Here is a 71238-nt window from a genome sequence, read left to right as displayed (position 1 = left end):
TTGGCTCTTAAAAAACAATTTTAAGACTTTTTTGAGAGGAGGTGGAAAAGAGGGAGAAGTGCTATTGATTTGGCTTATGTGCTTTTTTAGAAGTAATCTACTTAAATTAATCCAATCTGATTTCTACCTGCATCCCTGTAACAACATTTGTAGAACTAATTTCTCCAAAGCTAATTGTAACATCAGAGAGTAAAGGGTGATGTAGTTTGGTTGAATTTGAATCCAGATTTTACCAGGGCACCCTCCCTGTTTAATGTCCAGTGTGAAATCTGGCAGTGAGTGGTACAGTACGGACCATGGGGAACCTTCTCCTGAGACAGACTAAACCTGCAGACACTCTGCTCGCATGGACACTGGAAGCTGATGACTGGTGTGTCAGTGGAATATCAAAATCATAGCTTGAGTGGTTGGTATGTTACGTAATGATCGGACTGGAATGTTGTACACAAGCAGGGGCACCGTCACCACCTGTTTACTAACTCTGATGTTACACGTAGCCTGAGGTTACATCAGGATAAAGAGCACACAGACAGATTCTCATGAGGTGGGAACACTAGACTGGTGCCAGGACAACAGCTGACAATGTCAGCTCTTTTTGAGAGGTATGTCCCTCCCCTCATTTCAAGGAAAAGCCTCGAAATGTTCCCTTGATGGTATCCTCAGTATGAGATTTCAGGACTCTCAGCTGACACATATATTTCAAATCCTCAGAGATGTGTGAATACCACCTTGATACAGATTGCACTGTTGAGGAAAAACTGTTCTGTTATCTGTGTGTTTTGGATAGAAACAGTTCCTTGAGTACATCTTTTCAGTACCAAAATAAGTACAGTATTACCCCAGAGCCTCCAACTGTAGAGTTGCTTGTGTTCCAGTTTCTGATGCATGTGGCATTGCTAACAGCAGTGCTTGGACATGTACAGCCTATTCTTAATTTTACACATACATGTCATGTTGTGGAACAGTGACTGGTTTCCAGCATATTTTAATCTGTTCTAGTTGTACTCCCATTTTAAGAAATCTGTGCCAGCTAAGATAGGAAGGCTGTTGCCTTACAGGCTTTGAAAGGTTAATGATTCTTCAGGATAACAATTTTCTCTTTTTAAAATTGCCCTCTAATCTCAACCTCCAATCCCACAGCACTTGGCTATAATCTGCCAAGACCCCAGCCTAGCAGCAGGTAGCTTGCAGCATCAGCTGGAGCACCTGGGCACTGTCTGGAGGAGAGAGGCTTCATGCAGATGTGGATGCAGGGTGAAAGGACAGTAATGTCCTCTCTAGGATCTTGGCTGGCAGAAGCTTATTCCTAAAGTCTGTCACTGCAGGCTAATGCCAAAGCCTTTAGCTTTATTCCATGTCACAGTGCCTCAAACATGGAATGGGCAGTCACAATGCTGCCCTCTCACAGACTGACCATCTGCGTGTATAATGTTAAGATCAGCCCCTGCTATGTTTTAAAGCTTAGACAAGAAAAGAAGGATCAGAGGTTCCCGATCGAAGATTGATAAGAACATGTTTAAATCACTTGATGCTGAACTTTATAATGTGCTTAAGATTAAGCAGTTAGTGATTCCTTTGAGTCTGAGCCTAAGCATAAGAGAAGTCTTTAGAGTCAGAGGTCCAAATCTGCCAGTGCCTTTTCTCTCCAATCCTGAAGACAGCTATGGTGATCACACTGTTTCCCAAGGATTGTTTCATGCTGCATCTCCAGTTGAATCAACATCACTGATTCTTCTCCTATCCCCCACTCCATTACCTTCTGTGCTGAAATGGGAGCCTCTAACACGAAGTTTCCTCTAAGGAAGGCTGTGGATGGCTGTTCTCTTCTAGATCCAGATGGTGGGAAAGCCCCAGCTTTTCTTTTTGCTTCTCCAGACCTGCTGGCAGAGCTGTGTGTATATGTTTTATCCTAAATGAGCAGGACAAGCAGACTGCTCTTCAGCAGCTTAAGATAACATCTGATGGCACAGTAGCTTACAGTGCACCTCCGAGCATTCCTCTTTTCCCTTAACTGCCTCATTAAACTGGCTTTACAAGATTTTCCCTTCCCTCTACTGCAGAGCATTACAGCAGAGCCTTAGGATTTCTTAGTCCTTGGATTTCCATGGATGAGCAGACAAATGGAAGGGGAGCAGACGACTATTGTGTGTCAAGGGCTTGGCTGTGAAAGAGCAGTTGTGGGTGGGTGCACGGATAGGCAGGTTAAATGCAGCAGCAGAAAGGATTTAGATTTCACTGCAAGGTGATGGAATGGCACCAAGCTGTGATGGTGCAGCGGAGGAGGGCTCCGCTCATCTAACAAAGCCCATGTGCTGCACTTGTTTTCAGTCAGTACAAATATGGGAGACCAAATCTAAGCTAAGAACTGTCTCTTATCTTCCTCCCTTCTAGCCAGGGTGACTTGGTGTATGTTGAACATAAATATAGTTTTGCCATGTGCCTTCTCTCAAAGATCAGCAGGTGTGAGGTCTTCTAGTTCTGTCGTGACATTTGGTTATGCACCAAAGAAAAGTCAGAGCTAAATTCCATAGCATCCTCTGTGGAGCCTTGAGCCTGAGAGGTAACCCCTCAGACAAATTTCATCCACTTTCCTGTAACAGAGCTGGCCTATTTTCTTTGAGCTATTTTTGGCTGTTCTTTAGAGATATATGTGGTAGAGGAAGCTAATGAGAGCAATTAAAGAGGAATTTCAAGGTGCTGTGCTGGAGGTAATGGAAAGAAGGTGTCATGGTATGATTGTGCAATAGCCTCACGTTTTAGGTATTGCTCATGGTGGAACGTGCCCCGAGAGGACTCAGTACCTGAGCAGAAGGGTCATTGTGGCATATTACAGCATCCATGATATATGTAGCAAAGATTGCATCATAAGGCTGAGCATTAGCATTAAAGAGCATCCAAAGAGCCTTTGAGTGGGAGAAATCCATGTGGGAAGGCCAGCTGGTGGCTACATGTGGCTTTTCCCAGAAGTTATCAGATCAAAATAGTTGCAAGTTGAATCCCCTAGCTTTTCTGTATGTTTGTTGGGAACATAGTGCCCTGGATTTGAAAACAATTGATTTCATGTTTTGTGACCAGGCTAGTCAAAAAAACAGCAGCAAGTGGGAAATGGAGAAACAAAGGCAGGGCAGGAAACAGAACTGAGCTCTTAATATGACCCTTTAAATTGAAAAAGCTATAAAAGGCTGGCATAGATTTCATAAACAAGGGAGTTGAGGAACAACAGAGTTTGAAAGCATCATTGTTTTTTGTCAAATTTTTATTGACAAATCTTTTTCCTGGTGTGTTGCCTCTGTATGAGAGAAATTAAAGCAACCGCTCAGATACCATTATTTGACAAATATTGTACCAATGGATCCTCTTAAGAAAACTGAGCAGGCAAATTCCTCTTGTCCCATGCAGGCTTTTTTCCTCTGCTGATCTCTCATTCTCCTCATTTCCAAGGGCCCTAAGCAGGACCACTCAGAATCACAGAATATTCGGGTTTGGAAGGAACCCACAGGATCATCCGAGTTGAACTCCTGGCCCTGCACAGGACAGCCTCAAGAGTCACATCACGTGCCTCTTAGCAAGCTCTAATCTGCATATGGAGAGGTGATGTGAAAGAAAGATTCTGATGACCATGACATCTGAAATTATTTTATGGCTTTAGCAGACCACAATTCATCATCAAAGTTTGTGTTGACTTTGCTCTATTCAGTCTGAGCATACCTCTTGCCTGAGCAGGCTCACATGTTGCATCAGTGTCTTCTAGTAACAGGCAGGACTCTTTTTACACCAGTTAATTGGGTCTAACTATCCCTCTTGGCAGATGAGTGAGTACCAGCCCCACTTTACACCTAGGAAGAGTGGGAGGGGAAAGTGGCTTGACCCAAGTTTAATTGGCAGCCAGTGTGAGCAATGTCAAATACCCTGTTAGCCTGCACCCCAGCCCTGTGCATGCAGAAGTGGTGAAGTTCCTTGCAGAACATGGGAGAGGAGTTAAGTGTTGGGCTAACACTTAACTATCTATCTGTGTTAGATATTATATCGCTTGTTGGGTGCTAGGTAACTGTTGGGTGTTGAGAAATGCACGAGGGGAGTGGGCTGAGGGGCACAAGCTGCACTGCCAAGCAGAATAACAGGGACATGGTAGTCAGGCAACAGGCTTGCACTGGCCTGCTGAGCGCTGGCAGGAGGACAGCCTGGGTAGTCTGATGGCAAAAGGGATGCTGGCCTCATTTCAACCGCTCAGTCTGGCTGCATCAGTGCCCTGGTTGGTATTTCCTTCCTTCTCCTCTAAAGAAAAGACAAGATAATTTGAAGCAAAAAGCCAAGACTTTGCCCTCTGGAGGGATTCCAGGGTTGCAGATGGACCGGGCTGTTCGCAGTGCTGCTGGAAAGCAATTACATTTGCAGCTCAGGGGAAGGGAAGAGGAGGAGGGAGAGTCACTGAACTGACAGCAGGGATAAGAAGGTAGCTCATTAGCACATCATCTTTTCTGCACCCTTCTGTGTGGGAGCAGATCTCCATATGATGACATTCAGAGTCTGGCAGTAATGTCATCCTGGAACTAGGAGGAATTTTTCTGCAAGAAAGTGTGTGCAAGTAGGTTTAAAGAGATCAAAAGTGAGTTCCTCTGTGGTCCAAAGAGCATAAGGGTTCATCCTTCAAGCTTGTTCTCAGACTTCATCACCAGCTAATGACCTGACAAATGTGTCTAATGAAGACAAAATGTGGAAATAACGAGGTATTCATTAAAATGAAACAAAAAAAACCCACCCAAAACCAAACAAAACCCCAAACAACCCCCCCCCCCCAAAGACAGAAAAACCCCAAACCAACCAACCAAAACAGAATTAAACCCCACCCCTTCTGCTTTTCTCGGTCCAGCCTTGGAATGCATGCCAAGGAGTACCTATTTATTGCACTGTATCTATGGTAAATCATAGCTGGAAAAGATCATATCTCCCTTTATAAGCATCTTTATGGTGGATGAATTTTTAACTGAACATTAGAATTAGCTGATGATGTGCTAAGCAGTTACTTGAGCTTGGAGAATTCCAGCAGAAGCCATGCAAAAACCCTCCTCTTTATGGCATTCATAACAATTTCGAGAGCTAAGTCCTGTGTCAGTGACAGTGGCCTCTTGGAAACCCCACAGTACAGCGATAATAAAGATATAATACACTTAATTATGATCTAAAGGGTGAATTCCTTATGGGCTTATTCAAAAATCTCATGTGACTGCTTAACAACACTCCCGTCCCCTGAGAAGTCCTCACGGTCCCACAGGAAAATATCAGAAAAAGCAAACCTTAACTGTTCCCTAAAGGAACAGCTGAGAATGGGAAATGTGTGTGTCTCACATCAGGCAAGTAAAAAGTCTGTGCACTGAGACAGTCCTCAGTGGCAGAGCTGCTCTGCTTTTTATGAAGGTTACTGTTTGCATGTGAAACTATCGGTGTGGGGATCCTCATTCCTTTCGTTGAGACACGGCTAAAGAGGCAGAGAATGAACTCATACCGAAAACTTCTGAACCCAGTGAAGCACCAGGTAAAGACCAACCCTTCTTATTTTCTCTTAATCCTTGTGTCTCGGCAGTACAAAGCCTGTGTAGCCCAGGGGGCAGGAGCGGAGTGCCCACAGGACCCACAGCGCCATGCTGTGGTAACACCGCCTTTGGGACAAGCAGCTCCAGTAGTCTGGGTTTGCAGCCAAAAGGAATTTCTTCAGGATTGCCTCCTCAGGACTCAGGTTGTGTCACAGTGTAGGAGCTATGCCATTTTCTTGGGCACATCCCACAGATGTGGGAGCAAGTGGCAGCAAGGTGGAGGGCAGGACTGCAGAGAGGTGTTTGTCCTTCGTGTTCACTCTGCCTTCACGGACAGAGGATCTCCAAGCTCTGTTCAAACCTGCTGTAACCTGCAGTGGATAGACAATTCCTGAGGGAGAACATAGTGGTGGACAGAGAAACGGGGGATTCTGCAGAGGGCAGCTGCAGAGACTGCACAGCAGGAGCTGGGAGAGAAGGGAGGGAATGGATCCCTAACCCTGAATCCTTCTCATCCCAGTTTACTCAAATGTAACTGTTGGAGTCAGCGCAATTACATTTGTAGGAAAGCTAGCTGAGAAATACAGAAATTAGCTCCATGTCTTTTCACCAGTTGTTCTTTGTGCTACTGGCAAAGCTTTCTTCACCCTCCAGAACACACTCCATCCAGCTTACAGGAAATTACATGCTGCAACTGTTTAGCAATGCTCTTTATATAAAATTAAAGCAGAGGACAAAAGGAGAACACAAGATGTGTGCATCGAATACTGCATGGGTTAATGCAAAGGCATTTTGGACCTAATCATTCAGCTCTGCAAAATTACAGGTGAGGCTGCTCAGCACCCTGAAGGCAGATGTGTGCCTGCATGAAGAGGGGTTCTCCTTCATTTGGCAACTGCAACCCTGTGGCATTAGCTGCCTCAGGACACAGGAGGATGGCTGGACTAGCAGCACTAAAACAAAGGTGGTGTTTATGGAAGTCAACAACTACACTTAAAAAGATAGAGAGAATGGCATCCACCCTTCTGGGAAATGGCTGGTCTGCAGGTCTGGGGTGGTGTCTTCCTCTGAGGTATCTATCCTGTGTGGCTGCCTAGCAGCACCTTGTGTCTCTGCCTCTCTGGAACATGACTCAAAAAGGTTGGAGAGCTGCAGTTAGTTACTCAGGAAGGAGGGAACAGGGTCTGAAGCAAAGAAACAAAAGTGAAAGAGAAGCAGAGAGAGACAGTGAGAAATCCTTTCCAAAGTAAATGTACACAGTGCAGCTATTTGCTATGACATTCTGATGCCTTTCCATAGAATCTCAGAGTGTTTGAGTTGGAAGGAACCCTAAAGACCATCTAGTTCCAACTGTCCTGCTATGAATAGGGACACCTTCCACTAGACCAGGTTGCCCAAAGCCCCATCCAGCATGGCCCCAAACACCTCCTGAGATGGGGCATCCATTTTGGGTCAGGTTCTGCAGCTGCCCACTGCAGAGTTCACCCTCTTTCTCTGTCTCTCACATTCCCTTCAGGTATTGTTATCTAATTCTGGTGTAGGCTTACAAATACCCCTTATCCTGTTCTAACTGCCCTTTCACTAGTATAATTCCAGCATGTGTGTGAGCTTGAGAAAAGGAAAACAAAAGCTAAGCAGCCACACCCAGACATCAGCGCTGCAGAAGTGACTGACTGTGCTGGACCCCAGGGGTTCTGGTGACATCTTTAACCACAGGTAAAGAAAGAAGCACAGGGTCTGCTCTTCCCACGTGCCTCCAGGCTGCCATGGGGGTCAGCCTTTCTGAGCCTGCAGTCCCACTGACAGGAGCGCTGCCTCTCCTGCCAACCTTTGGAAGGCCTGTGCTCCATGGCCTCTCTCCCTCTTTGCCTTAGAGGCACCGATTAAATATCTGTATGTTAACGAGCCTCTGACAAGAAACACGGTGCTGCATGTACAGGCTGTTGCTTGGACATCTGGAGCTGTTTCCTGCCCCTCTGAGGGTTCCAGTGCTGCCAAGGAGGTGTGCAGGTGTCCCCTAAAGCAAAGGGACAACTGAGAAAAGCAGAAAGCTTTTCTGTGCCTTCAAAGCACCAGCTGGAGGGTGGCTGCTCTGCAGCCTTCTGGTTCAGCTATTTTCAGTCAGTTTTGTTATAGTGGGCTGGGGAGAGATGCAAGTGCTGTCTCCCACACACTGCTAGCCTGTCTTTTGTCACTGAGGAAGCCCTTGTGGTGCCACAGCTGCAGCCCACCAATCCAGCTCGTGGCCAGGGAGCACACCTGGTCCTGGGGTGGGAATCTGGTATGAGGGGAAACGATGCTGTTTGTTTTCTCCCTGTGCCTGCTGCTCTGCAGTAATGCTCCCCATCTGGAGCTGCAGGATGAAGCTGAAACGTGAGCAGAGACTTTCAGAGAGATGCCCTTCCTGGCTCTGCATGCTGGCACTGAATTAATGTGTGTTACCTGACGTGCTGCATCATGTGCCATGCAGAAATTAGTCACTGGAGGGCAGGGTATAAAACTTCCTGGGTCCCTGTGGGTTTTTTCTCAGAGGGTAGGGTTTGGTTTGTCTCTTATAATTTAGAGAGGGTGTTAACATTGAGTCTCATTGAAAATGCCCGAGATGCCTTCCCTTGGCTGCTGCAGAACATTCTGATAATTTGTACTGTGATGTGGGTTTGGGTGCTACACACCCTCCTCCCGTGGCTGCAGCCTGAGCCTTGAAGGCAGTGCTTTGCAATGCTTCAGTTCACTTTCCACGGTCACTTGTGACTTTGCAATTGGAGTTCCAGAGCTGTGCAAAACCTTTTAACTATGCTAAAAAACCCATTTTGGCCAGACATTTGCAAACTGTGACCATGCAATGATGCACCTGTAAGGGATCCATGCAGCCACAAATGTTGCTTGCAATGTTTACCCCCTGTTAGCCCCACTGTTCTGCTCCCCAATAAGCAGAGGGACAGAGCTCTGGTGTGCTTTCAGTTCCAAGAGACACACAGTTGTGCTCAGTTAAGGTGCCTTGTGACAGGAAGGTGTAGTCTGCCACCTCCCCGCAGCTGCAGGCTCAGGCTGTGCCGGCTCTACAGACCTCTGCTGGCTGGACAGGGCTGCTCAGGGATGCTGTGCTGCTGCCTCCTCAGGGACTGCAGGACTTGTGGAACTGCTGCAAACACTTGCTCCCTTTTCCTGCTGCTCTCCCCGCTCTCTGGTGCAGATGAACATACTCAGCTTTCCAGAGATGAAATCTGAGTGTGACACCTTGTACATGGTGAAGGGCTCCTTCCACACCAGCACTGTCTCCACTCTCAGATGCTGCCAGTTTGGACTCACCTGGCACCATCCATTCCTCTCCAGCCTGTTTCCAGCAGTGTGCCCTACAGTTACTCATGGTGGAACAGTCTATTCTAAATATAATGTACAAAAAGTGCCCTGCTACCATTGCCTGCTCAGATTTCTCATAAGAACACTCAAATGGAATGGTCATGAAGCTTTATACTGCAAGGGGACCACTCGTAGTGGTACAGCCGTATTGCCAGGTATTCTAGTAAGAAAACATCTCGTACAAACACACACATTGTGCTCATTCAGGGTCAGCTAGGGAAATCAGCTTTTGTTTTTTATGTTATGGATCAGTTATTGCTGCTTCCATGTCTTCACTCTGCAGTTTAGAATGCCCAGAGTCTTTTCTGTGTTGCATCTGTGAAGCCTCTGAATATTACAAAAGCTGGAGCAAAGGACAGGTCCTTCCTCAAATACTTTACCATTTAAACAGACTGGACAGGCAAAAGGTGAAAGAATGGGGAACAGGCATGTTGCTTTTTGTGGTTTGTTTTAGTTTTTTTTTTGCTTACTGTAGATGAGATGTATGGAAATAAAATAAATATACATAAATAAATAAATAAATAAAATAAATATAAATAAAATACCAGCTTAAAAGTGCCATATCTCTGGTGTATGTCTGCAAAGGCTATTTCTTCTTCTTCATATCTGAAAAGTGGTGACACAGCACAGTAAGTAACTGGCAATATGTATTAGCTGGGTCAGGCTCTGAACTGGGTACTGGAGGGGTAGGGACACCTACTAAGGGCCCTAAGGGCCATGAGTTCCTTGGGTGCTTAAACAAGGGTGCAAAGAGTTGTAGGAGGAAGGTTTTCCTCCCGCCTGAGCCAGGGACCTCACCTCAGCTTTAGAGACTGTGACATTCAAGGAGAGACCGAAAAGGCTCAGCTGCCTCAGGTACCAAAACAAGAACACCACTTTGTTATAAATAATGAGAAAATACCACATGCTAATAAGCCCTAAAGAGAGTGGAGAAAGGCATAACCAGAAGTGTCTGGATGCTGGACCAACTTCAGCTATGGAAGTGGAAGCATTTCTGCCGTGGGGGTGATGAGGCACTGGCACTAGCTGCTGGAGACCACATTAATCCCTCGTACTCTGATGCCTTCGTGTGATTTCCCACAGTGTTTAGGCAGCTCAGTGCCAGGTCTCTGAGTGAAGCCCAGTGACACAGGGGGTCTGTAGAGATGTGCCCCATGGGTCCCTCATATCACCACCTTCTTGTCCAGTGGACTCATGGTCTGCAGGGTACCTTGCTGCCTTTTGCTGGCTTGCAATAAAACCCTGGGAATTATCAGCACCTCGTTTTGCTCTCTCCCACCTTATGGAATGTGTGAGACTCACTTCTTTAGCTTGGGACTGGGCACCCAAGAGGGCAGGGAGGGGGAGGGTGACAGTGTGGGGAGAGGGCTGTACTTCACATGGCAGCCAGGAGCACCCTCTGCCACCAGCACAGTGTCCGTGGCGATGTTTTTGTCTGAGTTGAAATGAGGGTGCTGGGAAGCTGGTTCAGGCCTGGGAAAAACAGTTGGCATGGCCATAATCAGTCAGGAAACGGGAAATGGTGTGGTGAGGTAACAAAGAGGAAGCGATGATGGCAGTACAGCACGGCCCAGTTTGGGCTCAAACTCAAGGAGAACGCTGCTCTGCTGAGGAGAGGCGGCAGCAGCAGCAGCAGTGTCTGCTCTGCACAGCTCTGTAGCATGGCTCAGGGTACCCAGAGGCTGTTTATCCTTGGCAGCTACTTAAACAAGGAGATGAAACCGGTGAAGGCTTATTTGCACTTCCGCAGCCACGAGGAGACTGAAGGATAAGAACGAGTACTTACAACATCCTTCAGTCACATTAGCAGTAACAATTCCACTTCATATGTCAGGAGAGAGGAATGGCCAGCCACAGAAACAGAGACCTCCTCAAGGACATGTAGGGGTTAAGTGTCTGCATCCCACTCCCTTCAGAGAAGCACTGCCTGCTCCTCAAATTCGCGCTTAAGGATGCCTCTCCAGCAGCTCAAACCATCTGAAAAGTACTTGTCAGGTTTCAGTTCACACACTGACCCTTCCAAGCGTCATCCTTCACCCCCAGTTATTTCAGACGCCTCTCCAGGAGCAAACACTGGAAAGATCTACCTTTCTCCGTGAACCCTAGATAAGTCACACGGTTGGCTTAAACTAGACGCTTCACGCTTGGATGGCTGCAGTGAGGTGAGATGAATCTGCATCTGCTGGAGATGACTGTGAGCAGATTGTGCAGCAGCTGCCAAAAAGGCAAGGAAATTCTTCCTCCTCGTGTTTGAAAATTGTGTATCTGATGCAAGGGTTCCTCAACATTACTGTCTCCATGAAAAAGGAGATTTTTGCAATAATAAGCACACAGGTATTTCTACCTCTTCCTAGGATGAAGGTGAACTCTCTCTCCAGAAACCTGGACAGGCACTGTGAATTGTATCTAGAGTTTTGAAGAACTTCAAAAACCTCCTCCTAAGTAACTTATGACAAACAGCATGAAAATCAGTGTAATCTTCATGAAGGGAGAGAGCTGGGAGGAAGAAAAGCCTCTGTACTATACAGAGACATGAGAGGATGGGAAGCTATTGATGAAGAAACTAACACCGGGACCTGGTAGGCTGAATTGAAAGAGAGGATTAGAACAGGGCCATTCCTTTTTTAATTACCATGCTTTTATCTCTTGTGGGTTTTTACCCCCCAGATGCATTTTGTTCAGATTGTCTTTTGTTTCTTTGTTGACAATCTTCCAGACAACAAATGAGTTTATGATCAAGAACAAAACGCTTTGGCAATGCTTTGGCATTTTCTGCCAAAAGCAGAAAATGTAAGGCAGATATTAAACAGTGTTAATAGAGAAGTAATTTCAAATGCACAGTGATTCATATCTGCACCAGGAATTTCAGCCCTGCTCACAAACCTGCATGGGAGCCATGTGCCCCAGTACAGGGATAATCAGAGTTCTTGCATGGTGCCAGGAATGGCCAGATCCTGTTCTGACTGGTGAAGGCCTCTCCAGCTATGAACCCAACTCTCAACAGATCTGTTTGGATGTTAAATATAACTTAGTTCAATTTCATTTATGAAAACAAACATGGTGCCTCTGTGACCTTCTAGGCAGTTAGTTAAAAATACAATCACCAAAACCACTGTGAAGCCAGCAACAATTCAGCAAATAAGCTATAAAGTGCAGCTAAAAGATGTCATCATCAAACAGCCTCTCCTCAAACTGCATGTTTTCCTCCATTAAATGTGTATTTGCAAAACATGACTATGAGCAAGGTGCTCCTTTTGAACTTGGGACTCTCCCTGGGGATGACCTGATCTTCATGCTGAGCAGCTGGCAGGGTGGGTTGGCTGCAGGGATAGATGGAGTCTGAGCACTGTCTCCAGCTTGGCTGGCAAGAGGAAAGACAGAATGCTTGCAGAGGAAATGGAGAAGGATTAAGCTCTTCCATGGTGGTTATGTGCTACACTGCTATCTCTGTGAGAGGCAAGTCCATCACTATTCTACAGTCTATGGAAGAGATGAAGTAATGATGGGATCATCTGTGTTACGCAGGTCACATAAGACCCAGGGCTATGTTATCTCCAGGTGTAAACCCCTCAACATGCCCTAGCTGTAGATGTCCCCTCTCATGTGACATGTCAGCCAGAAGTAACCCAGTCAGAGGGGAGGATGGCGAGTTGGAGAGTTGGGCAGGAGGAGTTATTTTCCAGCGCGTTCCATGACCTGCACTTTTAAACTTGACCTACTCTTCCTGTCCAGGGGAGCACTCCAGCAGTGTGGGGAGCTGCACAGAGCCTGTCACCACTGAGTTCCTCAGGGACATGTGTGGAGTGCTGCTGGAAGGCAGTGAAGACCTCTGGGTGACAGTGACTGCTGGGTGAGCTTCCTAAGCAGATCAATGTTCTCCTTCCCCTTGCATCTCCCAAGGGCTGAAAAGCTTGTTGGAGGGGACCACTGATGTATCTGAGAATGGAGCACCTCTGGGAAGGTGCTGGTCTGTCACCAAGATTTAAAAGGGAGGAAACAAAAGTATGTTCCACGTACAAAGGTCCTTGGAATCAAATGCTGTGAGTGGAACAATTGCTTTGGCATCTGAAGTGATTGCTGTGTACACAATCAATTACCTGATGGACCAGAGAATTCCATCCTAACCCTGACGCATGATAGACGACTGTGCTGCAGAAATATGCCCAGGAACTGCACAGGGGAAGAGGAGCAAGGATGGCAGCGGTAATGTTCAGCAGAGGCAGGAGAAAGGGAAGGGGTAGTTTTATGGTGCTGGCTCACACTGTTTCCCAGAGAAGGTCTAAGAGCAGAGTAGGATAGTTTAGAGCAACACAAGAGCCATCAAGGAGAAATCTCACTGCTTTGGCTGTCACTGGCCAACCTGCCAGCTCTGGGAGCTGAGCTGGCAAAACTTAAAACGAGAGAGCAGGACTTAGGGGAGGAGAGGCACAATGAGGGCAGGGAATCTTGAGGGAGAGGGAGTAAGATTGAAGTTGTGAAAATGGTGGTGTGGCAGAGGGCCACTGAGTGACATCAATTCTCCACAACTGGAGTTTGGATTGAGAGCAAAATGTGCTGGGAGTGTCATATTTTCTGCGTAAAACCGATGTGTATTTATGGGTCGGGTATGGAGATAAGGGAATGACAGGCAAACACAGAGAGGCAACTGTCACTTAAGCTGCTGCAGTGAAGGTTTGTTAGTGATCTATGGTGCCTTTCTCATTTTAGCACAAATTAGTGAAAGAAAAGACTGAGGAGCAATGAAAATATCTGTTATGTTATTTTACAGAGATAGTTTCATCTGTTGGACTAGGTGGCTGCAATTGCACAGTAACTAATTTATTCTTCCTCAGCAGCTCTTTCAAGGCTGAAAGCTGTTGCTGGTCAAGTCTTGTGCTGACCCTAATTTCTACAAGCACCCCTCACCTACAGTAGCTAAACTCTGTGCCCTGTGCTGCATCCTGCTGCATGTTGTCTCAGCACCAGTGGGTGCTATAGCTACGGGTATATCCCAGCATCTGCCTCCCTTCATCGGAGTCGTCAAAGAGGAAAGTGATGTAGGGCTGCAACCAAACTGAAACAACTCGGGCAAAGCACTGCCCTAGGCAGTACCCCTCTCACTCATTCCAGCTCCAAAATCACTTAGACTGTAGGGCTCTGTGTTGCTGTGGAATCGTTTTTAACAGGTGCTAATACAAGGAAACCTGAAAGAATTTCTCAGAAGCAGAGTCCATTCTTAAAATTGTTGTTTTGTCACATGGCTTTCAAGTGAATTTGTGCAGTCTTTTAAAACTGAATGCCAAGTGTACCTGCTAAATCCATAATCTTATCATAGTTACTGCAAATTATGCTGAAAGCAGTAAATTGTACAGTTTGGTCTAAGAAGTCTATACGCTTGTTAAGAGCTTGTTAAGAGAAAAGGCACTGCTTAGCACGATATTTTGGTCCTGTCGTGGTCTGTGGTCCTCAGGAGGAATCTCTGAAACTGAGGTTGAGGAGACTTTACAGCCGAAGGATCTCAGCTCCTCCTAGTGAATTCACAGCCCGTGGCTCAGAGATGTGCTCACCTGGGGGGAGCCAGGCTGCTGAGCAGAGCACAGCGGCCCTCACTGAGGAAGGATTTGGCCAAAGATGTAGCTTAAAACCTTAGGTCTTGTTATGTGTTCAGCTAATTTGCTTGTAGTTTCTTTGGCAAGGACTTGGGGATGTGCACACGTGCACAGATTCACATATGCTTTCCATCTCCCCCTGTGTGGAAGCAGGCACCGCTCCTGTTTTTCCTGTGTAGGATCTGTGATCTATTCCGGTAGCTGCATCGTGCAGTACTGCCTCCAGTAAATATTCACAGATTTCCTTGTAAGATGATGCTTTTTTCTTTTTTCCTCTCTCCTGTGTGGATACACAAAGGCATGTGTTGTACCTGCTTTACCCCATGGGATCTACATAATCAGGTCCACAGGTTTTAATGGATTTCAACCCCCTTCTGTCTATGGGTACAGTTTCCTGTCATGTTTGGAGCAGGAAGAGCTGAGTCTTTTTTGGTCTTAGCATTCCTGCTTGCCTAGGCATTGGGAAGAGTTCTCTGGCTATTTTCCTGTTTGATTTTTGTGTGTGTTTTGTTTTAAGCAGGACAGAGTGCATGTGTGTATGTAATCCATGTGCTCAATTAAGAGAGGCATCTGTTGGGTTTATTTCACATTGCCGAGGAAGGACTGCAAGCAGGGAGCATCTGCTCAGCTTTTTGTCAATGGCTTGTTTTTCATAATTTGCTCTACAGGGTGAATGTTTGGGGAGGGGGAGGTGGCTTTTTATATCTGAGTTTCATCTTAAATTTATTTTTTATGGTAGCTGGGGAAATTGGCTGGGATTGGAAAGTTAATTTCGCTGTGAAAAGGTCTAAAGAGGGAGAAACAAAACCATCCCAAGTAAACAGTACTTATGTAACCTTAATAATACACTCAGATGGACCCTTATGAATCATTATTTGCAGTATTTTAATGACAAAGTAAAAAGAATTTGTTATGGTGTTTTTTAAATGTCGCAGGGGGTTTTAATTTTTCATTTTTTGAAAAAAAATAGCAAATTTTGCTTAGATTTTATTTTGGGGAAAGATGGGAAAGGCATCCAATATTCAGACGATTTTTTGGCACTTTGTCAACAACAACAAAAACCTCTGATTTTAAAATAGAGCAGCAGTAGTTTCCTGTTCTTATAGTTTAGCTTTTGTGCATTCAGATGTTGGCTGTACTGCACCTAGCTGGTTTAGTGAGAGACTTAATTGCCTGTAAATGTCTGTGCTTCAAAGGCTACTAAACCTGCTGGGAGTGTTTATACAAGGGTGCTTTTTACACTTTTTTTTGTGGAAATGTCCTCCAAGAGGGCTGTGGAGGATAATGACTTCGTGATGCCCCGGGAGGACACAGCTGCTGAGGTAGTGTAGGGAACTCAGGAGGAGAAAGCCTGAAACTCGCCCTAATCCCACAAGTGAAAGACAGATCCTACCCCTTGCAATCAAACAAACAAGGATACAATCTTACATGTGTAGATGGAGATGCTGGGCCAGAGTAACCTATGGACAAGATTTGGATCTTATTAAAAGTGTTTAAAGAAATAGGATTAAAAAAGATAGTAATAGTGTTTTGCTCTGTAAGTGAACCCTAAGACAAGGCATTTATGAAGCCACTTTGAAATGGCATTAAATCTGCATCTTTGGTGTCATGAGTTGTCAGGGGAGAGGAAGAGTGAAGCATTAATAAAAATAACTTTCCTGACAGTTCAGTCCCACACCATAGCAAGTATATATATATATACACACATATACATATATACACACACACACATATATACACACATATATATGTATGTGTATATATAATTTAAATATTACCACAATATAAATATGTATAACATTTCAAAATGTCAGATGAATGCCACTCAGCTGAACAACTTTGTTGACATGTGCTAACACTGTAATTTTTTTTATAAAAAGCAGCTGATACCAGTTGGTGAGCAAAATGTAAATGCAGGACTGTGGGGACCAGGCAGGTGAGGCTACTCTGGGGGGGCTTTGCTAACCTGGGCTGTCACAGAATAACATGTGTAAAAGGACAAACCACGACAAACTTTGTAGTAGCAGGAAAGTATTTTCATTGCTTGAAAAAAAAATAAAATTCAAACTTTGTCATCACATTAAAAACATTACATGAGAAGTAATAAACATATTTACACTTCTGTTTTGATTATAAATATACATTATATACAAAATAATGTTATAAAACGTAGAAAGTTCAGTGCTTCTGATTTTTTTTTTAAATTACTGAAATACTAGGCTTCAAAATAAACTACAAACAGACAAACTAAAACCCATATTATTGATTTCTGAAGGTCATCTTCAAAATGGTCCTACGTGGTCGGAGCAGAAGGTCAGTAGTGGACAATATGAAGGGGTCTTGTCTGCACAGTTCAAGGGAGTAGATGGGCTAGTCCAACAACAGGCTTTACAAGGGCAGGAATATCGCTGTCAGAGAGATAGCACAGTCTGGGTTTCTTCTAAGAGATCTTGTTTCTCCCTCCTCATTCTGCCCCATGCCCTGGTCTCATTCATGAGTGTCACGGCACTTTCCACTGGGGTGTCTGGTATTATTGCTGTAAATATGTATAGAAGAAAGGAGCTCCTGCCCGCCTCTGGTTTCCAGGGACAGACACAGAACATTTTCCATGTAGCAGTAGGTTGGCAAGAAAGGAACAGGATGAGCCTAAAGCCTTCTAACTCTAATCTCCACCTATCTTGGCAGAGGGCATCTCAGTGGGTGCTTCACCACTGGGCTTCTAGAACCGGAATGAAGAACAGGAGCTGGAGTTTTGCAACCAGATGGAGAAATGGGGGGTAAGTGGGTTTTGTCACACTGCTGCTGCTTCTTCAGAAAGTAAAACAGCTGCAATTTTGGGACTATTTGCAGTAAAAGGTGGCACCTAATTCAGAAACATGACATAAACCCCCGAGTTTGTGTCAAAATAGGGCAGGGGGAAGAGAATGAGGAAGGAGAAGAAAAGAAGTAATGTCTATTCACAATCACTGGTAGTGCAAAGGGCATGAAAACAGCTGAGACAGCTCAGCACATAAAGGTTCTAGGAGCTGATTGATTTTAAACGCATTCGTAAGGCTTTATATAGAGCTGGGATCACACCTCCTCCCTATCAATGCGGACGAGGCAGTACACATTCCTTAGCACAACTTCCACAAAAATCATGTTCCACATCGTGGCTTGAGACAATCAGTTCTCCAAAGCATCACCAAATGAGATGACATGTAAATTCGGTTTTCTTCTTTCCTCCTCCTCTCACCCCTTACACAGTCTCCAGTACATGCAGCAGGAGAGAGGAGATGCAAATGGATGTGTAGCAGGAAGTATCAACCACCTCTGCCCAGTACTGTTCAGGTAACTGCAAAAAGAGCAGTCAAGTTTCTGTTTGGGCTTGTTAGATTCTCTTGACACATTATAGGCACTTTTAAACCCAGAAAAAATTGAGACCTCATTTATACTGTATCCATTATCTGCATAGCAATGTGTCTCGCTTCGCACCTTCCATGGCAACATCTGTGACAGTTATGTGCCTCCTTATCTACCAGCACCTCCCATTACCAGAGTTCTGGAAAGCCAGGGGTCTGTCCATGAGGAACTGGCCTCAGCATCTTTTAAAACACCAACATTTTTAACCTCTCTCTTCCCTCTGCCTCCCCTTTTCAATAGCAAATAAGATTTCTGGTATCAAACATCAAACAAGGGCAGTAAGAATAAAAAGGTGTATTGCATCTTTCAGTAAATTCACAGTCTGTCCAGTTCACTCAGTTCCATCCTCCGCCTGAGAGCAGCAAGTTGCATGTAATTAAAAACAGTCCAATCCAGTTCTGAATTGTAAACAATGCAGCAGGAACGTCCATCTACTGGCATCACCAAATCTGAGGTGCAAATGGGCCGATCTTCAATCTTATACCTGTCAGGATATAAAATAACACCAGGAATGAGAAGGAATCACAGCATACAGAGTAGTACAGAACTAACAAACTATAATTCAGCTATGTCTAACCAAAGCAATTTAAGCCAAACATTACTGCAGTTTAACTCTTAGTGCTCAATGTTTTCAGCTGGGCCCAGGGGCAGAGAGTCACCAGCAAAAAAAAAAAAATAGTCATCTGTGTGATGAGTGGCCTCTCTACCTGGCCTGAGAAGGAGAATGCTTACAAACCTGGGTGCTTGACATTAGGGAACTGTAAAAAGTACGTAGTATAGTTAAATAGTTTGTGTTTAGAAGCATTAAGCCTGAATGATGTGGAGAGAGATTCTAGGGGTTGTCATTCTGAAAACAGAAACATTTCTGGAGATGCCTGATGTAAAATTGGGAGCCTAGCTTTGGTCAGCAGGATCTCCGAAGATACAGTATTTAGGTCACTTAATGGGAATGAAGCGTCTAGCTGTCATTTGTATCTTTGAATCCTTTCACTTAGTCTTAAACTTTTAATATTGTTGGTTGACTTGTGTTCCAGCTTGCTTTCAAGGGGAAATCTGATATCCACCTTGGAAAGGGAGACGGAATCCTGCAGATCTGACTTCACAGATCACTGCTGTATGGCACAGCAAGCTTCTCTTTCCTACAGGGTGAAAGTAGTCCTAAAGATGGCTACACTGAAGAAGACAGGTATTGGTTACTGTCAAATTGCCTTTAACTTCCACTGAGACTTTTTCCAAAAGGCTGGTAATTCTTCAGGAACTGGCTGGTTCCTCAATACCTGCTTTTATGTCTTTAAAGTTCAGTGTTAGGCCTTTCCTTTTGCTGTGTCTCCAACTTTTCAATATAATGTAAAAATCGAGATGTTTTTATCAGTAGCAGCATTAACTTCTGTTAGAGAATATTTAGCTGAACCTTAAACACTAGGAGGTTGAAATTACCTTATAACAGACTTCCTAAATGCCTGTTATGCCTATCCACTAACACATTCCACTACCTTCCATCTTCAGCTAGAAATCTATAGCTTTGCCTGTTTCCACAGAACAAGGATCATTCATTGTAGTCACAGGAAAAAAACATGGCTTTACATCAATGGGGCTAAGAACGATTATTATTTCCATTTTTTTCTGACCACCTATTTAAGAGGAAATAATCCTACAATGTGCTGAATTTTTATGGGCTGATGTTCTGTGTTTTCATCTATTACTGACTTATCTATGCCCAAAACCTTTGGTTTAATAAAATCAGAGCGGCAATTTTTTTTTATTTTCCCCACTGTATGTTCTGTGTGGGCCACAGAAGAGGAGAGGAAAATGCTGGGAAGCATCACAATCCCTGGAAATAAAGGAACCTTCTCAGAAACAATACTAAAGGATAATTTACCCTTTCACTTTGTGAATTTATGCCTGTCCACCTCTGTACTTACTTACCTCTGTGGCTATGATGCACTCATTCCTTTCTTCTGTTATCACAAAGACGGACTGGTACATTGAATCCCTCGGAGAGCATATCGCTGATATTCTGCATTCTGGCTTTTCACTAAGGCAGGGCAGAGAAAAAAGAACATTAGCTGACTACTAACAAGCCTGACTCTCAAAATCTACCATGAATATGGAGCGGTGGAACGAGATAGCCATGAAGGTGTGGAAGGGAGATACATGGCATCAAGTTTCACATGTTCTGTGTCTGTTGGGTTATTATCCTAGACAAGTGGAAGTAAGGAACAGTGAGAGTCTTCCTATGCTCCTGCCACATCCAGCCTCACAGCACATTCCTCAGAGCCCTTGGTAACAACCACACGAAGATCCCAGACAAGACCTTCAGTACATGAATCAGAAGACTGATAAGCTACTGAATACCCGCCCTTTTCTCCTTTTGAAAAAGAGTAGTTGTTTTCACTTCATCACTCGTCTCAGTAAGCAGATCATCTTGCCTTCTTACAAAGTGAAATACTTATTTTTAATCACTGTATGCCTTAACTGTAGTTCCTCCAAGATCTACTGAGGAAGGACAGACACTTCTTACTCCACCACTGGCCTAGCTACTGTGGGTTCCTTCACAGTGTCCATACTAACAGCACCCTGCACAAACAGTCAAATTAATTGACTTAGCTAAAGATACCACTTGGTTGTGACACACGTACTCCAGTATGAAGATTCCTGGCTTTGATCTGGTTTGTTTTGTCTATTATCTGCTTGAGGTTTCTTTTTCTCTCTTATGCTCACCTGCTTCTAGACTCATAGGAAGATGAGTGGCTTTGGGAAAGACTATAATAGAAACTGCATTCTCACCTGTGTAGTCGGAGGGGAGACTTCTCTCCTAAACACTTTTCACTTTTGTAATATTTATCTTCTGGTGTCCCTCTACTCGTCAGGTCTTTTACCAGATTGTAGTCCAGTTTATGGTTCTTGGGTTTGTAGTTTGATTTCTCCAGCCCACAGTCCACTTCAAGGTCTTTATTTTTATTGGTGTTTTTCAGCTGGGAAGCTGGAATGAGATTGTCCTTCTGGAAGTCAGACAGGTTGTTCATTGTCTCCAGCTCCTGCTCTGGGTGCATCCTCATCTGCCTGATGACCATTGCTATCATGCAGAACAGTATGAGCAAAGCCACCAGCCCCACCCCCATGGATATAGCAATCCAGGGGACTGGTTTAGGAGGAAGTGTGACGGGCACTGAATAAACTGGCAATTCACAGCGGTTGCCCATGAAGCCAGAAGGACAGTAGCAAACAAAGTTGGCACTATAAAGTCCACTGTAGCATGTGCCTCCATTCTCACACGGCCCAGAAGCACATTCATCTCTGGTTTTGATGTCACAGTTCCTGCCACTGTAGCCTGGCATGCATGTGCAGGTGTAATCGTTGATTAGATCATGACAAGTTCCCCCATTGGAACATGGGTTTCTGGCACAATCATTGATGTTTATCTCACATTTCTGACCAGAGAAACCAGCCCGACAGCGGCACACACGAATCTGCCCGAGGTAAAAGCAACTACCATCTGAGGGAAAAAAAGTAAAATAAAAATCAGTTTGCAATGCACTTCACTGAGAGATCTAGATCTTTCCCTGGTCAGCATGTTATACTGCCTCAAGAAGAGAGACGTTATTTTACAAAACAGCCGCATATCTAAAAGTTCATTCTAATTTACCTAATTGTACCACCGTGCCTTAAAATTATGCCCCTTCTAAATATGTAATAGAGTTAATTTAATTTAATTCTGACATCTTCCCCATCATATGATAAACCTCATGCATTGTTTTGTTGCATAGAAAATGCCAGTCAAAGTCCCGCCCCAGCAAGAGACTAAAATTAGGGTGGATGTGGAACGCAGCGGGGGAGAGGGACTGATGTTCCAGAGGAAGAGTAGAGGTCAGATTGGATTTCTATCACTTCTGCACTGAAAAGCACAAATGAGTCAGGGTCATGAGATTTTTTGATAAAAAGTCTCACCGTTTGCACACGGGTTGCTCGTGCACCTGTCTACTTTTTTTTCACAGTTTGACCCTGTGAAGCCGAAAGGGCAAACGCAAGCATAGCTGGCCCCTTGTTCCTTTTCCAAGCACGTGCCACCGTTGAAGCAAGGAGAATCTATACACGTCAGAGCGCTGTGCTCGCAGTGAGTGCCATAGTAGCCAGGGGGGCACAGGCAGTGATAACCGTTCTCCATATCCTGCAAAACACAGCATTAAGCCACTGTTATTTAATGGAAACCAATGATAGCTCCCCGCACTCTTAGTTCTGGTCAGCAGCAAGCGCTGCTCAGTCCCTTCTCATCCACAGCCTGATGTGGCAGAAGCGACACCATCAGAGTAAACACCTGCAGGTCAGACTGTGAGGGACAGAGTTGTGCATCAGCCGTACTCAGCCTACAGGAGTAATCGTGCAGCTACCCACGCAGAGCAGATGCAGTTGTAGGGAGCACACAGGCAGCTAGACAAAAACCACTGCCAACACCACTACTGTCTAATGGAATCCAGAGGTCTTCCCAGAGCAGGGTGATATGTGTTGACCTCACAGCTGTCATCAGACCATTTATCCTCAGTGTGAGAACCCCTTTTTATTTCACAAGGGTTTAAGTTGCTTTGGCTTGGATAAGTCCCACCACTTAAATCATAACAAACTGTTTCTTCTATCCAAGTACTGTATGTCCAAGGCATTGGCAGAAGGGAGGTAGGGTCTTGTGCTTTAATCTAAAAATTGCATTTGCTTTACTCTAAACATGCATCAGATCCCATTTGATATCTATAATCAATCAGCCTTTACCAATCCATCTTTGGTAAGAATCCATCATTAGGCTGAAACACTAAACTACAAGAATCTAAAAGTGTGGAATTCTGTTATACAGAAAGTTTAGCTGATCGCCCCCATATTGTTTGACGCTATCTCCTCATAGCAGAAAGCAAAATTTTCTTTTATTTGCTATTAAAATACAGACTTAGTGCATTTCTGTATGAATGGTGGTTTGAGCTTATTTTTAACAGATCTGCTCCCTCATCAGCCCTGGATCTTGCCAAGTTCTCATAATGGCTGCCACAGAAACCCAAGGATCAGTTGACTAGTTCTAATCTAGATGATACATCTCCTCCTGTAACAGACTTCCTCCCCTGACACCTCTCGGAAAGGGTTCAGTACGATAGTTGTGAGCGTCAGTAATGAACCTGTGTCCTATCGAATTCCCATTATGTTGTTACAGAACCATCTCTGAAAAGGTACACCGGGGCTTGCTTCACACAAAAGCTTTACATTTAAAATGCCCCTACCGTGCAGCTACCGCCGTTCCTACAGGGATTGCTGTCACACTCGCTGATCTCGTGTTCGCAGTCGACGCCGGTGAAGCCGGGTTTGCACGCACACGTGTAGCTGCCCTGGCCGGTGTTCATGCAAGTTGCTCCATTTTTGCATGGCCTGTGGTGAGTGCAGTAGTTCAGATCTGCAAAGACACCAGGAGTTAGGAGAATACGTCTTTGACAGCTGGGAAAAGATATATGTACGAAAAGGTATAGCCAAGAAAAAAGACAGAATTTCCAATGAAGCACTTCATTTTGCTATCAATGGGAATACTGGAGATTGTTATCCAGGTTATTATCAGTCATAATCAGATTACCATCTACCACATGAGCTCTGAATTTTGAGAGAGCTGGCAAAAATATAACTTTCTTAGTGTTTTGTATATTCTCCCTTTTTTTTGTGGGCATAAAACTGTTACCTGCAATGGGATTTATGTACCAAACTGGAAAAAGTACTTCATAAGCGTGTGTTCTCTGAAACATACACCACAGCACTACGGCCACTTCATGTACAGCATGCTACACACTAAAAGAGCGAGCCCCATCTTTAAAAAGTGTGCTCTGAGGCACATTCTGGAAAGGCGGGGAGGAAAAATAAAAGATGTTTTGGCTTTGAGATTTAAATAAACACTAGAAATCTTTTATTGTTTGTTTGCTCTCTTTTTATGGATGTTAGTAGATTAAACTGTCAAACGCTTTGGCAAGCTTGACAGCTTTATTATTTTTTTTCCTTCAAATTTGAGACAGAGATTAAGCATAAGGTAAGTTCATAGGCCATAAGAAAAGCTTTATTATCTCTATAAATACTATGGCGTAATTTGAATGCAACTGGTTAATAGATAACTATAAGCAGAAAAAAAAAATCTGCGACCTTACTTTTCCTGCTTAATTTAGGCTTCACAATCTTAATCCTATAACTGTCCTGGAAACACTTAGCCTGCTTTGAGCACTTCATGATCTCAGTGCCAGCAGTGCATATATGGCCTTGAGGACATGACTGCTCAGCTGGCTACGGTTCAGTGATTCAGTGGGTTGAATAGGTGGAAGTGGTCTGGTGTACCTTAAAATGGAACCTGTACTTTTCATTCTTGCTTACATGATTTTTCTCTCATGCTTCAGACTTATCACATGAGTTAACTTCCTTGTATGCAAAATAAGGAAAGTCCAAATGATGGTGTTTATTGCTGCTCGAAACTGTTTAGTAAATTGTTATATTTGTAAAAGGAAAAAGTTAAATTTCGTTTGAGCAGGCAGAAAACTTGTCTGCTCAACCAGATTGTTAGGTCTTTCTCCAAGAGAAACTTCTTTTGCAAGAGAAAAATGGCAGCTGCCAAAAAAGTTTCCTTGTTTTCAAACAAAATTACTACAAGAACTGGGATGTAAGGCTGCAGTGCTACAAACTCATGCCTGTGAAGATGTACCTTGGGGAAATTCAACTCCAGCTCCAGTGGGTCAGATTCCTTAATGCAGTACTAAGGAGTACCCAACCTAGAGCTGTAAGTGCAAGCTTCAGAACTAACCTTGATCACAGAAGAGGCCACCCCATCCTTCATCACATATGCACTGCCACTGTGTTTTACAAGTCCCGTGGCGGCAGCCTATATGGGGAATGCATTCATCACAGTAGCGGCCTTGCCAACCAGGACGGCAGCTAAAAGAAAAGTCCAATTAAAACATTAATGACATGGAGAAGAGTTTAAGTTTCTGTTACAAGGTGACATTTTAACTGATGTTCAGACTGCAATTGCCATCTACTCACATGCACTCTCCAGGCTTGTTGCAATATCCATTCTGTTCGGTACATCCAGCCAGACAGATGGCTGTGAAGAGAACATAAAAAAGCATAAATGTTTAGGTAAATACACATGGCGCTACAGAAGACACTTTTAAAGGATAAAAAGCTTTAAAAAACACTTAAAGATTTTTAAACTTTCAAACTTTGTTTTAAAACTTCTTGGTACAGGGAGTTCTGGAGCAGGAGGAAGTGAGTAGGGAGTGCCAACACTTGTTAAGTTGTCCTTTAGTTTTTTCTGTTTATGCAACAAACATGAACTCTTGCAACTCTTGCTAGAAAAGCAGCAAGAGAAAGTGGCTTTGGCTTGTCCTGATGAAGGGCTGAAAAAACCCAATGGTACCCTGAGCTCAAAGTAAAGGTTCCCACTACTATACTGCAACACCTGTCTCGTGTCCTCTGGCTGCAGGAATGGTTGGCTGGTGGCAGACTTTGTGTGAGGAAGCTGCTACCCTTTTACCTTGCAGCAGCTACTGCTATTCAGGGCTATCAGCCAAGGTCCCTTTCCTGCCAGCTCGCTCTTCGCTGCTAAGGCTCGAAGAGGTGCAGCACGGCGTTGGGGTGGTTGCAGCCAAAGGGGACAAAGTCCTCAGCGCACAGCTTTTCCTCTCCAGACAGGGAGTGGAGAGGTCGGCATGAAAGCACGGCCCGGCCCACGGGAGGCCTCCGTGAGCTTTGGAGCCGCGGCCGCGTGTGCCCCCCGCCCCGCTGCCCGCGGCACTCACGGTCGGTGCAGTACTCGCCGGCCCAGCCGGGCAGGCAGGCCAGGCTCCCGTCCGCCGCGCACACGTAGTGCCCGAAGCGGTCGTCGCGGCGCTTGCAGAGGCGGGAGCAGCTCTCGCCGTAGTAGTTCTCGCTGCAGACCACGCGGTAGGAGTAGCGCAGCTGGGTCTGCGGGCCCTGATGCACGTCTTGCGACCAGTCCTCGCCCACGGACAGCGACCGCTGGATCGACACCTGGCTGATGAGCCACTCCTCCGGGGGCGGCCGGGAGCCTGCGGGACAGCGGGCGAGGGTCAGCGGCTCGGAGCCCGCACATCCGGGCCAGCGGAGCGGGACACCCCGCTCGCACATGTCTATACACACACATACACGCACACATACGCATCTACACATACACACATATACATATACACGGGCACGCGTGTGGATATTGATGCATGCAAGGGTACAAAAAGGTGGCCACCAGGGTGTGCGAACCCGGGCCAAAGGGACTCAGCCGAGGGGCCTGTGAAAGGAGGGCTGCTGTGAAATATCCTTTTCCTCTCCTCTCAGAAAAACATCCCAAAGCCATTATTCCTTTCCAAAGGGCGGAATTCGAGCAAGGTGTAAAATACAGGAAAAGGCGGACGGGGCTTGCTGGCAGGCTCCCGGCTTTCTCACCGCGGCCCGCCTCGCTTTCCCACGCCAAAAATAAACCGGAGGAAACGCAATTGTGTTGGAGATTAGGCCGGGGCAGAATCAAAGCGGCCCCTGATGGATATCGTTGGGGGACCGGCTCCTGATGGCGGGATAAAGCCGGGCCCGGAGTTATGGTATAAACAGCTGAGCCGGGGGGGGCCCTCGGGGCCGGGGGAGGCGCGGGACGGGCCTGAGGGAGCTCCCGCCGCGCGGGCGCCCCCTGCCGGCGGCGCGCGCACTATTCACCTTCCGGCAGGTAATTGTCGGGCGCGTGCCAGGCCTGGATGATCAGGGAGAAGGTTCCCTGCGGGAGAGAAAGCAGCGTCAGCCCCGCACCCCGCCGCACCGAGCCGCGCCCCGCCGCACCGAGCCGCACCCCGGCCCTGCCCTGCCCTGCCCCGCGCTTGATACACGCTTCCCTCCCTCCTACAGACCGCAGATACACATCCCCACCTCCAAGCCCCCCAGCCCCTTGCTTTATCTCTCTTAATAACATTGGTTATCCCAAGTGCTTCTAATCTGGATGAGCTTTTTCACTGCGCGTTTTTTCTTTTTTTTTGGTTTTTTTTTTTTTTTTTTTTTTTTTTTTAAAGGAAGTTATGGAAATAAGTCTAAAGGCAAAAGTAGTTTGTTTACATTACAGGTTATCAGCCCGCCGCGGTTAGCCTGCTCCTGCCACCCTCCTGCCCCACCATCGCAATCGGGTTTAAAGTAGAGTCTCACCGGCCACGTGAAGTTAAAGGGCAGCTTAATGGGGCTGTCAAATATCTCTGTATCCTTGATGCTGAAGGAGTTTATTCCCAGAACCGGGGTGATGATGCTGCCGAAAGTGCAGGAGCCCGGGGAAACCACTGCCTGAAAATGCTTCAAACAAACGCGAAAGAAGGTCCTGCAGTGGGGGAAGCAGGGCTTCCCGCTGGCCAGAGACCCGTGGCTATTCACGAATTCGTGTAGCTCCAGCTGGAAGACGCCGGAACCGGACACCCTCTGCACAAAGGGGAGACACACAAAATAGCCAAATCAGACCTTACCCGGCTTTGCCATGCAAACTTGCTTCCATCACCCACTTTACATTTCGCGAACCCTTTTTTTTTTTTTTTTCGTGTGCGATTACCTGCTGCAAAATCGTTAACAGAAACGTCAAGCCAAAGATGCGCAAGGCTGTCATCCTTGTGTTATTCGAGCTTCCAGTTCTTAGTGGGTTTAGTTTGCCTTCTGTATTCCTCAAATGGACCAAGCAAGCGCTTCTTGGGTCGAGGGAGAAAAGAGAGGCGTCACGGCGATTCTCCTGGAGCAACCTGCTCTTCCAAATATTCCCCGAGCACCAGCAGAAATCGGAAGGTAAAATCCAGGTGTCGATCCGTCCTCTTCTGGGAATTAATCCTGCAGCCAGCCGCCGACCTCTGATCGCTGTCGTCGCCTTTATAAACTCCAAAGCCGGGTGGGTTTGGTGAGAGACGCGGAGGGGAGTGCTTAGTGTGGAACCGCTCCTCCTTTAACCGGTGCTAACAGCGCTCAGTAAATGGAAAACTTGCTTCGCTTCGAGCTGTTTATATAGTTGCCTCGCATCCTCACAAGCTCATTATGTAAACTGTCAGTCAGACTCACGGGCGATCCCTCCCCTTTTCCATCTTTCCTTTCTGGAAAAAAGAACCAAATGTTGCGGAGAGCCCTCATATCCCGAATTAATACCCTGCTGCCGCCGCCGCCGCCGCCGCTGCCGCGCTGCCCGCCGAGGAGCCGAGCTGATTACGAACGAGCCGAGCATCTGTTGAGATATTTACGGCGCTCACACTGGGAGAGAGAGTTCCCTCGAAAATCAGACGCCTCTCCACAGGGCAGCTTTCTACGGCGGCCGAACAATAGAGGATGAAATGTTTCAAAAATACGTTTATTAGCTAGTTAGCTAGTTACTTACTTAGTTTGTTCCCCGTTGCCCTCCACCCCACCACTCCACGCGTGTTCCCCCTCCCCGGCCCTGTCCCGGGCGGCGGGACGGCGCGGCGCGGTGCCCTGCAGCCCGGCGGGCAGCTGCTGCCCTGCCCGGCGGGGGCTGGCCCCGGCTAGAAACCAAAAGTAAAACGGTGTTTGCCCGGCAGGCGGGCACCCGGGGCGCAGCGCCCAGCTCTGGGGCGCCCGTGCCTCAGGCCCGGCCCCATTGCTGACCCCGGCTAAGGGAGCCCACCGAGGAAGGGGTGCGTGATGGCAGGGGAGGCGGGCACGGCGGGGATCGACGGGCGCTCGGCCGCCCTTCCGAAATCGGCGGCGAACGAGCGCTCCTGTGAGGTGGCCGGGGTCGACAGCAGAGACGGAGCTGGGTTTTCCCGAGCCTGCCCCGGCTCCCAGAAACATGGGCAAGGGGAAAACTCGGGCACCTGCAGGCAAGCGGGGCGGGAGCGGGGCCGCGGGCCGTGTCTGGCCGCGGCCGGGTTGCGGTCTGGCGTGTGCCATAAAGCCCTTGGCCTGATTGCAGCGTGCGCTTATTGTTGGGTCGCGTGTCCCTCATTAAAGCCAAGCACAGAGAAGGCCTTTCATGTGGCTTTTTATTTCAGCTTGTTAAATGGATGGGAGGCCGGAGGGGGGAGGGAAGGAGGGAGGGAGAGATAAACCCTCAGCTGTATGGTAATGAGGTCTTGCCACCTTTCTGCCAGCGCCCGGCGCGCCAGGCTGCGGGCCTCCTCGGCGTGGGTCACCCGGGGAGCAACGCGGGGAGCAGAGCACTGCCGGTCCCCTTCCGCCCTTCTGCTCTCCCAAAGGGTCTGTCCTCGCAGCGTTACTTCCCCGCTCCGAGTTCTTTCGGGGGCGATAAGGAAAGCCGGGGGTCTGGATCATTTGGAGGCGAGGCAGCATGGGGAGGGCACCCTCCAGCCAAACTTCCCAGGCCGTCGCGCTCCCTCGTACAGTAAAGCGGCTGCTCTCCCTGGAGACCGGCTTTGGGCCAGGATGTGGTCAGGGTCCAAACGCCCGAGGTGTCACCGGCAGGGCCGGGGAGGAGAATGGGTAACACGACACGGCTTCGCAGAGAAAGCGTGGGGGAAAGCCACGGGCACCGCCGCCGTGGATTGGTTTGGGCAGAGTAACAGGCTAGAAATCGGGGTCGCCAGCAAAAGAGGATTAGAACTTCTCCCGGTCCCCTCTTGCGCCTGTGAAAGCCGAAGCCGGGAGGAACAAACTCTGGCAATGTCGGCGGACTGCACACGAGGCCGGGCACCCTTGGCTTGGCTCCGTCCCGAGCAGCCCGGCTGTCGCCTGGGGTACGTGTTTGTGCGGACGGGAGCCGTGTCCGTGGTGGAGATAAACCGCGAGGCAAAGAGGCACAGGCGAGGAGCTCTTTTGTCTCGGCCTCGTAAACAAGTGGGAAGGAGGAATGTGTCGCCGCTGATGAACTCGGAATTTTGCAGCGATCCACCCGGCCAGATCCCGGCTTTACCAGCAGCAGCGTCAACTGTCAAAATCAAATCTGATGCTAATAGCTTCGGTACTAAATAAAATGAGAGGCCAGATAACATCAGTGCTTGATAAATGGTAATGAGTGTCTAACCTAGGGGAACAGAAGGGCTGTGGGGCTCTTTAATTCAGTATTGAAAGGCTAGCTGGGTACTGCAGGCTCTAGCAGATGTTAGTATGTGTGTGTTTTGATTTTTGACTTGTATTGGACGTTTATTAGGCTAACCAGAGCCACCCCACGCATGGCCACTTGGTCCAGGCACCATCTGGCACAAGCAGGGCGGCGTGCAAGAATAGGGCCTTGCTTTGGTGCTGAGGATCCACAGGCAGCATCTACCATATGGACCCGGAGCTAATGTAGGTTAAAGCAAGGCAAGCTCATCTCTGCTTTTCACAGCTCCGCCAAAGCTCTCTGCCATCCTGGCGGAGTGCACCTTGGCGGCTGGGGAAGAGCTGCCACCTTTGCCATCCCCCTCGAAAGGGGTGCAAGCCCCCCAGGCACTCCACAGCCCGCTCAACCGCCCTTGGGTGGTCACTGCTTTTTGAGTCAAGCTTTGCACCTAGCTTTGCGTATTCCCGGCGGGACCACACGTCGTTCCAGCTCCCCCCATGTGTCATGCCCCCCAAAACCAAATATTTTCAGAAGATTGAGTGAGTGGTGCATAACAGACGCTAAATCCTTCTCGAAACTCCAGACCATTATTTTGATTGCAGCTATAAAAAGAGTTCGTAATAAAATAATAACAGGGGAATATAATAAACCACCTGCTGCATGTTGACACACACGCACAGGGAGTTCAGATAAAAAAAAAAAAAAAAAAAAAAAAAAAAAAAAAAAAGTTCCACTAATAGCATCAAACAGCTGAGCCTGAAAGTCGGCCGAGAGCAGATTAGAAGCACAACTCCGGCAAACTCTTTTCTGTGCCCAACACGCCATCCTGAGTCACTTGGAGATCCACAGCCCAGCCACTTCCCCTAAAATCCTCGGCTCAGTTCGAGGGGTACCTGTCCTCGGGACGGGGGCAAAGCCCGCAGAGCCCCCGGTTTTATCAAGCTGGGATGCTCACAGCCCCTCTTGGGATGCTGTGCACTTGATCGGACCGGACGTACCCGGTGGTCGCTGCTTCCCCGTCCTTTCCACCCTGCTCCTTCTCTCTCCAGCTCACTTACTCGAGGTCAGGGCGCTTTCTTCCCCTCTTTCGCGCCCCATTTGCTGCCGATTTATCTCCAGGCTGCCCGGCTCAGCATACGCGTGGCCGGGCCAAACGCATCTCGCTAACGAGACAACGTTAATTAATTCCAGGCGGGTGAAAGTTGCCAGCCTGCCCAAGCCATCCCTCCCCCCGAGCCCTCGTGCCAGGCTGCCCTCCTCCGTTCCCGGGGGGACGTCCAGCGCTCCCCCACCCGCGGGATGTGCCCGAGCCCCCCCGCCCCCGGCCGCCCGTGTCCTGCTGCTCTCAGCCTGCCAAGCCCCGGCAAAGGGGCCGCGAAGGGCTCGCTATCGCCCGCACAGACGCAGCCAGCAGCACCTGCATCGCGACCATCGGCTCCGCTTTTCTTTTTTTCTGAAGGCTCTATGCTTTCTAATCTGCCCACCTCACTCACGGAGGAAAACTCCCGCCGAGAGTGGGTCTGGGCGTAAGCGGCTCCCGAGAATGTTGTTGCCACCATGCGCTTTCTGCGTGGCTTCTGCTGGGCTGCTTTTCAGGTCCTGAAGATACGGAGCACCCGTACCTACGGCCGCGGCAGGACCTGCGTGATGCTCCGGCCGCGCCGTGGTGCCACCCGGGGTTTTTGGAATGGGACGTCCGGGGCTTTTGGAATGGAATGGGCCCGAGGCTGTCCCTCCCTCCCTTGTATCCCAGGTGTCCCAGACTGTCCCCTAAAGCAACATGAAGCCACAGCCAGGCTGGCCTGGCTTCCCGGCCGGGTCAAGCTTAGCTGGGGGTGTCCTGTGTCTTCCCCTTTCCCCTAACCCGGGGGACCCTTCCCCGTGCCCGGGAGCGGTGCGGATGCCCGAGGGCTCACGCCCCTCCCCTGCCCTCAGCTCCAGCCGCTGCCCACCCACCTCCTCTTCTCCGCACTCATTTGGGAGCGGAGCGGGGAGCAGCGCACTCGTGCCTTGGAGCCCTTTAGTCACATTTCCCCGGGAGCCGAGCCGGAGCCGACCCCCTCACCCCCAGGGTCGTTGCCTGCGGGGCGCTCAGAAACCCCTCCCAATTCCAGAGCCCCTCAGGCTGTCCTACACTTCTTCAAATTTATCATAACAATTTTGTCGGCCAGTGCAGCATCCCCAGCGCAGCATCCCCAGCGCCTGTACGAGCGCGGTGCGGTGTTTTACTGTGCACCTTGCGCGCTTTTCTCGGGAGCATTCCTGCTTCCTGGCTCTGCGGCTTGTTTCGGGGCTGGCCTGGCTGGTCGCCTTTTTGATCACGGAGTGAGTTTGATCTCTCAGTCAGAGACTCGCCCATTTATTCAGTGCTCGTCAGCCCCTCCATGTGCACAGCCCCGCTTTTTTGAGACGGATTCCCCGATGGCTTAAAAACCCCTTAGCTAGAAAGTTGCGCATCGATTCAGGGCTGACACACCCCGAGAGCCTCTAAGAAAAAAAAAAAAAAATAAAAAAAAAGAAAAAAAAAAGAGAGAGAGAAAAGAGGAGGGGAAAAAAAAAAATCCCCCTTGCTTGTTTTGTTTCTGCCTAAATGCCCGTAGCGTGGAGCATCCCTCCAGGGAGCGCCGCTCGGAGGGGTGTTAATGTGGTCGATTTGGGGTACAAATGTTTGGAAATGTTTCCCGATTCGCACAGAAGGAGGGGGGATTTGCAAACTGTTGCTGCCACATGGCCCCTCCAGCCTGCCCATTCTCATTGTAATGAGGCCGGCGCGTGCCTCATCTGCCGCGGGGCGCTGCCACGGGCGGCCCGGACACGCCGCGCCGCAACTGGGGCGGGCGGTACCGGCACGCAGCGCCCGGCCGCGCGGGGCCGGCCCGGGAGCCGGGGGAGCCCGCGGCAGCCGCCGCCGGCGGGCCCGGGCACGGCCGGACTGCGCTCCCCGCTGCCCGCTCACCCCGAGCCCAGCCCCGTGAAAAAAAGCACATTTCTGTTAAAGGCTGTAACGATCACCATTGAGTCTCTCGCTACAAATCGATGGCTTCTTTTCCATACAAATGCCTGCTTATGCCTTTATGTTCTCCATCTGTTTGTAGCTAACACCTGCCATTCAATAAATCGATTTGGCCATTTAATGTAACAGCTTCCCGGGACATTTTTTCATGCCAGATGCCACAGCAGCTCCAAACCTCTACCCCAGCCCAGCGCCCCATCGGCACAGCCGCCCAGCACGGGGCTGTGCCTTGGCAGAAACCTGCTGCTGGGGTGTGGAGCAAAGTTGAAAAGTAAAGAAAATATTAAAAAGTCCTTTTAAAACTTTATTTAAAAAAAAAAAAAAACAAAAAAAAAACCGACCAAAAAACAAACCACTAGCCTCACTGATTTCACCCTTTTTCTGTAATGGTGTGGTTTCTGTGTGCCTGGGGAAGTGGCATCTGGTCCTCGCTACTGGTGGTAGGTGTACGAGCAGTGCTGGGATTCCTGTGGGTCACAGGCATCAGGGCAGTTTGTGACATTTTTGGTTCCCTTTTATTTTACTCACCAATAGATACTTCACATGTTTTAGGGAATTTCATGTTTTAAGGACGCAAAGACACGGCCTGCAGTTTATCACTCCCTGACATGGGGCAAGTTTCCTTACAGGGACTTGTGGGATGAGAGATCCCAACATTCTACTTGTTTCAGGGGGTTGCCCCTCTTTGAGAGGACACTTTGATGGGTGCCAAGGTTGAGACCCCCAGCCTGCAGTCCCTGACAGGAAGGGCAAGGAGAGCTGAGTTCTTGCCCATGTGGTGCTCTGCCCCGCACCTTGGGTTTCCTTTTGGCTGTCCCAAAACACTTTCCCTGCTATGCTGACACAGAGGGAGAAAAGTGGATCTCTCTAGGTGTCACCCCATAGGTCTCAGGGGAGGGATAGCAGCATCTGGGGATATGGGAAAGTGATATAATATAGCATGGGGAAGTTACAGGACTGTCTTCTCATGGAGGAAGTGAGCAGCTCTGGGCCAGCTGAGTTCCTCCAGAGGAAGTGATTTCAGTACTGCTGGGATTTTGTTTGAATGCATTTGTTGTAAAATTTATTGTGCCTAGAGTATTTGAAAGGTGCCTTTGCTTTAAATTTGAATAAATACATAAAATGAAACGTAATACAAAAATAGTTAGGGATATGCACATATTTCAGCTATGAGAGTCCGTTCCTTTCTTAGTTAATTTAGTGCAGGCCATGGATACCTTTTGTAAATGCACATGTAAAAGCCTAATTTGCTTTGAAAGACACAAAGCCATGCAGCTGTTTGCACTTTCACCCAAGATAGATGGATAAAATTGGGATTTCTCATAAACATCACTCCTGGAAGCTGTGGTAGGAGCTGTGAGTAGTTACCTGGGAGATGACCAAATCTTTAAGTCTGAGAATTGTGGCTGAGATTGGCAGGGGAGAGTTTGAGGGGAGATTTCTTACTTGGAGCAGAAGTTCCCACATTTTGGTTTCATATATAAGTCGTGTATGGATCAGCATTCGTGGATGGGACAGTGGCCTGAAGCAGAATAACAAAACAAGTACAGGCTGCCTTCTTAAAGGGGAAGAATTCCCTTTGCAGGCTCCATAGTAAATGTCCCATGGGCCAGGCTTTGGGAACTCCTGCATCAGAAGGTCTGTGTCTTCAAACAGATGGCCAGGCAGCCCTTGGCTACTTAGAATATGTTTGGGGCTATATTATATAGCACTGAGTAAAGAGATCTGTCACAGAAAAACAGTAAAAGGCAGTTTTAACCCTTCCCCTGGGAAGTGGCGTGGATCCACGCTCTGCCTGTTACCGTTCCCTCCTCTCCTGTCCCCCATCCCGAGCCCACGGGATGTTTGGTGGGGGCCCAGCATTGTGGCGCTCGCTTCACACAGTCAGAGGAGGAAGCCTCAGACCTCTGGCATGTGAGAGTTGGCAGAGCAAATCCCAGAGTGTGGCCTCAGTGCAGCCACTGTGCAGCCTGTCCCAGAGGAGAGCAGAGCAGAGCTGGGAATAAATTCTGGCCAGAGGTGCAGGGGGCTGATGAGATGCCATCATCCCAGAGGGCTTGGGGCTGATCCCTCATAGCAGGAGCTGTCCTGCCATCAAGGCATCGTGCCAGGTCTTGGCTGAGTTCTTCTGTTTTCCTTGCTCTTCTGGTAGTCTGGTGCTGGGCAGAATCTGTTAAACGTCCAGGGCTGAATTTCTGGAGGGATGTGTAGACCAGTACTGGCAGGAAAAGGTCTGTGGGACTCAATGGAGTTGCACCTGCTTGTGCACCAGGATAAGCTGCAGCACAGCAGCAGCAAACATCTCAGAGCTGCACACTGGTAAAAGTTAAAGGTATTTAAAATACAGCTGGCCATTTAAGTAAGAAAATCCACTTTGAAATCCCTTCACCAGAGGTAAAACTTGCTAATGACTGGAGACAAAGACCTTCCTGACTTATATCCCTAGCATTTATGTTTATTTCTAGTAAGGAAAGGTTTTAACCAGGACCAGCTGCTTCCACAGCCAATCAAAACCAGTCCTAGATTGTCCAGATGGAGTCACTCAAGACAGAGACTTGAATGAGGGGCTGCCACCGGCTCCAGGATTTCTGGGTTTGTCCTATTTTAAGAAGATCTCGCATCCTGCAAACACTGCTTAAGGGAAATGATTGGGTGCAGAAATCCTAGCGGGAGCCCATGAGGCAGCCTCATGTGGAGATGTGGCAGTGTGGCATGCTGACATTTTGGCATAACGTGGTGATGATTTTATGTTAGCATCAGCCTTCCAAGAGGAAAGTAAATATGTGACATATTGTTCAGGGAAACAACAAACCAGACAATGAGGTCCTGTGCCCAGTGACTGATGTAGCCTCTGCAGGCCCATGCAAAACCTCTATTCCTTTGTGATCTGGGGATGCTGGGAGAATGAGTGCATCAGGGTATCCAATACCCATCCCTGGACCATCCAGCCCTCCTTGCTTTTTGTCTTTGTGTGCGGCCATGCAGGGAGCAAACACAGAGCACCCGCTGAGTTTCTATTGTTTCTCCTGTCTAATGGCCCTACTTAGCCATGGAAGAGCAGGATGGATTTGCGCCTTGTGCACATTGTTCTTGGGGTTCAAAAGAATACTTAAACTACAGCAGTAGTTAGTATGACAGTGGAATAGAAATGAACATTCACTCCAGTGGCTGTGGAAGACATAGGGACTTACTTAATGGGACAAGGGAGAAGAAAATTAATGAATCTGTTTGTCTGTTGACCTACCAGCATAAGTATCTTGTCACTCATATGTGACAGCAAATCTAGTTGGCTCTTGCCTGGCTTGTCCCAGCTTCCAGCTCTATTCTTTAAATCAAAAGTTTCATCAGGTAATTTAGCAGACTGAAAAAAGCTGGTACTTGACCCCATAGTGAGTCCCAAACATTTGAGCAATAAACACTTCATTTGTAAGTGTTCAGTGATGTAAAACAGTCGTACACTGATGACACGGGTACCAACCCCTTCCTCGAGCTCTGTGCCCACAGATGGTCAAAGAGGTCGTCTTTTGCAGCCTACACAGGAGCCTTTCTTGAACTGAGTGACTGTGAGGACTTCTCATGAGGCTCTCAAGTGCCCTCATATAGGACTATGCTGCCAGCCTTAGCCAGCATCGAGGGATCAAGTAGTCTTCTGTCACCTGGTGCCCTTTGTCAGGGGCTGCTTAAGGTTGGCAACCACTAAAGTCTCTTCAGGTGACCAGATCATCTAGGGGAGAGCAGACAGCATCCTGAAGGCGATTAAGCTGTCCTGAAGCTGTCCTGAAGCTGTCCTGAAGCTGTCCTGAAGCTGTCCTGAAGCTGTCCTGAATCTGTCCTGAAGGAGCAATTAAACAGCTGGGTAAGGCTGCCATACTGTCCTCTTTAAAAGCCTGGGGTGAGTCAAGGGCCCATCGTGCGCAGTTCTTCTCACACATACACACTCAAATGCCATGTGGCAACCCTGCTTCTCAGAGCATCTTTCCCAGCCTTTTAATAGGTACATAGGCTACATGAAATATCTACTTTTCCTCTTGAGTAAACACTGAGAGGTGGGACCATATCGTTCATTCTGGGAGGGGACTGAGCTAGACTGAGTGTCTGCAGAAAGCCTTCCCTCTCCATTGACTCCAGAGCACCCTACAGGACTTGATCAGGTGAGACCCTTTACTTTTAGAAAGCTAAAGCGAGGTGAGGTTGATCCCTTCCTTAGTGCCTGAGTAGAGCAGGGATGATGTGGTTTACCCTGAAGCACAACAGCTCAGGTGGAATCTGAGCATCAGCCCCTGGCCAGTGCTTGGGATGTGTAGGTGAGATTAGGATCAGGAGTGTCTTATTTCTGTCAAGAGCACAATCCTTACGACAAAACCAGCAGCACTAGGTATAAGGTGGACATAAATACAGTCTCACAGATTGCTTGCATTTTGGCACTATTTCCATTGAAACTTGCCTTATGCCACAGCGGGATGCCTGAGTAAAAGGCATCAGTACAGCCCAGAAAGGGTGCAAGCTGGGATATCTGCATTAAGCCAGGGATCTCTACCACAATCATGGTGCTGAATGGATTAATTGGTAAAATCAGGCTGTGCACTGTGGATTAGATTTTGAGCACCCTTTCAACTTTGGGGGCAGGGGAATCTAATGCAGGATTCTGTTTTAGGCCCATTCCTTATAAAATCTGCAGAGTTGCAATAAAGGTAGAGCAAAGAATGTTTAAAATAACATGTACCACAATTAATGAACTCTTTGTAGGTTACAGAGCATTTCCATTTTATTGTTTATACATTAAGAATGCTCCAAAACAGATAGTGTGTTGAATCAATAGCTTTTAAAATATGTCTGGATTTTATTACTTCATTAGGGGATCTCATAGTTAACCCTTGAATAATCAGCTTAAAAGCAGAAGGCAGATTTACTGGCATACGGTTTTACATGGATGCTTTGCTGGTCAAGTGCCAAGATATATAACAATTTAGATGTCCAATGTGTTTATTATGGAGTATCTAGCAGAGGCTTTAGCCTTCAGTCTCGACTGATACACAGTGGCAGCTCAAGTTGTTGGATAGTATCACCAAACTTGGATTCTTTAACTTTTGTGCTGGGAAACATCTTATTCTGTTCATGATGAATTGACCAGAAAAGACACTTTACACGCTTATTTTGGTGCCTGCTTGTTTCCACATTTAAGAGTTTTGGCCACATTTTCATGTTGTTTTTCATTTCATTCTTGCTTCAGAACCCCTGTGGATGAGTGCTGCTTTTTGTCTCATTTTAGAAACAATTCACAGCTGATTAATTTCTACTAACCCTTCAAGTTGATGAAAACAGTAAGCATTCATTTGCAAGGACTAATTGTGGCCTCAAAGTATTCCTAGATGTAGCTTTTTTATTTGAGTTTTTGCAAGGCCTTTATGAGCCTTTTTCCTCATAATTTCCCATTTCTTCCATCAGAAAGGGTAGGAGGAGTTGCAACAGGAGGGTAGTCTATGTCCTACTGCCTTGAATTTTAACCACCATGATATCTGTTTTTTCTCAGATATCTGTTTTTTCTCAGACCAAGTCTGTATGACAGGGGACAACTTGCTTTACGTTAGCTCTCCAGCTGCGACTGCCACCAGTGGAGGTCCAACAGGGAAGCAATGACAGAAGATGCTGAAGATAAAAGTCTTTCAGGAATACAGCTGGTAGTCCAAATTCTGCTTGCTTGCTCCTACCTGCTCCTCTTGCCTGGGCGAGCCCACTTCACTGGTACACTAAGGGTAGGTGGCACAAGAGCCATATAATCCCACAAAATATCCTCCACGATGAACCTCTTTCAAAGTATCTGTTCTTGCTACAGATGGTGAGAAAATGGCTAAAAATAGGCAACATATTCACCTGCCAATGTACTTCTGTGGTTCTCGTGAGGCTCTTACTGAAGAACTTACTTACATCACTATTCTTAGCTGAGGCGAGGCAGCCCTGCCAGGAAGCTCTTCCTAAACCCAGAAGCAGGTGTTCCATGTGATGTGCACTGACCTGAGCTCTGCCAGCACTACAGCAGGATAGGAGCAGTGAAATGGAGAGAGAGGAAAGCTCTGTGACAAGAAAGACGCTTACCCTTGGTCTTTTGTGGTACAGTTTACAGTTTTGCTGGGAGATTGCAGCTGAGGCCAGAGACTGTGGGATATTTTGGATGGAGAACAAGCACTTGATAGGTTCTGAAGGTGATGTTGCTTGCTAAGATCTCTGCATAAAGAATGAAGGGAAGAGGGAAAAGGACATAAGAAAACAGTAAGAAGAGAAAAAGTATGGAGGTAATTTCTTTGTGTGGGGTGGAGAAGGAGGTGGGACAGAGGACAGGGGGCTGGATTTAAAGGGGTGCCCAGGAAGTCTTCTTTAGCCCACAGACCCATGATATCCCAGATATGGGTGTATCTGCTCTTCTGAAGGCAACCATTTGGGAAAAGAACAATCAACAACTGAGTGCCTTTGCTGTGCATTGGATGGCATCAGTTTTCAGAACAGGTTCTTAGCTCTGACTCTTTTTCTTCTTATTTACCAGACTGGCAAATTGGTGAAATCAAGCTCAATTCTAAAATTGCTGCTCACATTACTTTCATTCACATTACTTTTATCTGCACAGTCATTCAGAGGCAGCCAGCAAGTGTGATTAGAAAATTCACAAAAATCCCCACACACAGAGTGGCTGCAGCCTGGATGAGGAAGTTCCAATAAAAGCAGCTGGTTTTAAGTACAATACTTAAAAAACAAGTACAATACTTAAAAAAACCTTTCTTAGCAAAACATTGCAACGTTCACAGTATGGTTGAGTTTTGTGGTGTATCAACACCAAAGTATTTTCAGTTCACTCCTAAAACAACAGAGATTGGTAAGTTTTGTTGCTTAGAAATCTGCTGGAGAGTTAAAGGCTTGTATTGCTGTGGACACCAAAGCACCTCTAACAACAGACTCAGTACTGCCATATTTATTGAAGTGCTTTGTGTAGAGCTTAGCTAGCCTGGAAATGTGCTGCCCATAATCCTATCAGACACTGTTAAACCAATGAAAGCAGCCACCAAATTCTGTGTCAGTGGGTCACGGTTCAGACCAGGTTCCTGTGATGCCCCAAACTAATTTTTCTTGAATTCAATGCAGCTGGGAGATTTTTGACAGGCAACTTTGTAGGCTGATACTCTCCCTTACTAATGGATCCACTACAGCACAAGCAGACAAAGCACAAGATATTCTGTGCTACTCATCTGTTGTGGTTTGACTCCAGCCTCTCACTCACTCCCTCTTGGTGGGATGGGAGAGAGAATCAGAAGTGCAAATGTGAGAAAACTGATGGGATGATATAAAGAAAATATATTAAAAAAGCAAAAACTGCAGGTATAAGCAAAGGAAAACAAGGAATGAGTTCACTACGTCCCATGGGCAGGAAGGTATTCAGCTGGAATTTCCCCTGGAAAGCAGGGCTCAATCACTCAATAACAGTGACTTGGGAAGACAAATGCTGTAATTTCAAATATCCTCTTCCCTTCTTTTTCCCCTCCTCCCCCTCTACTCTATATACTGAACATGATGCCATAAGGTATGGAATATCCCTTTGGTGAGCTGGGGTCAGCTGTCCCAGACATGTCTCCTCAAAAAAGCTTGTGCACCTCTAGCCCCCTTACTGGTAGGGTGGGGCAAGAGGCAGGGAAGGTCTTGGCACTGTGTAAGCAATTCTGTGCAGTACCAAAAACACTCCAGTGGTATCAATGCCATTTTCAGCACAACACAGTCCAAAACATAGTCCCCTAGTAGTTACTATAATGAAAACAAAAGTCTATCCCAGCCAAAACCATGACAACATCTGGTGTTCCTTCATGGCAGTGTGGAGGGGTAGCCAGTAGCATTAGAAAGTTTGTACTACACCCATCAGAAAAGTTGTTTGCAACATGTGGATTGGTACCTGTGGGCAGTAAGGCAGAAGCCATCCAATTCATTGGATGTAAGACAGTAAATATGTAGGGGTGGCAGCGAGTTTGGTCACCAACATGTTGGCTAGTGACTTGAGGAGAAGCCACAAGTCCCTGAGCCAGCAGGTCCTGCTGGTGATTTTGCTGAGACTGCTGAGCTGCTGTTTTCCTGCAGTGGCTAGGTTTGGTCACTGTAGTGTGAAAAGTCCTGGGGTTGGATGAAATGTGGAGCTCTGAGTTGCTAACAGTTGCTAACAGCTGTGATTTATATTGCTTTGGCCTAAAGGTTTGTAAGTCACAGAAGTAGTTTTTGTCTATGAAATTAGTGTCTATGTCTATTTGTAATTTCAAGACCTTGAAATGTGGAGTGCAAAGTTTGTGGCTATACTTGGCAAGTTGTGTAGGGATGGTATGAAAGTACCTGACTCTCCAGAGTTGCTGTATCTATCCTGTCCTAATACAGAGCCACAGGAATAGGAAGACTTCCCTTAGCTGGGCTCAGGGCAGGGTTGTCCATCAGGATTTAGATACAATTACTTTCCTCTGTGTCTAGGTGAGATCTTACTCTGTTTGGGGTACTGGATTGCCATTGCCAGCTGAGATATCTGCAAAGAGAGAGCTTTTGGGGAATACAGCACCAAGCAGGCTGCAAGCCTAATTCAAACATGCAAATGAGGATCAAAGTTTTGCATTGATCAGAGAGGGTTTTTTTTTGAGAGATCCAGGTCTCCAATGGCTTTGAGGAAGTGCTGAAAGCTAGTCTAGTAAAGGAAACAATTTCTGTGGAGATAACAGTTGATAATTTGTGCCAGCTCTTTATCAGTAAAGCAGCTCACAAATCAGTGTAAACCAAAGTATGAAAACTCTGGGAGCAATGACTGTTTTGCCCTGGCCATTTCCCTGGAAATTGGGTGTGTGGACGTGTGGAAGTATGCATGCTAGCGTTCAAGTGAGATTTCTTACTAGACCTATTGTTAATGCATGTTTTCTCTCTCCCTAAACCAAGGGAGTTACTTAAATAAATTGCCAGAAGTTCATAGATATGTGATGATTTCTGTGGAATTTGGTAGTGAGCTTGCTGGTAACACCTAACCCCGGGTATCTGTCTGTTTTGATGGATTCTCATTCCAAAAAGGATTCAGAGAACCCCATCACACTGGCACCACATACATATCCAGGCTGCTTTTCCAGGACATTACTGGACATTGCATGGTAATAAAAGGTTTTCCCTTGCTCTCTGCATAGGCAGGGCCTGAATCCCAGGTGACATTTGATGGCCCCGTGTAACGTGGCAGCTTATCACTTCTGCCCAATCTCTGAAGCTCTCAATAGACCAAACTGTCTCATGCTTGCTATCATTTTCCCACCTTCTTTTGGGAGCATGCAGGTAGAATTTCAGAAGGTTTTAGAGCAGGACTTGGGGATAAAACTCAACTGTCTGTACTTCAGGTTGCAATATTGTCATCTCTGGAGCTCTGCATGGGGCTCTGGTCTTTCTGTCCACAGGAAAGGGACAGGAAAGAACTACAAAACATTTGAGGAGATGGAGTGGCAGCTCCACCCACATCTGCCAGCAGTGGAGTGAAGGAACTGTGAGAGCACACTGTGAAATCTGAAGACAAAGCTTGAACAACACAGTTACTGGCAGTGACTTTGGATTGATACAATGAGAAGAGACTGGTTAGCTCAGTGGTGTGTTTTCTACATAGAGAGCAAATGAATGCTTAGCTGAAATTATGTCTTTATTTCTTCTAAATTATGTCTTTATTTCTTCTGTCCACCCAGAAATCAAAACTATAGGAAACCACTGGAATAAGCAAGAGCTGCCTATTTCTTTGGTGCATTGCCACCCACACACAGTCATGGCCTATCAATATTTTTATTAATATTAACTATTAATATTTACAGCAAGTCTGCTCTCACCTACAAGCCGTGTCACTCAGCCCATTAAGGTGGTTTCTTTGAATCTCGGTTTTGTCTTGATACAGCTGCATTAGTAATAGGTGAAGCTGTAGAGAGCTGCTATCACCTTGAAATTATGGTTCTGATCTTATCATCTGGTGAGCACAAAGCAGAGTTTAACTGCAGTGCAACTCAGAGGAACTGAAAGTGGGCTGTATGCACTCATTTATGGTAAATAAGGAGTTTGCTGAAAAAAGGTGGATTCTCTGTGAGTCAGCACCTGTACCTGCTTTTGTGGTGTGTCATACCCTAGTATTTGCTGGACTGTGCAGGAAGGGCTGCATCCTTGTTCCTGTTATGATCAAGTGCTGTCCCACCTGCCAGCAGGTACCATCTCTCAGCTGATGCTGTATTGCTGCGAGCACAGAAATGATGGTGACTCTGTGCAGTGGGTCAGCAGATGTGTGGTAACCTTTTCTGCTTTTCAGCTTTACCTCCAAGGAGAAAATTCACACTTTTTTTCTTCTTTCCCCACCCCCCACCCCACCCCACATTCACAGAATTGCAGCTGGCTCAGCCAGGACCCTTCAGAACATGGTTTTGTTGACCCAAGATTATTAATTTAGCAGATTTCCGTTGGAGATTCTCAAAAACATGGGACTTGCTGGGTTAATCTTCATAAAAGATAGAAAAATTGGCAGCAGAATGAATTTTTGAAAAAAACCCTAAATTAAAGTAAAGGAAAGAAGCGGGTGTGAAGTAAATTATTTGCCGTGGAGTGTTTTCCTTTCTGAACTTTCAGAGAATGTAAGGGTATTTCCTGGGGACAAGAATGTCACATTTAGAGGTGTCCTTCCTTTGCTAATAGAGAGGCAAAAATCCCTTAACAGTTAAATATTTCCTGTTCAAACATGCCCATTACAGGCAGAAGAGGTTCTGTGATTAGTGTTTACTGGACCTTTGGGTCTTGGGTTTAGTTCCCACCTACATTTAATTTGCTGTGAAGAGTAAAGTTGGAGTACAAATGATTAAGGAAGTTTTTCCAAATCACGTTTCATTCGTGCCTGAGCAATTCCTGCAAAGAAGGAAACATGAAGTAATATATTTCTTGCATATCTCAGACAAGGCTGAGGCCATTGCCAGAGGAGATTTCTGTTTATAAACCCACCTATTGGGTTTTTCCACCAGAGAGAAAAATTTTCTAGGTGGCAACTCAGTTCAGTGCCCTGCCCTTTTGGTGTCTTTTTGAGAGCAGCTGAACTTCCATGAGCCCTGAAGAACAGAGTGTGCCACACAGTTCTTGAAACATCCTGGGGATTTTCATGCTACAGCAGGAGCTTTGAGTCCAAAAACTGGTGTAAAACTTCTGGAGGCAAAGAGTCATCTCCCAGGTCTAAGCAACCAGGGCAGGGTACATCCTTCTTGGTAGGCTCTTTGAATCTGATAGACCACTGACTATTTGCTGTCTCTTTATCCCTTACAACCTGATCTGGTTGAAGACATCCTTGCTTGTTGCAGGGGTGTTGGATTACATGACCTTTAAAGGTCTCTTGTAACTCAAACTATTCCATGATTCTATATTGCAAACAGAAACAGTTTTTTTCTGCCTTCTTATCAACATTCAGTTTAGGACTGGCTTCAGGATCTGGAGGAAAAGATGCAAGGCAGTTCTGATGTAGCTGATATGTTTATTTGAAGATGGCAGACATATCTAAAGAGTGAGTTTAGACCTCTTGGCTTTCACTGCTGCAGCCAGCTGCTCTTTCAGATGGGCTTGGACAAGTCTATCTTCAGCTTAGTGTCAAGCCTGACTTGCAAAAAAGGGTAAAGTACTTACTTTTTTTCCTTAACAAGTAGGTTCTGCATGTTCCTCATGCCTTGCAGTGGGTCTGGCTTTGCTAATGTCATGAATTCTTTACCTAAAGCAACCTGGAATGACACTGTTTGAGAAATGCTTCCTATACAAGCATCTCCAGTACTCTTGACTCCCTTCTGAGTGAAGGGCATCTTGAGAGCAGTTTTTCTCTCAGACCTGTAAAGTGTAAACCCAAGTGTGATCCTGCCTTGCACTATGAATGTGTCTGCAAGTGTATGTGAGTATGTAGGGGAGCAACACACTCAAAACTTGTGAAGCTGCTGTTGAACATATGAACAATTTCCCACTGAAAATCACCCTTGAATTCAATGTGTTCAGCAGAGTGCTGTACAAACTGCAGAGCTTCTGTCCTGCTCTGACTGAGGTACTTTGCGAGTTGAGCCCATGGCTCTGCCTGCTGCAGAAACACCATCACCCAAGTAGTGACAGATTTGAGGGATGTGGGTATTTGGAGGTAGGAACAATTCAGATTCCAGGTTTCAAACACTGAGTGTGAAATGTGCAAGACTGTTTTTAATCATCCTTCAGCCCATTGTATTTCTATCATTAATCCTGCAGTGCAACTAACCTTCACAGTAGGTGAACTTTTTCCTTTTTCCCCTTGTCATACATCTAGGTCCCACTTTGTGCCCATTCTAATTATTAGTGAAATACAGCATCTTTATGATGCCCTGATAGTCCAGAGACTCCAGTCCAGGGCAGGAAATTCCCATCATTAAGGGTTTGCTGAACTCTCTCTCTCCAGAAAATGACATTTACTAATTACATCATTTTGATGTATATGATACCCAATCCAAACATGTTATAAATTAGCAAAAGCTCATTTGTTTCATGAAAAGTATTGTTCTTCTTTTATTCAATGACCTTTTTGTTCCTCTACATCCTGGACCAATCAAGTGCCGGTGCAGTCGCTGACTTCTGAGCACAGACAATAGCTTATTCCGTCTATTCTGTTCAGATGACTGTAGGAATAGGCAGTCACTTTGTCATGTGGAGACTGGAGGTTGTATAAAACCCTTTTTCCCACCATTTACAGAGAGTCTGAATCCTGAGAGGAAAACCCTGTCATAATAATAATAATAATAATAATCCAGAAGCTAGAGTCCATTGAAGTTTTCTCAGCTTTATGATTTGGGTGGGGCTGGAATGCAGCTCTCCCCAGCCAAGGCTCCCTCAAATTTTTAGAGCTATAGCATGCATTGCCTTTCATTACATTTCTAGCAGCAGGCTGTATATTTTTCAATGAGCTTCATATGCAGTTTCCACAGAGAAGCTTCATTCATTCACAAATGTAGTAGGTCCAGGGGCTGACTGGTGCAAATCCATTTCTTCTCCAAACATTCTGGGACAGGGAGTGCCTTTCTCCTGTGCACTTGTGGAGCGGCCCAGAACAACAGTCCTGAGCTGGACTGGTTGTGGCGGTTGTTCAAACACACAACAATCCTCAGCCACCTTCTCCACGCTGCAGAGCCCTGTTACCAAGGCATGGTGGTAGGCTCTGCTCCAGATAAAGCTTCCCATGGGGAATTTCTCTGGGAAGGCTCTTGGCTAGAGGATGGAAGGGGCAAGGTGATGACAAACACCACCCTGGGACTGAGGCAAGGGGTGTTGAAGCACTGGGAAGATGCAGGTGGATGAAGACAGGGGTTTCTTCTGTGCCAGGAAGCTCTGCCTGGCAGTTTGGTACCATCCATGCACCAAGACAGCTGCAAGATTCGTGTGGCCAGCCAGAAGGGAGCAGTGTCCAGCGGAACCTCCTGGGCAAGCTCGGAGCTCGTGGCCACCCCACACCAGCCACCTGTGCAGCTGCAGCCTGCAGCAGCCTCTCACCGTGCCACAGGGTCCCAGGGAGCAGGCAGGGACAGAGTGAGCAGGGAGCAGAGGCAGGAGGAGGATAGGACTGCTGTAAATCCCAGGAACGCAGGAGCACTCGAGTGCCGCTGCTATCCAGAGGGGAAGCACTGAGACACAAAGTGAGAGGCGTCACACGTGTTTGGTAGGGCTAGGAGAGGGCTGAGAGACCTCATTAGCATCATTCATATATTTCTGAGCAGTCATTTAGTACTGCTCTTCTTCCTACCAGCCCATTTAGAAGGCAGCATGTACCATTCACAACAAGTGTTTATCTTCCAGCTTTAAAGACAGACGTCAGAATATTTCCCTCCTTATTCATGCTCCGTTTTTTCTCACAGCCCAATTATTCATGACATCACCACCTTTTCCTCCTCAGCCCCAGACACAGTGTTTCTGTGGCTACAATTTCCTGGACAAGAGTTTCCAGTTTGCATTGTTGGGGGTGGGGGGAGGAGGGAAACAGGAGGGAAAAAAAAGAGGTTGTTTCGTGTGGAAATGTTAAATGAGAAACACAGCCATGGAAAACTCAGATGCGCTCACTCACACACACACACATGCACACATGCAGAGCAACAACAACAACAACCACCAAGGTTATTATAATTAATTTAAAATCTGTTTAGAAAAGGGTTCCTTTTATGTTGGACAGGCTCTTTAAGCAGCTCAAGAAGTATGAAAAACAGGAAATCAAACTGCCTCATTAGGAATTGACTCTGCTCAGTAATTAGAGGCTAGAAAACAAAACAAGGAAAAGCAGGTGGCGAGTGAGCTCCAAGCAAGCAGCTATTGTATCATTTCAGTGTTCTGCAGGCTAACAGCATTATTTTTTTTCAGAAAAGTGTAACTTCCATGGAAAAATGACTATGAGAATCATCCAAAGTTTAATGGGAAAGTGCTGCTAGCTCAAAATCAATCCAGAGACTGCTAACTTGGCTCAGCCTGGGGTTTAATTCATAATTAGGCAGTATTTTGCTGCGTTTAAAAAGACAACTCTGTTCTCCAGCTTCGACTGCTCTCCCGCGAAAATCATGTTAAAAGTAATTACCAACTGATCCCATATTTTGCTGATACAATCAGATGAGATAACCCTAGACATTAATATCAATTATATCTTCTCACAATAACCTTTGCTGAGAAAATGCTGCCAGTGATTTCCAGCAAATAGCGGTTTATGTTTTAGTCATGCCAGAATAAGGCTTTGCTTGCTGCACTCATTTACTCCTTCATTTTTGAAGGAGTGTGCTTTTTGCAGAGCACTCACTTCCACCCACAATTATTTGCCAAAACCAATTTTGAGTGGTGTGAGAATAGTCATGCTTAAGGAGTGCCTGCTCTGCACCTCAGGGATGATTGCAGGGCTTTCACTGATCCAAGAAGGTCCACAATGCAAAGGGCAAACAATTGTGGGGATTGGATAGCTCTTTATCGATCCAGAATATAAATTCGTTAATAAATCAAATAATTTCCCAACAATTAAGTAGAAAGATGCAAAAGATCTAAAAATCCAATGCAAACATCATCAAACTTTTTTGTGCGGGGAATAATGATGACGGAAATGGCTCTCTTCTCATGGTTCTCCTGTGGGCAGAAAATAGAAGCTACTTTTGTTGTACACATTTTTTTTTTCAGTGGGAATTTTAGTCCAGTTCTCTAAAAACAACAAATACTAACCAATGATAAAGCATGAGTATTTACCTACTGTTTACTGCTGACATCCTGTCAGGATATGGTGCAGCTGAGTGAGTGCACTTCGGCTCAAGATGGGCCTGGTGACTTTGCAGGAAGAAGCCCTTGGTCAGGAATGCTGAGCAAATGGAGGCAGCAGAGCTGTGCAGTTTATCCCCTTGCTGGATGGGTATTTCATGGCTCTGTGGTGGCCTGTCCCTTAGGGCAGCCGGTGCCTGTGGTTTGTAGAGAGGGAAATGCTTCCCACAGTGTCTGCAAGGCTCGGGCATGGTGCGAGGCAAGTCTGGCAAAGGGAAGCTGGAAGCCAGCTGCAATCAAAACAGGTTCTCTGGTGTAAACAGGGTGTCAGTAAGATTAAAAATCAGCCTTCCTGTGGCTGAGCTGAGCCACAGAACCAAGGAAGAGCTGCAATCGGCACTGGGCTGATTTATGCCAGGAGTGGTACCGCAGGAACAACTGTGGCTGCTGCAGAGGTTTGTGATCTCTGGCATATTTTTTTCTCCTGTAACAAAACTGAGATGGACAAAGAGGGAAGTGTCTGGAGGGTGTTCAGATTTACTTAGGAGCAGCCCATAGGGACAGTGGGAGCATGGCAGGTTTGTGCTTCTGGAGCAGTGCCCAAGGGCAGGATGTGTCACAGGTCTAGAAAACCCATCAAATAAAAAAAGAAAAAAAAAAAATCTATTGTTTGTTATTAATAATGATTCCTTAAATCACTTGCTTCTTCATGGAAAGGCTTCTAGCAGTAGGAACAGACATGGCTGAACCCTGCAGTTACAGAAGGAGCTCCCTGTAGCTTGCTGCTCTGCTGTCAGCAGTGAGCACGGGCACCTTTGTCACACACGAGCTCTCTCTTTCAGTCACTGCCTGCCCTGGACAGGCTGCATAGGGAGGGAGGGTGAGGTCAGCAAGGGATGCAGTGATGCACAGCCAGCCCAGAGCTGCCCTGGGCTGCACATCACTGCCCGTGCTCTGCCTTGGGAGCGAGCTTTGTGCCGAACAGCTTTTGAAATCAAAACCCGGGATGCTTTTCTGTCCTGAAGACAGTTTTTTTTGTAAAAGGTGGTGAGACTGATTTCTGATGTTTGCGTGAGTTGAAGCACTGCATGCAGCACAAACATGCCCTATATTGCTTGATTTATTAAGCAGTTAAAGGGTTTCTTGGTCCTGGCCAGCAGACTGACATGGTGAATCAGTGCCTTGGTGGAACACTGGAAAGTGCCATGTATGGTAGAGGAGGAAAGGGGTGGGAGTGTCACCTTGCCAAAGGGTGCAGGTGAGCATTCCCAGATGCTTACAGGCTGCACACCCATACGAGAAATGTGCCCCTTTCACCCTGCAGCTGGTGGCTGCCTTGGAGGACAGCTCTGGGCTGCTGGAAACCACCCTGCTGAACAAAGGGACCTTGTGCCGACAAGGAAGATCAGATGTGTTGAAAGCACCACAGATTGCTAATCTTGCCTTGGTGGAGTAGCCCCAGAAAAGGTGGATGCAGATTTGATGGAGCTTTTCCCTCCCATCACTCTCCTCAGTGGGTTTCCTTCTCTCAGCAGCTTGTGTTGCTTTCCTGTTGTGGTACATGTGTTTGCTGCAAGGCTAAGGGTTTCCTTACTGGCAAGTTGAACCTTATTACCAGATCTATTGACATTTACTATAAATGCTTAAGCTGGGCAAATAATCCATGAATATATGTTGACATTTCTAAACCAATTTGCTTTGGCTACTGCTCCACCTGTCTAGGGATTACTCTTCGCAAACATTCAATGGACTGACTTCTGCTGTAAATATTCACAGGAAAGGTCTTTCACTATTTCAGAGGCCACATTTGAAACTAGCTCCTAAATGTGTGAAGGTTGGACCTGCCACTCTGAGTGTTTATTAGGAAGCAGATATACATTCACGGCTTAATTACCTGATTGTGAGCAACGTTGCTACTTAAAACCATGACAGCTGCAACATGGGAGGCCTTTGAACCCCATATTGCTACACTTAAAGTAGACAGCCAAACATTAGAAACTGCATAGACCAGCATCACAAACAAACCTGTGAAAATCATAAATGTATTTAAACAAAGAAAAAAATCTCTCAGTACATCAAATGTGGATCATTTGTTTGATCCAGAAGTTCTTAGCAAGCACAGCTAATGATTTCCTGTGGTTTCACAGCACAGAGGCCGAGAGGGATGTGGGAAGGAATGCCACACTGTCTCCTGTATTGTTTAAATCAGGCTCTTGTAGGTGAAATTTGTGAACTCATGAGAATGAAAGTTTCGCAGCCCTGGCAGGGATCCAGGCAGAGTTTGGGCAGACATTGTACAAACTTCCCCGTGCATCTCCAGGGGCTGATTTACTGCAGGATGAATGGGGTCCCGAGAATCCCTGCTAACCCAGCCCAGCATTGCCCATGACTCCCAGTCTCACGGTGGGTGAGTGTCTGCCCTGCCCATCCTCATGGCTCTGCCTCCTTCCATCCCTCTCTCCCTCAAGAGGAGGAGGAGGAGGTATTGCTCCCTCTTCCAAAGCAGCTTCTGTCCTGATTTGCATCAGGCTTGCTATTTCAGTCCTGGGAACCCCAAAGCTGCCAGATTAAGTTCTTTGGTTGTTTTTACACATGTCCCTTTGGGGCTGAGCTGAGCTGTTAAAAATAAGGCACTAGAAAGACAAATGGTTTCCGGGGGGGTTGGGGAGGGGAAAGGGAGAAGGGAAGAGGCTTAGGACAGCTGTAAAATGCTGCAAGGTTAAATAAAACTTTTGACTGCTTGTGTAGCTCTTCCTCATGTTCCTGAAACCACTGACGACCTGAAGAAGCTGGAGGAATCATTCTGCTTGCTGTATGTGGTTGTTTTGTTTTTGTTTTTTTTTTTTTAACTTGTTACACAAAACATTGTTTTTTCAATTTCAGGAAGTCTCTTGATGCCCTTTAGTTGATTTTGTTTTGCTTGTTATCTGGACAACTAATATTTTTTCCTGTTAGGGGGAAAAAAAGATTTTCCCAAGCAGATTAAAGATGTTTTTTAAGCATATGAATGGTGACATGGTTCACTTTCATTGCTTTGTTTATTTTTAATAATGAAAAACACCTTAATTTATCGTAGCAAGACGTCCATCCTGGAGTAAACCTTGAATTGAGTTTTCGCTTGTTGTTTCTGATTTGTTTGTGGCTTCTTATCTCAGGGAAGGCTGCAAGTGTTTTCTCATGCTTTTCTGAAGTCAAGGCAAGTGACAGAGTTTTCTTCACAGCACACAGATGTCCGCCAACAACGACAACTTGCATTTGCAAGAAGGGCTGACTTTATTTGATGGTTTTGAAGCTTATTCTAAATGAATTAATTTAAAGAAGGGAGGCCCATCCAGCCCCAATATCAGGGGGATTGTTTGATGTGATCTCAGTTCTTTTTTAAAAAGAATAAAGGAAATGGCTTGTGAATGAGCAAAAGGGCAGCTGAGGTAAAGCCAACCATACTGATTTTTGGGAATGAGGATTCCGGGTGCCCTAATCCCTTCTCCTTTGCATCTTAGGTTCCTATTCCATGCTTTGCAAAAGCAGCAACACTTCAGTGCCTTCAGGCTGGTGGTCTATTTTGCATCAATGCAGATGTAGGCAAGGCAAGAGGAAATCAGGCTGATAAGATTTAAAGGAGAAAGGACGAAACTAGGAAGAGGATAGGATAAGGTGAAATAAATCTTAATCGTATATTGTGGGTAAAACCCCTAGATGTTGTGTGCACCACCGGTGAGTGGGTGCAGAGGAACCCCATAAGGATGTCCTTCCCAGCCACAAATCCACAGCCTCCCCCAGCCTCATGCCAGGCTGCAAGAGCTGTGAGCAGCTGGGACTCGCAGGAGGCTCTGCCAGCCCCAGGGAAGCTGAAGTGCAATGGCCACGGCTCGGCCATAGGACCCAGATCCCTGAACCAGTGGTGTGTGGGGGTGGGCAGGCAGCAGCTGCAAGTACGACACATGTCCCTGTTTGTCCACCTGCTCACTGGTCTGCAGGAAACCACTGGGGCTGTCCTGCCCACCAAAGGCTCGGAGGAAGTGTGCCCAAGGTGTTTTTCCTTGGCACAAGGGACCTTCGGCATTACAGGCCTGCACGTGCTGCCTGACCCCAGCGAGTTGCCTCCTCCAGGGACTGCAAATCATTTCTTCCTGCTCCAGCGGGGAGGTCCTGCTGCCCCTGCATGCCAGTGATGGCACTGGGATTATGTGGGTCTTTTTCAGCTCAATAACAGCATTATCCTTCCCGAACTGCACCAGTGCTGTTCCTGTAGGAGTCACTGAGTTTTAACTGCTTGACACATTTTCTACTACTGGTGCAAATAATATCTTATACTATGGATCAAAATCACAGAAATTGAGAAAATCTCATCTTCTGGAGTGGACATCCTCTCCCTCTCCCTCTCCCTCTCCCTCTCTAGTTTATATGAATTATTTGCTAAAGCTGCAGTAGGTATTTGCATTATCCCCACTTCTGCAGTGATCTGCATTTTATTAAGCCAGTCTACATGCAAAGAGGCAGGCTAATTCCTACTGACCATTTCAAGTGTCCTGTAAGTACAGGACAAGTTTGGGGAGCAGACACAGGTGAATTTATTAGTAGAGCTTGCAAGAGAGGTACAACCCCTTCCAACATGAGAGCTCACCTGACTCCATGAAATGCCTGAAAGCAGAATTCAACTTTTGCCTTTTCTGACTGTCTAATAACAAAACCGGCCATACATCTCAAGCAGGTGCTTTCAAGAAAGAAAAACAAAATCCATCAGCAGGTTTATGGCACAATTTCAACAGTAGCTGGAAGGATCTGGGTCTGGTGGTGAGAACAGCTGCACCTAGGGACCTCTTGGACAAACAGCTGGACCAGACCCAACAGAGAGCTGTAATTGCCTCATTATTACGTTAGCCACTGAAACATGCAAGTTGTTGCACATAATCTCTTTTCCAAATGAAGGTGGTATAGCTACCACTATTTCTATAAGCTCTTACTGTGGCAGTAAAATCCCAAGTCAAGTCTGGAACACTTGGGTATTAATTTCTACACAAATGTGGGAAAAAACATTAACATAAGGGAATGATAGAAAATCAAGATGGACAAATATCAGAATCATGCTGTGCCTGTGCGTGCAGACACGTGCTGTCCTTGCACAAGGAGGACACACCAGCTCCGTCTGAAGGAAATGCCATTCTGGGAACAGAGACCAACAGGAGGATCCAGCCAGTGGCTGTGCCAGGCCTCGAAGGCACTGAAAAACTGCAGTGGTCCTGACCAGCCTCGCCTGGGGCTTCCCTACATCTGTGGGCCCAGGGGTCTATTTAAGCTCAGGCCAAGCCTCCCAGCCTTTTAACCTCCTTGTCTTAACCTCTTTGACAAATGCATTCAGAAGCTCACTTCCCTATTTTCCACTGCTGACTTATCCAGCCTTTCATTTGTTTGACCTCATGGCAAGTGTGGGAAAAAGCTGAGAAGGGAGAGATGGAGGGTGGATGGGGGAGAGGGATAGGGAGGTTGTGAAGGACATGTTCCAAGTGGCAAATGCCTCACTGAGGTCTCGCTGCTAATGCAAGAGGTTCAGACCGCTTGAAGAGATTCATAGGTTTGTTCTACAGCACTACTCATTTTCTGAAAAATTGAAGACTTTTTAATAACAGGAGAACAAAGGCTGGAGGGGGTATAGCCAGCACTCCAAGCATGTAAAACTCAGAAAGGAAACCAAAATGTTTCTGATGAGGTTTAAATGTGAGCCTTGTAACAGTGCTGGGAAATGATGAAACATCCTAGGCATCCATCATTACCCTGATTTCGAGACAATAGGTCTGAAGGCCTGCTTGGTGCAGGGTTAGGTCAGCCTTTCCTGCCAACCTTGCAGGCACAGTTAGCTGTGAGCCCGAGGACACCCTTGCCAGGGGCACGGGGGGAAGCAGAGGGGTGATGCAGGGAGTCGAGTGGACAACATCTGAGTTGGTAATGTACAGCCAAGAGCCTTGAAGTGCAGATCCTCTTCCTGTCTCCTTCTTTGCTTGGTGACTGTTGCTGCCTGGCTCAGATGGATGGGCTTGCCCATTCTTTGCCCCATTTCATGTGAACCCCAGAGACCCAGGGCAGAGGCTTGCTATGCTGCTCCCACCACTGGTGTAGCTGCACTTGGCCTGTCTCAGGTCCCGTGTTTGTTAAGCAGAGGTGATTACTCTTGCCCTTGTCACAGGGCTGATGAGCTGTTGATGACTATAATCTCATTTGGTCAGTGCTGCAGTGTCACTCTGTGGGCAGGGAGCTCAGGGCACTTGTTTGCTTTTGCCAGCCTTCCCTCATCTCCTTGTTAAAAAGCCCCCTCTTGGATTTCCCCAACTCCCTCAACACATGATACTTCACAGCGAGCCTTGGCTTTGCATTGGCACTTTCCCAAAGGGCTGCAGAGGGGCGTTCAGCCCAGAGCAAGGCTTGGCTTCCTCTGTTGGATTTCACATGTTATTTGTGCTTGCTGTACCCTGCTGCTCATGGTAAATGAGTGACTGTGTAGGATGCTGTGATGCTTCTAGCCTGATCCGGCACTCCAAACATGTACCCTGCAGCCAGCTGTCTTGCTCAGTGACTAGGTCAGCCTCTTCCCCTCCCTCGCCCTCCCTGTGATTCCTATTCCCTGTGCACAGTGTTTTGAGTGCTCTGGATGGAAACCTGCACAAGGAGTTGAGCTGTTGCTGTTGCCCTTCTTCTGTGTGACCTGCAGCTCAGCACCCCCCATGTGTGCATTCAGCCCTGACCACAGCTTCATGCCCAGCTCAGAGAGCATGAGGGGACTCATCTGAGACCGGGGCTTCACTCACTCTGTACTAGGCAGGCAGAGCAACAGGAACTTTAGCCAACATTTTCTCTTCCATGAAAACCACCCACAGGGCTTCACAGAGCTGTGTGTGTAAGCCTGTGTGTTCAGGGACACAGGACGCGTGTTCCCACTTTAGCTCTTCAGTGTAAATGGGCTCCCCAGGGAGTCCTGGCCGCCCTGCTGCTGGAAGAGACACAGCTGCAAAGCATCACTCAGAGATGAAAGCAACCATGGGAGAAATGGATGTTGTTTCATATGCCTCTCAATAGCTGATAGTACTGAAGTTAGAGCTACTGCTTACAGCCTAATCTCTTACCTGATTTTGGGGCAAGATCACATGGTGAGGTTGTTGCTTGCAGCCATACAGCACTCATTCTTAAGGATGCAGAATGATGAGCTATGGTTCTGTGAGATACAGAAGAAAGAAAATCTTGATCTTGAAAGGGGGGAAAAGCCTCTAAACACTTATGCTTACTGCAAAAATAACCAAGAGAGCTAGGAAAAAACTTACCCAAACATATTCCAGTATGTATAAATAAGCTCTCTTTTCTCCAATGTTCTTCACTACAAAAGGAAATGTCACGTTGAGTCAACTTGTGACCCAGATGAAATTACATGTATTTGTTTATTTTACTTATTCTCCTGTTTACAATGTGTTGCACTTAGTGGACATATTTTTGTGCATGCTGCTGCTTTCCAGCATCAATTTTATCAAAATGCATTTTCATGTTTGCCACCCAGACACTGGCTGAGGAATTGTGTTTCTGGGTACCAGTCACATAAATGAACAAGGTCTGTGTGTGTTTGTGTGTGTGCATGTGCACTTGCTAACTCAGGACTCATAGCTCTGCCAACTAAACCTAATTATACATACAAAATAGTGATGAAAGACTTTCTGCTTTTTATCAGCTACATGATTTTAAGAAGGAGGAGGAGATAGGTTTGCTGCTCAGACCATTTCCAGGAAAGTGTTTCAGTGTACCCTACAATTAATTTTAACCCCTTGTTTTAAGGTCTGTTTATGTATAAGGCACTGCAAGATACCAGTCCAAGGAATACATGGGATGCTCCTTTGTGCTGTCTAGTGTTAGTGGCTCTGCAATGACTTGCAAGCAGTGAATGTGAACTTTTTGGTTGATGGTGGATTTGGTGGAGAGGGTGGCTGTTCCTGCTGTGTGTTTGCTGTGTGGCATTATTTCGGACTCCTCTTGGGGTGCCGTGTGCCTCACAGGTGGGGATGTCCAACTGCTTGGGAATCATCCGTAGCTGTAATGCATTACTTGATAAGAAGCTATTTTCTCACTAGCCACCTGGATGCTTCCCATAAAAACTGCACACCAAAGGTCTATTCATGTTGGCCTACACAATGGATTTCCTTTCCATGAGCATTCTTGGAAATAAAGACTGCTCCCTGAATGTTTGTGAATAACAAGGTTTATGGATCCCATCTAAACAAAGCAACAGTTTTAGTAGAAAGAACATATTGTTTTGCTGCGTTTTCCCAGCTCCAGGTTATTTCAGCAGCCCACCAGTGGCTCCAGCTTGTGTTTGAGTGTTAGCACACTCAAGGGTTGGCTTGGAGAAGGGTTGGCTCAGGAGAATGTTGCAGGATGGAGACCAGAGCCCTGGATTGTTTTATCGCAGGAATTGGATTAACTCATATGAGCTCATTCTCTGGTCTTCATTGCATTGTGTTTGGCAGTTCCTGCAGCACAATTGCATCTAGGTTAAATGGCATTGTTCTGGAATCAGTGAGGGAACAATCCTGTATTGACTAGGTGTGAGGGAAGGACAAGGTGATCTCATAAGTTTTCACCATTTTTGGTACCTGTTTTTCACTTGTATGTCCATTCTTATAAGCTTTTCTCTCTGCCTGAAGGTGATAATTCTCCACATGCAATAGAGGGTCTTGCTTCATGAAACACTGGAGTTTGGTTCAACCAGGTAAGCGCATTTGGCAGAACAACTTGCTCTCCATTAACATTTGGCCAGGAGAGACTCTTACCCAGTCAGGCACTGGACTATGGGCCTGACTTAAGTAAGTGACTTGCCAGCCATGTCTGTTTGTACTAGTCAGCACCAGCTGTCCTGCTTTCCTCCATCTCCACTGAGCGCTGCTCTCCTGAGGGGAGGTCATGGAAAAGTCACAGTGCACCAGTGCAGAGAAGACTGATTGTTGTGGGTGTCACCAAGAACCTGAAGAACTACATCATTCAGGCTCACTGAGGTGCACTGTGCTGTGGTCATCTGAGTAGATGTCATGTTGTATGAGCTGTATGAACTGTATGAGCTGCCCTCAGAGTGCATGTGGAGGTCTGTCACTATGGACTCGGCCTTCCCTGGGGAAAAAATAAGGACTGTGCCAGACCAACAAAAGTGTTTGGACAGCTAATGTCAAAAAATAAACTTCTGACGCTGTGAAACTCTGGGTCTTGTTTTCTTTGTTACTGACATCCAAGCACTCTCCTTTTAAAGCCTTCATTGGTTAATGGTGAAACACAGCTTTCACTGAACACGTTGACTGTGCGTCACAGATCTGAGTACAGATCAGGCAAGAAGTCTTGGTTAAAGGCCAGAAAAAAATCTGCCTTGAACAATAAAAATAGGGAAGTTTAGTTTTGACTTGAAGGTGAAAGAAACTGAAAGATCTAATTTTTTTTATCTTCTCCCTGGAATCTTAACCTTAATGGTGAGAGTATTTTAGGAGTGAGAATGTGAGGATGGAAGACTTTCCTATATCATTCTTTCAAAAGCAATGCTGGGTTTCCTCCAAAGATTTGGAGGACATTCTCCATATGATTTGTTTCTGGTTTTGTGTCTTTTTGGTGACCCTTTTTGCATTGAATGGGAGCATCTGTAGCTCTTGGAGGGCAGATGTTACAGAGGGGCTGACAGGCAGCAATGATCCTGGGGGAAATGGGATGCCTGTTGGTGGAACAAAGGGTGTGGAGTCACTGTGTAAGTGCCTGAGCTCTTTGCATATACCCAAAGACTGATCAGGCTGCAGGAAGGGAGAGCTACCCCCAGGTCTGTCAGTGGTATGAGAAGCTCTGATTATCTCCCTGTTATGGTGATGAGAGACTGTGATCTGCACCCACCACCCTGGTGGGACCTGCAGCACTTATACCTCTGAAACTTTGAAGCGCATAAACTTACCCCTGAACCTTCACAGAAACCCTGAAATAAGAGGTGGTTGATTTAGTTGGAGGCAGCTGTTGAAGGTGGACAGGCCTTCCAGTCCTAAAACTGTTTAATAGGGAGAATTTTGCCACCAGGACTTCCTTTCTTCATCTCAATTTCTGTCAGCACCAGTTTCTGTGTAAATCTCAAATTTCAGTTCAGAGATAGTTAGAGTGGCTTAATCCCTGTCACAGTATTTATTTTATCATAATCATGTTTTATGTAGTGCTTCCTATGCACATATGACAGTGTCTAGGGACATGCGGTGTGTGCCAGGCAGTGGGAGGGGTCCTCCTCCTGCTGGCTGCTGGACAGGAATCTGCCCAGGTCTCCCTCCTGCTGTGTTTTATGAACCTTCAGGCCTTTCTGTGTGCAGGTCAGATACACCTGCCCATGGGTCAGAAGTAGCACAGGCATCTCTAGGACCTGTCTGGATGCTGCAAGGCAGGGTGAGTTGGAAGCATGGTAAGTCATGCTGGCAGTACTGGTTTGGGCTATTCTAAGGAAGTTGGGTGACAAAACTCTGTCCCAGGACAATTTTAGAGGTTTTTGCTTTCTCCTATTGCAGTGGCAACCTCCAAAGATACACTGCCTTTCCTGTAATAGGAAACTACAGATAAAACTTCTCATCCATTCAGAGACTTACCCAGATTGTGTTTTCCTAAAGACATCAAGGATTATCTTCTGAAAGGAGACCAGTGATATTTGCATGTTCCAGTGAGGGAAACTGATGCACCAGTCAATGAAGTGATGGATAGACCAAGTGCAACTTGAACATTAAGTGCACACACTCTTACCAGTATGCCCCTCCACCACATCCTCATGTAGAAAGCTCCAGGTGGGAGAGAGGGACAGGGAGCTGAACTTGTCAGAGGTACTCCTGCAGAGAGGGAGAGGCCACTTGCCTCGGGGATTAGTGCAGAAAATACCTGTGCAATGAGCAGTAGGTGCTGTTGCACAGGCATGTCAGGGAAAGGTCTATTCCTGTCAGATACATTGGATAAATTGTTTTGGAATGGTTCATTAGCATGAACATACATCCTCAAAGTAGTGTCAGGAGCAGAGGAAATGCAGTGATAGGAAGGTGACGTACCAGTTTTTGGCACTGGAGAGTAGGAAGATAGATTAGAAAGGAACATGGGTGCATTTAATTCTCCATTCTTCCCCAAATCTCTTTTAAAAAACCCTGCAGCTGAGAAAGGTTTCCCATCCATGGGAGGCCTCATGACCATGCTAAGGCAAGGTAGAGTTGTACTGCCATTGTGGATCATGAAAAAAATCCTATTCCTTGTGGGGTTCCATCTCTGGCAGACATCAGAAAGTGGGTGGAAGATGTTGGATGGAAGGTGGGATTTTCGGACTATATGGACCTTGAAGAAGCAGATGTATCCTGGAGACCTGGGGAAATTTCAGACTCCTTTCCAAACTGTTCAGGTGGAATCAAGGCATGTTGTGGATGTGAGTGAAGGGAAGGGCTGTACAGCTACTCAGTAGTCCAGGCTTGGGCACACCAGTGCCCTTCCTGTGATGGGACAATGTGGCTGGAGGAAGGAGAGGGGTTTAGAGGTTGCAGCCCCCAGCCTCCCTCCTACAAACTCTGCCTCACACACAAAACACAGCCCTTGTTGGTGGAGTGATGCTGCAGCTGCCATGAGAGATCCAGGCAAATCCCATAATAGGGGTGTAGAAAGAAAAAGCAACCCAGCAATGAAAAGAGGCCTCCACCATGTGCAGGTTATTTTCAAAGGATGGCATTGCTGTTTTCCCAGGCAACAGTGGGCCAGGATGCAACTTGGGTGGGCAGGTGATCAGGGCGAAGCAGAGAGCTACCATCTCCAGCCAAGATGGGATGCTGTTTACAATAAACAGAAAGCTGTAAGAGAAGGGAGGGACTGTGAGAGGGAGCTGGAGAGATCTCCATGGAGACACTTAACCTGCTCCAATGGGTGCCTTCGGAGACTGGCACTGACCAAGGCCCTAGGAACAAAGGCACCTGGCATGGGCACAGCAGGATCCCTGCCACACATGCTGTCTGCAGGGAGGTGGAGATTTCCAGACGTGTTATTCAGCACAAAAGAAAAATGGTTTTGAAATGACATTAAGGTTGGGACCCAAGCCATAGAAATCCAAGAAATTCAAAAAGTGACAGTCAGCTGTTTACTTTCAGTGAGAGGCCCAAAGCCCTGGGAGGAGGGGGAGTGGGCAGAGGAGAGAGAGGTCAGGGAAAGGATGCTGCCTTTTCTGGTCTGAGTGTGGTGACTTGCTTTGTCTCTCAGGATGGCGACAAGTATCTTCTATCACTATTTTGGAGCAATTATTATGAAATCCTCTGCATTTATTATTATTCTTTTATTATTTTGGAGCTATACGTGACAGTGTGAGAGAGGTAAGAATTGAGGAAGGGACGTTCCTGGAGGATAAAGCACTAGATGGTAATTTTGTGATTCACCCGCAGGAACACACAACACCTGTTCATCTCCTGGGGATATGGCCGATTTCACTGCCTCCTCCCTGCCTGTTCCAGCCCCTTAGGAAGGCCAAGACTAATATCTGCAGCTGAGCTCTGACAACTTTACTTTTTGACACTGAAGTCAAAATTCCTCCCTCTCCCTTTCCAGCCCTGAGGAAAGTGAGGATGTGTGCCCTAGTGTACATTTCAGCTGTTAACAGTCTGGGTACACCCTCTGCTCACTGTGGTGCTTGACCACCCTGAAGCCATGGTGCTCTTTGAGGGAGAAAGAGGTCTGAGGCTGTGGCTGCTCATTTTGGGGTCTCACAGGGTGTCTTGCATAGTGACAAAACCAGACTCGTGACCCCAAGCTTGCTCACAGCCAGCATGCTGCAGGTACAGCCTTCAACGTCGGACTCAGATATTCCCCTCACTTTTCCTGAGCAATCTGGGGAATGCTACCAGCTACTCCTCTGCAAGTGTTCTTCCAAACGGAAAGCAAGATTCATGGTATTAGGAGCATACAAGATATGGAGTGGTACTCGGTAAGCCATAGTACTTCTGTGGTGGGCACGCACCTGAGCTGTGCTGCACGAGCATTTCCAACCGTCCTGTTTGAAGGAGGAAGGCTGGGGATGCAAGGCTGCAGTTCCCATCTGCACTGGTGTGGGAGGGTGAAGGGAAATGACAGTGAGGAACCAGCCCTTTTACCTTCTTTTCAGGAGAGCCCACGATGTGGAATTCCATGAAGTGATGGTGTGGTCTGAGCACACAGAGGTGGAAACCACCCAGTCCATCTAGCATAAACAAAGGAAATGCAGAAGTTATTTACTCTAAAATTAATAAAAGAGTGATACATCTCAAAGGGGAAATGCACAGACCATGGGGGTTTGGGAAGCATCAATAAGATAGGAGGGGGAGTAGACCAGAGAGAAAGGTTTCATCTGCAGCCTTAAGATCAGCTTTTGCAGTGCTGTCATGCTCTGGGCTCTCTTGGGAACAGTACAGCAAGCCCAGGAGGACAGCCTTGAAGGAAGGTGGCACTGGTTCACACACTGAAGGTGTCAGTGGGCTCTGTTTCTGTACAGGAGGGAAAAAGGACAAATCAAACTATCCATCACACAGCACCAAAGTTCATGAAGTACTTTCGGGGGGAGTTTTCCTGTGAGTCTCAGGTCCATCAGAGACACCAACACCAACAGATTGATGGTCTGAACAGAAGAAGCAGTGGGAGATGCCCTCAGGACTAGAATGGCTTTTGGAGGGCATTACTCCTGACAGTCATGTTATGTAGCCCAGATGTCCTCTGACTTTCAAATGTTATCTTTGAGATCTCCAACATATCGTCATTCTTACCCTCATGACAGTCCTCTAGGCTCTTCCCCTTTGGGCTATTAGGAAGAAAAGCTCCACAGGGGGGACAGAGAGGGATGAAAGAAGGGCCACATTTGAATGGATTTAGATCCAAAACAAGAGCAGTAGGCCACTACTGGGGATGCACTGCTGTGACTCAAGACATGCAATCATCAATTACCTGAATTACTAATTTGCATTTCCACATGAAGAGTTACTTTCCTGAGTGCTGGCATTGCATGTAACCTCTAAAAGCTACGAAGTTATGTAAACCAATTGATTAATAGACCAAAAATTTTTAACATCATTTTCAACACAATGTTTCTTTAATGAAGCAATGCCAGCTACTAACACAGCTACTAACTTCTTCTGAAAATGCTGGATAAATGCCTGCTCTTACTGGTTTTCCACACAGCTGGAAAAAATTCCTTGAGTGGAAAAGTCCCTAGGCAGACAGCATACATCAAAAAAGATCCTCTGTGGATGCTGTATGAGCATGCACTCCTTTGGAGCCTTTCCCAGATGCAGGATCAACCTGGGGAAGGTGTATTTATGAGGGACCTGGCTCTGCAGTGGTTGTCCAGAGGTTCCCATCGAACGGTGGGGCAGAGCTGGGCTGGTGTTTGCTGCTTACAAGTGGCCAGGGATTTTGTTCACAGAGAGTCTTCCAAGGAAGGCACACCTTCTCTTGAAAGACTTCTTTGGTGCTTTAGAGGCAACCTGCCAGAAAGCCTCCTGGCAGTTGTGTGGGATTATCCATGCTGGGACTTCTCTCTCCATCAGGCTTGGCCCAGCTCGCTGTCCCACATCCATGTGGGCAGGTGGCACCACAGCATGTGCTTGTTGTCTGCCTCACAGCGGGTCAGCAGGTCTGGGGGTCACCGTGCCCCCTCCAAGCTGCGGCACAGCTGGGCACTGGGACAGATGTGCACTCAAGGACTGGGAGGCAGTGGGATCTGCCATGCCTCTGCCACAGGTAACAAGGGAGATGCAATGAATCATGAGTCTGGATCTCAGTTGTGTCCTGCCTTGGGAGATGTTGGCTCAGGGCTGCCCATGTCCACTACCAGGTAGAATGAGTCACACAGATCCCTTTTTTTCCTTTAATTTTCACCCTCTTCTTTATTTGCAGAGAACCCACAGTACTAGAAATAGTTTTGCTGAAGCATTTGGGTAGCTCCCTGATCCAGAGGCTGGAAGCAAAATCTGCTTTTGGTTCAAAATAAAATCTGCAATGGTTCAAAATAAAAACATTGCTACTGAGGCACAGGGCAATAGATGGGAGAGACTATCTTTAGTAGTCTTAATGTATTGTAGTCTTGTAGTGTTTTTTTTCATTTAAACATAATTTGACATTAAATATAATGTCTTCGCATAGTGTGGAAAAAATGGACGCTAGGATTCTTCTTCAGAACAGAGAACCTTAGATTAATTGACCAAAAATTATTGCTTGCACAGAATCTTTCATTCCAGACCATAATATTTTCTATAAATATATGTCGGGCCCTGTAACAAATTGTAAGGGCTCCAGGCTAGCTCTTTTAATGAAGCTGAACCAGTCTGTTGAGCAAATCAACTATTTCATCAGCCTGTATTTATATTACAAGAAGTTACACTCTAGTATGACAAATTCACCATCTGGTCACTTACTGCTCTACATATCTGTATTGTATTATTGGTTTAGACCATAGTGGCAGGATTCATCCCTATTTTATTTAGAAAATAGGTGTTTAGTCTAAGTCGGTTGTGGGGAGGCATCTTCAAATAGCAGCTTAACTGCTCCTCCCCCTCTAACACCATTTATCTTGGGATGGAATGAATTATCCTTTGGAAATACCTCTCTTTCTCCCTTCATTTACCTTGGACACTGCAAAGATGACTGGCCTTGACCAAATGACAAAGTGTTACATCGGCTGGGGCTGCATTGACATCTCCTCTGGATATGCATGCAGCAAATATGAACATGTGAATACAAAATATGTCAGTTAATATCTGCAGAGAAGGATGCTTTAAATGCACCCAGCTGGGCTCAGGCTTTCAAGACTGAAGGCTAACAGCCTAAAGGCTTTATTTAGATATTAAATCAATTATTAGTTGTCTGAATAAGTGTTCTGGACCAAGGCGTCTGGATTTAGCCACATTGTAGAGTCATTTCCTGGAAGTTTTTCTTCTGTTGTGTCTCTTATAACTCTGAATATCTCCTCAATTTTCTATATTTACTTTCTTTCCCTCCTTTTGTGGAGTGCATTGTACGAATCCCTGGCTATGACAATGTCCTTTTTTTTCAGGAAATGCTCTGAACATCACACCAGAGCAGTTGCTGTTTAGTGGTGAGGTCATTTCAAGAGAAAGGTTTTGCAACACGTGCAAGGTTTATTTTGCCTGGAGACAGACGACCAGGTCTGGGAACCCCAATCAGACAGGGCACACAGAGAAATGTACTGTGCTGTACTGAAGTCTCCTCAGTAGCAAGAGTGAGCAGAGTCCTTCAAGAAGAATATGGGTTCCATGCATTTTCCAGGTGCATGAGGTAAAGAAAAAACCAGATTACCTGGAAAGCACAGAACATGTGCAGCTTGTGGTCTGTGTGTCATTGTGGGTCATCATGATTGTGTCCACCAGGAAAAAACTGTCTCACTAAAATACAACGATCAAGTTTTCTTAAGGTATCTGAATTTGATTATTGCCTTCTGTCATTGGTGGCCATTCAAAAAACCAAAGTCACTTGGCTATATCCTTGCTCTTTAAAACCAGTAAAGGCAAGGGTGTGTACACTGAGTCCATGAATATGGCTGCCAGGGATCATGTCTTCTGCATTGAGAAAGGTCACCTGAAGCCACACTAATAGAGGCAAATATGAGGCATGCAAGCCCAGCCACAGCATGGAGGATGTTGAATACACGTGCCCCTTCCTGAAGGGTTCCTGTCCTCCACAGGCCATTTGTGGGAAAGCTGCACCTGCCTCTTATCTCTGCTCCTCTCTGTGCATTCTCACAGCCCATGCTGACTGCTCAGCTCTAGCTCTGTCAGGAGCAGGCAGGCTTTTGGAGCTGTTCAAACAAGCCATTAAATTACACAGGCCATTCAAAACGGAGAATTTGCTGAGGTGGTGGCTCTTACCCAACCCGCAGTTTCCATGAAAAGAAAGTTCTAGTTTTCTTAAACTGGTGCTTGTCCTGCAAAGGCACCATGCAAGAGTTATCAGCCTGCCAGGCTGAGTGGAGAACCTGAATCAAAACAAGTTTTTTCCAGCCATGAACAATACAGACACATGGATGGATCAAACTGGAGATGTGAACACACATATATTAAGCCCAGATTGAATGGTGCAAACAAGATTGAATGAGTCTTGTTAGTAAGACATTGCAAACTGAGTCATGCAGAACCTTTTCTTCCTTGTTTTAGCACTCTAAAACACTACATCCTCATCCGGATCAGAGAACTGAGATGAAATGTCACCTCTCTATAAGAAACTGTGCCTTCCCCTACGTTTCCAGCAACAGCAAAGCAAACAATGCTTCACATTTTTTGCCAAATCTTATTGTAGTGTCATTTATTCTTTTCTCTGTGAATGCACTGGCCTTCTCTGTACTTCCACAGTACAAGCTCACTCTGATACCAAAGGCACCAGTGCTGCTGCAGGCTCTCCACCAGCAGTTTTGCACCATGACATTTCAACGTGAGGAAGGCTCAATGTGATGATGCCATAGAAATGCAGCAGCCCGACGTCAGGAACTCAGGCTGTCTCAAATGCAGGTTTTCATGCAGTGGTGTACAGTGCTCCAGAAAAGCCAAGCACAGGGACTGTCTTGGTGTATCACCATTGAGAACTCTTGATGTGGATGTGGGTGAATGGTCAATACCACATGCAAGAAGAGGGTTTTTTTCTCAGTTAATTTTTCCCGTATCTCACTTGAAACACTTGCATCAACAGCCATCTCAGAAAGTTTATGCCTCCCCACACAGGCCAAGGAAATTTATAGCTTGCTCTAAAATAGTTCATGAGAATAGGCAAAAATTCTGCATTTGTCACAGACAGTTCACAAAAAAAAAGTTTGATTTTTATGCATCTGTGGGGATAAGTGAGATTCCCGCTCAGCCTGAGCAGTACCATAGCCAACCCCTGGAGTGTTCCCTTAAACAGCTCTCTGAAATTCCCAGAGTCACTGTCTGAAACCAGCACTTCAGTGTGTGACCTTTGTGGGTTACAGTAGTGTTAGGCACTGGGCCACTCTCATGCAAGTTCCGTGAAACCTCAGCCCATTGCTAAACTTCCATATTGATATATTTTCTGGTTCCAGTGGTGCATAAAAGAAACAAACTCCAGAAAGCCCCGCTCTGGATTTTCCCTTGCTCTCTTGTGAATCTTAGATCCATCATGTTATTTGTTAGTATTGCCCATCCTCTCACATAGGTTCTGTCGAGTGTCCAGGAAGAGCTGCCCACCTTGCACTTGCTGATATACTCAAAAACCAGAAAGGAGTAGCTGAAGACAAACTTCAGCCTGCTTCCTTTGCCTGGTTTCCATCTCAGTGACATATTCTTTTTTTTCTCATTGTCTGTAAATGGCAGGAAGTGATCACACTACATTTTGTCCCAGTTCACCTGGGACAGCACCTGCAGTGCTTCTTCATCAGTTTTACATTGAAGAAGGACAGGTCTTATCCTCCTCCCTGCTCTGTGCCTTTGCAGGTGCATGGCATATTTCTGCCTGCAAAGACACCCCTGATGGCAATGAGCTCACTCAGAGGAAGACTCCTCTTTCTTTGCAAGGGACCCTTTGGGATTGTAATCTCTGTCTAAGCATCCTCTCCTTTGGCAAGTAACCAATAGCCACATCTTTGTGTCCTGATGACTCTGAGCACCCAGGTTAGCCCTTGGAAACATGAGTAGCCAGCACAAATAGTGACCAGCTGTGTACCTAAACAACCCAAAGTGTGAAAGAGCAATGCTGCTGTATGCCCACTCATATGGGCGTTCATCTAATTCAGCCACTAATGTCTTCCATGCGTTAGTGCCACATTTTTTGCCTTATCTCATTCTTCCTTCGCATTTCCACATCCTTTGTTGGAGTCAGAGGCACAGAGAGTGTGCCCTTATCTCTGATACCTGGCTCTGACATCCAAGAAAGCACTGAATTTCATATAACAGCATGGAAACAACTGTTAAAGTTAAATAGAAAAACTGTGAGTGTGTAAGTTAGAGAGTTTTCTTAAGTCACTGGGTGAAAAAGTTAAAGTTTAAAATTTAAGCTAGTTTAGAAAATAAAAAACAAGATGGAGGATTCAAGGTTTTGTCTCTTCTTCCTTCTTCTTCCTTCATCTTCTTCTAGAGGTTTTGGGGTAGTAATACATGATTGAATAAAAAGTGCCACAGTGCAGCACACAGGTGTTGCATCATTAGATCACTAAGAAAGATAATTCACTTGGCATTTGTTAATTGGATAAATAGACGTAAAAGGCCTTGAAGAAGTTCTTTGTTAGCCATTTTGCACCTTTCTATCTTAGTGCAGGTAACTCCTTGTACCTTGTATATATGTAATATAGATAAGAGAAGAATAAACAACCAAGTCCGAACAAGAGAAAACTGCCTCTCTCTCATCAATCTCAGTCCAAGGGGGGAAAAGAACCCAGCCACAAGTGTCACATCAGGACAATCCTTCTCCATAACTTTAAGTCTCAGCTCTCTTGTGATGTATGTTCTTCTGTGGTGCCCCTCACAGAAGGGATTCAAAGAAGGTCCTCCAAGGCAGATGTGAAGTTCAGTGTGATGAATGGGGACACTGATTAGTCTGCCCTTACCTGCTTGGCACTAATGGCTCCTGAGCCAAAATATGTGGATAAAGAAGCTGTAAAAACCCATCTTGAAGCTCAGGAAGGGTTAATGCAGCTGCATCTGGCTGGCAAAGGAACACAGTAGCAGGAAAACCCAAAATGGGGACATATTTGTGCACAGGGGGACAGAAGTGCTGGGAGAGGCCATGCTGGGGCTGGGGCTGATGTCAGTATGCCTTTGTTGGCACCTCATCCTCCCTGCAATGTCAGATCTTGCCACAGCTTTCAGTACTGCTAGTGTTTAATGACTTGAGATCTCTGCAAATGAGAAAATGGGGAATGGGAAAGCAAATAAATCCTTTTTCCACCCTTTGCACCTCTCTTTCCCCACCTTTCTGTTGAGCCTCACCCTTTCTTGCAGGAATATCTCAGCATGGGTAGTGACAGTCTTTGCCCTACTTGGGCTGCAGTGATGTGTGGGATGTGCAGCTGGCTCTCCCTGGACACTGCAGCTCAGTGACACACAGGAGAACATATCCCTGGGAAGCCACACAGCGTGGCAGAGTGGAGTGCTTAAATAGTACAAAAGAAAGATGTTGTTTGCACGTGGTGGAGCCTCTGTGAGCACCAAGGGTGGCTTGTCCTTCCCTGTCTGCCAAGCTCCCTGTGGGACACAGCAGAGCTGAAGAGCTGTTCACTTTGGCTATTTTGGGAGTAAATAGCAAAATGGTGAATAGCAAAAAACCCTATTTAAGGTTTGCAGAAGTTTCTATGTTTTCTCTCTTCTTCAGAAAAGAAAAAACCCTATGAAAACCTTCTAAATGTCTCTGTTTTTGTAAAAAAATTGCCCTTGACTAGTGTCCAAACAGCAACCCACAAAGAGAACATTTCAATGTTAGCGAGTGAGTGCAGAAGGCCGGGATTACTGCTGAATGCATGATTTGTGGTTATTGCCCAAGCCTACTTACATTGTCTCACAGTTTACCAGATGTCTTTGTTTCTTCATTTTCCACATATGAAACTGGACAACAAAGATTAAAAATCCTAGATCCCTCTTTTCAGCTCTTTTCTTTTCAGTGGAAAGCTTCCTTCTCAGGCTCCCGTTTCATCAGGGAGAGCGCTCAGATCCCTCCCTGTTCAAGGCAGTGGCAGAGCACCATCCTATTGCTGGCCTGGGGGCGTGCAGATCCTCCTGCCTTGCTTTGGACCTGTCCCACTGGGTGTCAGCCATATGCTGGAGCGGGCCTGTTTGGTGCATGGATACTGCAGCAGGGCTGGCTTTCTCCATATGAATCTAAGCTGTGGTAGGAATGGAGCTGGAAATACTTCCAGAGTTTTCTCAGCCTTCTGCTGAGCCCTAATTGCTCCCAAAAGGCATCGATGCTTTGGAGACACAGTCATGGGCAACTACCTGTGCATTTCTTTGTAAGTATTTTCTCTCAAAAGGTCTGATATCTGCTGCTTAATTTGTCTGTTTGTGGTGCTCGGCTGCTTCATCACGTGGTGTTTCTGTTTCCTAACTGGACAAATGGGCCAGCCTTTTGAGCAGGACTTCCCAGGTTTTCAAACCTAGAAATTGGTTTATATGAAGTTTTACATCCACAGTTTCACTTCTGGGAAGGTGCTCACTAGCAGAACTCTATCGCAGTACTCTTTCCAAACTTTGCAGGGGCTCAATGCCAAATCAAACCAAAAATCACTTTCATTTTTTGCATCCTTTTCCTGTTAGAAAAGGTGAGGTCTGCTATGATCTATGGATTTTGCAGTGTGATTCCCCTAGAGCAGACAGGGAGTCTCTCCCCACCCCAGTTTTCCCAACTGCCAGTTCTTCACCCCGGCTTTGCCATTCCCTTCTCCTCCCAAAAATGCCTGCGATACAAGTCTCCCCCTTTTCCTCTCACTACACCAGCCAGCCTTCCCACACTGAAAGGCCAGGCGCTCTGAAGGCAGGTGCTCAGAGGGAGCACAGCAGTGCAAGGCCATGACAGACAGGAAGCCTTTTACTCTAATTAGTCTTTGCAGAAGTTTGGCATTTCTCCGTGGAGCTGTTTCCCCACTGATGAGGAGCACGTATCCAGCTCTTCCTTCTCACCTCGCACGTCCGAGCCTCCTGCCGTCTCCTGCTGGGCTGCAGGGGTTCAGTCGTGGATCACGTTGCTTGGAGGAAGCAGGCAGGGGATATGTGAGGAGATAAACACTCTTTTCTGATGCTGGGAGAGATCTCTTTCAACTCGGCCACGTTCACGACCTGAACCTGGATCATTTTTGTTACTCGCTCCTGCTCGACTCCTCCCTGTTGGCCCAGACTCGCCAGGCTTTTGTCTGGTTAATCAGTACAACTCTTTCCAGGACTTCCTGGGGGCTCGTTGGCCACTGGGTTATGAAGACCCATGAGTTCATTGTTTAAATTAAGTTCTTCTATATGGAAACACCACTGGTTTCCCATATGGTCTTGGCAAAGCCACCATCCGCTCCCCACCTAAATTAAATTTCACTAATTGAATTAGTTACCATTTTATCAGCTGCCGCTTTGCAGTAGTTTGTGAACCCCCAGGGGTTCAGGCCACGCGCAGTCAAGAGCTTCCCCACCTCACTCTCTCATTTATCATCGTGACAATGCGCAGCGCTGGGAGAAGCAGGGGGGTGGAGAGTACTGTGCCCTTCCCAAGCATCCCAGCCATCTCTGAGCATCCTAATGACTGACCTCTGTGAGTGAAGCAGCCCTGCGCTGACCCCAGACTGCTGAAAGGAAGCATTCTCCCCTTTGTAAAAATCCCCCTGCGATGGTGGCGCGGGCCAGGCTGAATGCACGAGTGTCAGAAGGGAAGCCCCGCACACAGGCAGTGGCGCCATGGGATACTGCAGCTTCCATATGCCAGGGGACTAATAGTGACAGGCCTGGGCTCAGGGGACAATGCCATCACGCTGTCCCGCGGGCGAGAGAGGAGAGGGGACACGTGGAAAGGGACAGCCTGAAGTGGGTCTGCCAGCGTCTGGCAGCGGAGCGTGGAGTGTGAAGCGTGTCACCTGCTCCAGCCCCGCCTTCCCTCAGCAGGCACCAGGGGCTCAGCTGTTGCTGTATCCCAGCTGGATGCTGGGGACGCAGTGCCAGAGTGGGGTGGTGGGTGCCCAGCACTGCCACAGGTGCTTCTGGCTGCTGGACTGCACCCACTGTTCAGGGCTGTGGCTGTCTGCAGGTGCTGAAGGCCATTTGGAAAAGTATTGGCTCTCACATTACAGCCTGGGGGAGCTAGGGAAGTGTAAGAGGCACAGAAGCATCATCACCCCGTGCCTCCTGACCCCCTGTCACTGCACTATCATCTTCTCTCTGTGGGGGAGGAGAGGGATGCATAGAAGCATCAGACAGGCTAAGGATGTAACCCTCTGGGCTCAAACCTCCAGGAAATGCTTTCTAGGAACACGTCAGCACTGCATAATCTTAGTGGTGTGGGAATGCCTCTGTGATAGAAACCAGGGAT

At 46.6% G+C, this 71238-nt stretch overlaps 1 protein-coding gene across 2 annotated transcripts; it reads right to left on the bottom strand.

The window, feature by feature from the left end:
• Positions 1 to 16505: 16505 nt before the first annotated feature.
• Positions 16506 to 28168, bottom strand: DLL4 (delta like canonical Notch ligand 4). 2 transcript variants are annotated; one of them, XM_015632152.3, is made up of 11 exons: positions 27474 to 28165; positions 27083 to 27346; positions 26606 to 26663; positions 25684 to 25953; positions 24926 to 24986; positions 24687 to 24817; positions 23140 to 23309; positions 21830 to 22049; positions 20669 to 21377; positions 19808 to 19916; positions 16506 to 18365 (listed from the first exon to the last, which is right to left on the bottom strand). In XM_015632152.3, exons 1-11 carry the CDS (start codon positions 27525 to 27527, stop codon positions 18360 to 18362), a joined length of 2052 nt encoding a protein of 683 aa, XP_015487638.1. In that variant the 5' UTR covers positions 27528 to 28165; the 3' UTR covers positions 16506 to 18359. The 2 variants fall into 2 exon arrangements, with proteins under 2 accessions (XP_015487638.1, XP_015487637.1); XM_015632151.3 differs by lacking the exon at positions 16506 to 18365 and having other exon boundaries at positions 18375 to 19916; positions 27474 to 28168.
• Positions 28169 to 71238: the final 43070 nt, after the last annotated feature.

Source organism: Parus major, chromosome 5, assembly GCF_001522545.3.
Source record: "Parus major isolate Abel chromosome 5, Parus_major1.1, whole genome shotgun sequence".
Classification (NCBI taxonomy): Eukaryota; Metazoa; Chordata; class Aves; order Passeriformes; family Paridae; genus Parus; species Parus major.
Note: the sequence above shows the minus strand (reverse complement) of the source record. Positions and strands in the feature narration are given on the sequence as shown.

Excerpts from the sequence above, each read along its gene's own strand:
- DLL4 (XM_015632151.3), bottom strand. The coding sequence starts at position 27,527 with ATGACAGCCTTGCGCATCTTTGGCTTGACGTTTCTGTTAACGATTTTG. Across the intron at positions 24,818-24,925 it reads AACAAGCCTGGAGAGTGCAT|CTGCCGTCCTGGTTGGCAAG; the intron begins GTGAGTAGATGG and ends CTTTTCTTTTAG. Across the intron at positions 21,378-21,829 it reads GAGCAACCCGTGTGCAAACG|ATGGTAGTTGCTTTTACCTC; the intron begins GTGAGACTTTTT and ends TTTTTCCCTCAG.